The 72089-nt window shown below is 37.5% G+C and overlaps 3 protein-coding genes and 1 pseudogene across 10 annotated transcripts; all 4 read right to left on the bottom strand.

Annotated features, from left to right (window-relative positions):
- Positions 1-5019: 5019 nt before the first annotated feature.
- On the bottom strand, positions 5020-7002 carry LOC114288219 (cytochrome P450 736A117-like). Its single transcript, XM_028231705.2, has 2 exons — positions 6014-7002; positions 5020-5903 (listed from the first exon to the last, which is right to left on the bottom strand). The coding sequence occupies exons 1-2, from the start codon at positions 6959-6961 to the stop codon at positions 5403-5405; spliced, it is 1449 nt and encodes a 482-aa protein (XP_028087506.2). The 5' UTR covers positions 6962-7002; the 3' UTR covers positions 5020-5402.
- Positions 7003-29284: 22282 nt separating this feature from the next.
- On the bottom strand, positions 29285-33576 carry LOC114288222 (subtilisin-like protease SBT3.4). Of its 7 annotated transcripts, none has more exons than XM_082925217.1 (10): positions 33368-33576; positions 33194-33285; positions 32970-33067; positions 32551-32595; positions 31764-32434; positions 31560-31657; positions 31211-31453; positions 30968-31082; positions 30057-30249; positions 29285-29971 (listed from the first exon to the last, which is right to left on the bottom strand). In XM_082925217.1, the coding sequence occupies exons 1-10, from the start codon at positions 33491-33493 to the stop codon at positions 29391-29393; spliced, it is 2262 nt and encodes a 753-aa protein (XP_082781343.1). In that variant the 5' UTR covers positions 33494-33576; the 3' UTR covers positions 29285-29390. The 7 variants fall into 7 exon arrangements, with proteins under 7 accessions (XP_082781343.1, XP_082781342.1, XP_082781340.1 ...); XM_082925216.1 differs by having other exon boundaries at positions 32551-32709; positions 33395-33576; XM_082925214.1 differs by having other exon boundaries at positions 32551-32709; positions 33368-33574.
- Positions 33577-35202: 1626 nt separating this feature from the next.
- On the bottom strand, positions 35203-37351 carry LOC114288220 (cytochrome P450 736A117). Its single transcript, XM_028231707.2, has 2 exons — positions 36227-37351; positions 35203-36104 (listed from the first exon to the last, which is right to left on the bottom strand). Exons 1-2 carry the CDS (start codon positions 37334-37336, stop codon positions 35493-35495), a joined length of 1722 nt encoding a protein of 573 aa, XP_028087508.2. The 5' UTR covers positions 37337-37351; the 3' UTR covers positions 35203-35492.
- Positions 37352-66592: 29241 nt separating this feature from the next.
- Positions 66593-71128, bottom strand: LOC114256269 (subtilisin-like protease SBT3.4; annotated as a pseudogene). Its single transcript, XR_014366711.1, has 10 exons — positions 70939-71128; positions 70765-70856; positions 70541-70638; positions 70132-70290; positions 69343-70014; positions 69138-69229; positions 68782-69024; positions 68539-68653; positions 67373-67565; positions 66593-67273 (listed from the first exon to the last, which is right to left on the bottom strand). The product of XR_014366711.1 is annotated as a subtilisin-like protease SBT3.4 (transcript).
- Between the last annotated feature and the right edge of the window lie 961 nt (positions 71129-72089).

Raw genomic sequence — 72089 nt, 5'->3', positions numbered from 1 at the left:
GGCACAAATGCCCTTGAGCTGGATCCATTGAACATCATTTCAGTACATCAAAGCTTTTTATCTTTTAGGGGAGCGTCTCAGGCATAATTATACATATCAACCATTGTTTATATATTTTCCTCCCATATGAGATCATCTACCTTGTGGTTTTCTGAAATTTCTTTTCTTTCACTAGTCAGAAAATGCCTTATGTTTGTGCCCAATAATTTAAGGCACTAGAGAGTGATCTTCACGCTCAAGGGTCCAGAGTCCAAAGACTTTTTGCCAAAAGCCAGTTTCAAGGCTAGCTTTTTCCACCGAATAGTTGTGCACTGCTGTGGCGTGCTTTTCAATTAGAGTCTGGATCATCTACCGTGGTTTCTTATGGTGGTCCCTGCGGCGGCCTAAAACGACGTCGTTTTGGACTTTCTTTTTTTTTTTTGTCTTTCTTTCTTTTGCTTTTGAGCCTCTTTTTCTTCGATCTTAGCTCTCAAATCAGAGAGACAAAGATGGACGATGATGCCGCAGCAACAATGACAACGGCCATCCCCACCCTCACCCGCTCTTTCCCAACTCCTTCCGATGACACGGCCCAAACCCGCCCCCCCATGGGTTAAGGACGTAACCGGCCAGTAATCCTATGATTACCTACGGCCTCAAACTAAAATAGACATAAGTCAACAGAGTAGAGGGGCCAAACGGAAGCAAAAATTTAAAAGTTTGTCCATAGAGCCGTGCTTATATGCACTTCAAAACAAACCAAAATCATATACGTTAATAACCCACGTCAAAAGTACAATACCATAAAATTCTTTACAAACAGGATCACCTAATTAAGTCAACCCGTGACAGACTATTTACAAATATACATAAAGTCCTTGCCGGCAAGACAAAATATAATTACATAACAAAAAGGCAAGGATAGGTCTCAAGAGTGAGACGCAAGGCTGACTTCCTCAAAACTCGTATTTTCCTAGCAGACTTCACTGGGGCTGGGTTTGGACTTCCCTTGGCTCACCTACAAATACATGAATGAGCGTGACCGATAGCCCAGTGAATAATATCAAATACAGAAGTCATATAAACAATATGTAGAATAACGATCCAATTCATATTCCTACCTAACATATGTACATTTATATCAAAACGGCCTTTGGTCCATTCATTCTTGTCAGAACGGCCTTCGGCCCATTCATTTATATCAAAACGGCCTTCGGCCCATTCATTTGTGTCAAAACGGCCTTCGGCCCATTCATTTGTGTCAAAACGGCCTTCGGCCCATTCATTGTGTCAAAACGGCCTTTGGCCCATTCATTTGTGTCAAAACGGCCTTCGGCCCATTCATTTGTGTCAAAATGGCCTTTGGCCCATTCATTTGTGTCAAAACGGCCTTTGCCCTATTCATTGTGTCAAAACGGCCTTCGGCCCATTCATTGTGTCAAAACGGCCTTTGGCCCATTCATTGTGTCAAAACGGCCTTCGGCCCATTCATTTGTGTCAAAACGGCCTTCGGCCCATTCATTTGTGTCAAAACAGCCTTCGGCCCATTCATTGTGTCAAAACGGCCTTTGGCCCATTCATTGTGTCAAAACGGCCTTTGGCCCATTCATTTGTGTCAAAACGGCCTTTGGCCCATTCATTGTGTCAAAACGGCCTTTGGCCCATTCATTCTGTCAAAACGGCCTTTGGCCCATTCATTTGTGTCAAAATAGCCTTTGGTCCATTCATTGTGTCAAAACGGCCTTCGGCCCATTCATTGTGTCAAAACGGCCTTCGGCCCATTCATTGTGTCAAAACGGCCTTTGGCTCATTCATTTGTGTCAAAACGGCCTTCGGCCCATTCATTTGTTCGTATCAGACTGTTGTCCACGATCCCAATTAGCAAATTCATAAGGCTCATAAGGGAATAACAATTGGACATTCACAAGCTTTCAACTATTGATATTACTCACAGTGATCGGCTTGTGGATTTGCCCTGGAGCTTGACCCTACACATTTCATGAACACAAAAAAAAGGGTCACTAACAGTTCAATCCGTTCTTTGTTTCACACGTTCCTCATTAGGCTTTATTCATCTCTCATTAATTCATTTACAATGCTTAACATATGCCTAAGAGTGCTTACATGTGAAAGAAAACGGAAAACAGAACTCAGAATGCAAAAACAGAATCCCAGAAGACAGGGTCCCCGCTCGAGCGTGGACTTACCCGCTCGAGCAAATCCCTGAGGCCTGCAAAAGTACTGGATATGGGAAATTTACACTCGAGCGTTCAATCCGGCGCTCGAGCATAAGGCCTCTTTACATGGCTCCCCGCTCGAGCGTGAAATTCCCCGCTCGAGCTTTCACGCTCGAGCGTAAGCTATGTCTGCAAAAAGTTCTGGATGCATCATTTTTACGCTCGAGTGTGACCTCGGACGCTCGAGCGGAAGTCCATCCTACATAGCTCCCCGCTCGAGCGTGGACTTCTCCCGCTCGAGCGGGCATCAAGGGCTGTAGAAAATACTGGGAGCACGTATTTCCCGCTCGAGCGGTAGTTACCTCGCTCGAGCGGACATCAAAATCTAGAAATTCCAGATTGAGTTCTTGAGCTCCAATTCGAAATCTCAGCCTCAATACTTGCATGCAATGGCTCAAATCTCAAATATAATTATACTAACATGGTACCAATGCAAGATTATAATATTATGGAGTTCAATTTCTTAATTTATCCACATGCATGTCCCAAAATATGTCAAACTCAACATCAACATAACAAACTCATGCGTTCAAGCTCATATCTTCTCAAATTGTACATGCATGTGATGAATTAGCCACATTCTCTACTCACATAACACAAAGGGTGATCAAGACATGAGTCTCCTTTAACATTTCACATGTATTATACACATTTGTGCTCAAACATGCAATATCAAGGTGATTTCCTATATGCATGCACATATTAAGCTTCAATTCAACAAATACAACCCAATTTCATTTCAATCTTACTCTTGATCACCAAATTAGTTTGAGCACACAAAAGTTACAAACTATAATCCAAAAATTACTCACCTAGGACCTTGATTCTCACAATCTATGGTTAAATCTTGAATTAGACTTCCAACCTCCAAGTTTCAAGACCACAATTGCACAATCCCTCTTTCTCCCTCTCTATAGTCGGCTCTCTCTCTCAAATTGAGTCCAAGAATCAGCCAAAATGAGCTAAAGGAGAGAAATGAGGTGCAGTGCTCAAATACATCAAGTCCCACTAAGTCAATATAATAATAATAAGGCAATTGGGCACTAATTCACCAATTTAATCGATTTAATCTGACCCGAATCAAATTTTCAATTAAATTTCACCGTAGGCTCTAAAATTATGCCAACCACAATGGCGTAATCAATTCCGGGTTTTGTGGCCGATAAGGCCCTCAATTTAATTTCCAAAATAGATTATTCAGACAGGTATTCCTACGGTGAACAGATAAGACTTCAAAATCACAACATTCACATAATGGCACATAAAATCATGCTAAACACATAATCATACTCAAATTAAGGACCAATTAGCATATTACGGGACAGGGGTATCACACCTGGTGCCATCGCCGCTGAGGTGCCACCGCCATCCACACCCTTTTGTGTCTAGGCCACTCTATTACACATCCTCCTTGCAAAGAAGAGGTAGCATCAGATTTCTTTCCCATTTCTTGGAGGCTTGTTTTCTTTGCAAGAAAGACCCATTATGAGAAAGTTGAATTTTTTGGAAAAATTTTGTTTAATCCCGGAAAATTCAATATATGTTTGGGGAAAGACCAATTCTTTTTGCTCTACAAAATATGGGCTCACTAATTGGAGATGGGTTTAGGATAGAATCGGAAAAAGATTTTGTTGTTTTATTTTCTGTTCACTGTGTTTAAGGAAAGAAGAGGGGCCAATTTGAGGGAAGCACAAGAGAAAGAAGAGAAGACCCATTTTGAGGATTTTTGTTTTTCTTAATTTTTTATTTTCATATAAATAAATGTAAATGCTTATATGAGGCTTTGTTTTTGTGGGGTGAAGAAAGGCCGGAGGTTGTGGTCAGCTTCCATGTCTGCAAGAGAGGCAAGAGCATCATCTTCTTCAATGAAACAAGGCCTTCTTGTGGCTGTAGAGTCCATGAATGTGTTCTAATTGATGTGGGTTTTCCTTAGAGAGACAGAGAGAGAGAGATGATGACTGAAACAAGGCCTTCTTGTGGCTGCTTTATTTCTTCGTCCTCCTCTCTAGTTCTAACCTGTCTTTATTTTATTTTTATTTTTTGAAATTTTGAAATTTTACCCCAAAACAGCGTCGTTTTGGGGCACTGCGGGACGCATTGTAAGAAAGGACAGCAGAGGATCCGGACTCTTTCAATTATGGGCATGGGATTTCTTTCTTTTCTTCTCAAGCAAAAAAAGAAAGTAAGTTAATAATTGAGGTGCTGTCACTCAGAGCAAAGGTCTATAATAATAATAATAGTGCACCAAGGGAAAGAAGCACAATAAATAATGCTTATACATAAAGTTGTAAAGACAAGAGAGGCACCTAGATCTGGTCCCTATATCATCTATCACCCATTGAATCAAAAAAAATATCATCTGTCATCTCTAATCTATAATAATAATGACATGCTTACTAAAGTTGTAAAGAGGGATGTTGCATAATGCTGACAAAATGGTTTGCCTACAAGTACTATTCTGAATGTCACAAAATTTTGTGGGTAGAGCTAAATTTTTAATTTCAATCAGCTGGATTTTTAATTATTTCTTGAGAATTTAGTCTCATTTTTAACACGACTGTCCTGATTCTTCTTAGAGGGAAACAACCCAGTTCCAATTGAAGGTAGCTAAATTAAATGATACAGATATGTCAATGCACAAGTAATATCATCCTTTTGAGATGAAGGATGATACAATATTTACACGAAATTTCCCATTGCCGCTTAGGCTGTGAATTCTTCCACCCAATCATATATATAATATAGCGGAAATAACCCATCAGTGGATGGTTGGGGAAAGAAAAAAAAGAAGAAAAATTTCAAATTAATAATAAAATTTATAAACTTTAATTACTAAAGTCATAAACTTTTCATGGGTACATAATTATTTTTGAAAATTCCACTTAATTTGCATTTACCCTAGAATATATGGGGGTGACCCTTACTTTAGGCTGATCAGTCGGTTGCCCAAGATCTACAATTTTTTTAAAGCTTAGCAAAGGGGGAAAAACTCTTATCTAAAAGCTTAGAAAAGTAGGGAGATCACAGGGCTAAACATTGCCTTGTTTTTGGTAGATTTATTTTTATTTTTACTATCTAGCTTGACCATGGAAATGCAACAGCAAGAAGAGGAATTCCTCTGTGGATTGTGACACCAGGGCATTCAGTCATGTCCAAATCCTCAGCTTTGGCTCCACCAGGCAACTCCTAATCAAACTTGTGCAGCAGATTTGCTAAAACCAGCTCATTCACGGCCATTACAAAAGAGATTCCTGGGCAGCCCCTTCTTCTAGCACCAAATGGAATCAATTGGAAATCCATCCCTTTGTAATCAATAGCAGAATTTAAGAACCTCTCTGGCCTAAACTCCTCTAGCTCATCCCACACAGCAGGGTCTCTCCCAATCGCCCAAGCATTAATCATAACCATTGTTCCAACAGCAACATCATAGCCCATCACTTTGATATCATGCCGTGCTTCTCTTGGCACCAGTAATGGAATTGGGGGATGAAAGCGGAAAACTTCCTTAATCACGACTCTCAAGTAGTGCATTTTCTCCAAATCATCATCTGTTATGTCATGTTTTCCACTAACAACTTCTCTCACCTCGTTTTGCGCTTTCTTCATGACTCTAGGGTACCTTAACAATCCTGTCATTGCCCACTCTAGAAATGTTGACGTTGTATCAGTTCCAGCTGCAAAGGTAGTCTGCAAGAAACAGAAAGATAGACAAGTGTCACATAGTTAATCAGGCTTGAACCCCAATTTGAATGGTAAGAAATGCACACACACACACACACACAAAGAAAAAGAGTTACCAAAACGACAGCTTTGATGCTATCTCTATCAATAGAAATACCACTACTATCCTTATATATCCTAAGCAAAATATCAAGAAAGTCCTCCTTGCCTTCATTACTGGGGATCTCTTTTTCTAAGCAACTCATTCGCTCTACAAGTACACCCTCAAGGAATTCATCAAGCTCTATGGCTACCCTCTCTACTTCAGCATCCAATCCATTGACTCGGCTAACAATCCAACCCAGCCATGGAAATAAGCTCCCAATGTCAAAACGACTTAATAGCCCTAAAAAATCCTTCAAGAGCTGCTTCATCTTCTTATCACTTTCACCATCGCCGTACTTCCTCCCAAAAGCTGCCATGCTTATCACATCATTCGTAAGTGATGTAAACATTTCGCTTAAATTCACTGGCAATGACAAAGAAGAAGACTCTTTGATCTTGTTCATCATGAGGGCTATTTCTTCTGCTCTTAGATTGTGGAAAGAATGAACTCTTTTGTTACTCACAAGCTGGAGCACAAAAATGCTCTTCATCTGCCTCCACAACTCACCATAAGGAGCCATTGAAACATCCTTATAGTCGTACAGAAGTCTCTTAAAGATTTTTGATTTGGGCCTGTCTGCGAAGCTGAGATCATGGTTTTTCATGATCTCAGAAGCTGCATCAGCGGATGAAATGACTAGTGTTGGTTTACTGCCCAGGTGAAGCATCATAATTGGACTGTGTTTTTCAGCTAAGGATCGGAGTGAGCAGTGTGCAAATGAGCCCATTTGATGGAAGTTTCCTATAATTGGGAGCTTCGGTGGTGAGGGTGGTCGATTTTTGTTGCTATTTGCACTATTGGTGAGCCATTTTGTAAAGAGAAGGAACAAGAAGAACATGGAAAGGAAAGATAGAGATAAGGGATTCGACAAGAACAAAGAAGGTGGTTGCTGCTCTAGCAATTTCAAAAAACTAGACATTTTTGCTTTCTGTGTTTCTGTGTGCCTGTGTCTGTGTGTGTCTTCTCAATTTTTCTGGTGTTACTCGTGCTCTTTATTTCTGTTGGAAATTGGGTTGGGATTAGAATCTGGATCCAATTGGGTCGCTTATGGGGGGTATAACCCGATTAGAAGAGATTCAAATAATATAATAGATTATATTTCAATATGTGAGATAATATTGATATGAGATAATTTTGATATGAATAATTGTCAATATATTATATGATAATTATTAATTAGATATTATTGATATGAGATAGATATTATGTGGGATAATACGTCTATCTTATGAGTCTCCTACCTCTCATATATAAACAGACCTTGGGTTCTGTATTCCATACAACAAAAACGATACATTCTCTCTTGCTATAAACTATTCTGCCTTTGTACTATGAATAGTGTAGGTAGTTCTCTAGTAGTTCTACTCCACTACTAAAAATTATTCATTTGGTTTGAGTATGAAAGGTATGTCCGAATCCGTTTATTTCTGCTGATTATTATTTTTTAGTTTTCCTACATTGGTATCAAAGCCTCTGTTGGGTGCTTTCGTGTTATTTGTGCATGAATATATATATATATATATATATATGTGTGATTTGTGCATAAAAATTGATGTTTTTCGAACCATCTCTGATCGTCCTGAAGTTTATATATGCTGTAGTCTATATTATTTAGATCATATCTGCAATTTTTTGCAAAATTTGGACGGTCAGTTTTTGAGAAAAATAGAGATTTATATCTGATTTTCGTAACTTTGATTGCATGCTGGTTTTACATGATTTGTTTTCATATTGTGAAATTAATATATTTGAAATCCTTGTTTTGAAATCCTTCGAAACGATATATTATGAGCGTAATTTCAACTTACGGTTGAGGAGAAAACTTAAACCCTAATTTTGAAGAAAAAGACAAATTTGCTGTGGAATTTGTGCGTTTTGACTTGACGCTCATTGACGTGCTGATGCGTGTGCTGACATCATCCGCTTAGGTAAGCGATGACGCAGGAATTGAAAAGTTTAAGGTTCTGTTTGTTTGTTTTAAATTTAACAATTACGTTAATGGCTTCTATATTATTCGATATAATTTTGATTGAAGCACGACTTATACCGTTGTACTCATAATTAATTTTTCTATTTTTTTAAAAAAATTTCAGAATTGTACGAAAAATAAATATTTTTCGTTAATGAATAATTCATTATTTTTACGTTAAATTGCTCTTGAGGAAGCATGACTTGGATTCTAGACTTCAAATTTTTACAGTAAACTACTGTTATGTAATCTTATTTACTAGTATAAGTTTTGTAATTTTTTTTCAAATTCCATAATATTTATTTCTGATTTTCTGTATAATTATTAATTAGTTGTAATTCTAAAAAATTTCAACAAATTGCAGAAATTATAAAAATATGTTATGGTCTTATTTAAATATTGTATACAACATATTAAATTCTTTTAAATTATTAGAACTTGTAGTATGTTGTTATTTTAAATAGCATAATTATTTATATTGGTGAATTTTAATTCCATGATTAAATATTGTAGCATGTTTATTTTATCATGCTTTGGACATGCCATAGTTAGTGGGAGGTTGTTCGGTTGAGAGAAATCTTTGTAGATGTACTCCCGAAAACTAATGTTTTGGACATGAAATAAATTAAATTTTGGATAATTGTCACATGTCCCCATTTATTGGGACTTAAGGCTTGGTTTGGTTTGGTTTGGTTTGTCACTTGTGGCGCAAGAGATGATTACGAGCATAGCGGATTTTCGATCTTGCGACATGTGTAATATTGTCACTATTTAATTTAGATTTTTGCGGCAAAATTATATTATAATATGCTAATCAAATTAATCTCAATGTGCATTTTTTTCTCTAAATTGACTTAGCTTATGGAAGTCAATTTGGTTGACCTATATTTAGTAGAGATGTTTAAATGTGAACAATGTAATCCTATTATTTAGATGAGCAGAAAATCTTAGAGACTTTAGATCAGACCTTAATTGAGCCAAAATAAGGAAACATGACTCAAAGTCGCTGTGGTTTTGTTGCCTTGTTTGGCGCAATAAAAACTGTCACACCCCAAACCAGGGTATGACCAGCCGTGGCTAAATCAAAACCCAAACCAGTGACAAGTCACAAGTATAAACGACAAACCAACCGTAATCAATACCATCCAAACTTATGGGATATAAACAGCCCACATATCAAAATAATCCTAAATGAACCTCAATAAAAATAAAAATAAATATGAACAAATTTGACATAACGATCTAAAACAATATGAATGAATGTTCTAAAGGTCCATGCAATTGAGTCCCCACAACGCCATGAGTCCACTCTAAGTCCTTCTAACACCTGGAAATGATAAACAACTAAGTTAGCTGATAGCTCAGTGAGTAGTAACATGGATAGTAAATACAGTTTTGAAAACATGGTTCAATTCCAAAATAAGATATATATCACAGAAACTAGATTGACATACAGTTTGGTAAAGACAATCTGTTTCAAAAAGAAGGTTCCACAGTTCAACAGTTAAAATACTCATGTCTCTCGAGAACATGATAAATGACATTTTTCACTTAAAACAGATTACAACATGAACACCAATAATTTTCTGGGTACCAAGAATAACAAATAACATGCCACACAATTCTCAAGGCTATAAGCCCCGTTGGATCCAATACCGAACTAAGAGTCATCCTCATGGTGGCAACCTAGGCCTTTTCTCTAAGACGATCTGATTGAAGGTCACCTAGCTTAACCTAGGTATTTTCCTTACAATCGTTGAGCACTAGAGTCATCACGGCCCAACCAGGATCTGTTCCCTAGTGGCCAGAGTCACCACACATAGTGAAATAATTTCCCTAGACTAAAATATACAGATGGTCCCAATAATCAATACACATCAGTTTCGCAAAACATGGTAGTTCACCATTATAAACATGAGACCAAAACAAATAGTTTACAGTATGCCAAGTTCACACATGTTTCAGAAATAATTTGATTCCGTTGATAATATAATAATTTATCAAAACAGTTTAGTCCTGAAACAACAATTTAATTTTTCAATAGTTCAGGGTAGGGGAACATTTACAAAAATATGTAGCATGAAACTATTCACTTGAAAATGGAATAATGTAACCCTTAAATAGAGTATAAAAGTCCAACTAGTGCCCAGAACCAAGTATGAAAACTACACGTCACTACTAATTTAAAAATACTAAAAAGAATAATGAACTAAGTATCCCACACTAAAGTGCACTAACACGGCTCAACCCAACTCACCGTTACTCTTAAATATTACCTAAGTTCATGTTCTTTAAGGTCTAAAATTACCCAAGACATGGGTTCCGATCGAAACTTAACTAAAAGTAACTTTAAGAGAAAACTGAGTTTTAAACAAGTTTTCTCAATCTATTCGCTAACTTTGAAAATTAAAAACCCACTCCATGCTGTTCAAAAAATTCCAAAACCCTCCAAATATCAACTAATATATCCTAAGTTTCAAATCCAATTGGTTTTACCTAATTTGCTTATCAAAATAATTGTTTACAATTAATTACACCCAAATAGGTTGTTTTCTGCAGCACTTTAAAGAAATTAATGGTTCTCTTAGTATACAGGAGCAATCAATGCAAGGCCAAAAATGTAAAAAACTAGACTCGTAACTGGTTCTAATGGTGCTGATTTGATAATTTCCGGATGGGTGATTCTACGTACACCACTCTTTTACCTCCTTACACCCTCCATATGAGATTGTTTTTTTCTTCCAAATTTATCCATGTGTGAAATTGCTTAAAAGGACAAAACACTAAAATTAAATATATTTGATTATCTCCTTACACCCCTTGATCTTCAATCCCTATTTTTTCTTTCTCAACTTTTCTTTTCTCTTACACATCTTTTGAAAAAGTGATAATCATAGTGTTTTGATCATCAAAAAAAGCAATGGATGAAGAAACAGTGATGAAAAACCATCAAAAAAGTGAAATGATGAGTTTTTTTATTAGTTTGGTAGGTTTTTGTTTCGATTTTCTAGGTTGGTCTGCAACTTTTGTTTAGTGTTTCGAAATCAAACAAAATAACATAGTCCGGCATCACAGTGCCGAACAAAAAATATAAGTCTGGTATCAAATTACCGAATAAAAGATATATTTCCGATAAATTACAGAAAAAAAAAAGTCTAGTATCAAATTGCCGAACAAAAAATATAAGTCTGGTATCAAATTACCGAACAAGCCCAAATTATCATTTGGAACAAAGTGGCTCTGTAAATGTATAGCAACAGAACGCTAGACAAATCTATTTTTTCTAGCAACATAACATTGGAGTAATTAAAATTCACTAGCATTTTATTATCGAACAGGCCCAGCACAAATTATTACTACATTATTTGGAAGGAAGTGGCTCTATAAATGTATAGCAACAAAAGGCTGGAACAAACAATTTATTCCAGCATTATAGCACCGAATTTTTGTAAATTGTTTCGCATTGTGTGACCAAACAGACACTTCAATGTGGACTCTACTGATTTTGTTGGGAAGCGAATTGAAATTATCCAATTGAATGGTAACATAATACTGGGAAATAAAATTTTATCCGGTAACATGGAACTAGAGCAATTCAAATTGTTTAGCATTGTATTACCGAACACCCAGCACAAAGTATGGGTGTAAAGAGATGGGTTTTAAAGAGTTTTTTATCATAAGGTTTGTTTTGGTAATATATTAGGTGTAATGAGAATTTAATTCTTTTTTAAGTGGTGTAATGAGATGGAGGGTGTAATGAGGTAAAAGAGTGGTGTAAGTAGAATCACCCTTTTCGGATTCATACCCAAAGAGAACAACACTCCCGAACTTACTGTTTTAAACCAGTTTTCTGGACAGATTTGAATGCATCAGTTTATATGGCTTTTGACTTCCAAAAATTATGAAAAAATTCAAATATTCAATTCAACATGTAATTAATCTACTGTAAAAATTTCAGTTCAAAATTCATTCGTTTGATATGGTTTCTTGATTTATAAAGTTTGTGATATTGTGCAGAATTTTTATCCAACGACTTTAGCTTCTTAATTCGCTTTAAAATTTTGCATGATAATAATATACAAAAAACACTATCTCAATCAGCCAAACCGTTCCTTTTTCTTCCAACAACTCACAACACCCACAAGCACCATAACTATGTAAACAACATATTATAATAGAACACGAATAGATTGATTATTACCTTAGAGAGTTGTTGAGACACATGGGTGCTGGAAATTTCTTTCTCTGCCTCTCTCTCTTCTCTTCTCTCTCTCTCTCTCTCTCCCTCCCTCCCTCCCTCCCCGTGGCTGCTATATGTTGAAAGTGTTATGGAAAACAATTATAATAAGGGTTAGGGTTTTTGTTAGGAAAACTAGGGTTTTTTTTATATATCTAAACAAAATATTTTAAATTATTATCTCTTTATATTATTTTATCTTCTCTCCATTAATTTAAATAAAATACCAATATTATTAGATCAAAATATGCTTACTAATTTACTCCCTGTTTTTTTTTTAAATAATAAATCTTGCCTCTAAATTAAAGGCTTTCACTATAAATTTATTTTAGGTTTAAAATTAATTAAAAGACCCTCCAATAATATTTAATTTACACTTAAAGATTCGCAGTAAAATATTTGATATTTGTAAAATTATTAATGTCTAATTATTTATTTGATTTGTATTCGGGTTCTCACAAAAACTGATGTGTGCGCTATGGTTAGTGGCATGCTAAGTATTTTTAATTGGCAAGTTTGGAGTTGTGAAATGAGTAAGTCCTCAATAGATCTAGATATGATCTTGACTATTGGGCTACACGGATTGACTTTGTAATTTGACTTGTAATAATGTTGTATCATTGGATGAACAACATTCAATAGTCGCGTCATCCAAGAAATGCGAGGTTAAATGAGTTAGTCATTAAGTATAAGATGAATAGCCAGTATGAGCATTGTTTTGCTCTCTACCCAACTAATGGGAGTAAATGGAGCAAAATTTCACACACTATAATAGTGTGCGTTGAAGTATCGCTTGAAGTTAAAAGATTAGCGCTTAGAAGCTGCAAAAATCTATTAACACTAAGTGAAAAGATTAACACTTAGTTGCTGCAAAATCTATTAGCATTACCAACTTGTCTAAGTCTGGACACTTATTGCTTCCACACTTGAGAGTGAGACATAAGGAGATGCTTCTTTGTATGATTCCTTAACTAGGCTAACGCTTTTGAATGATGCTTACCACTAAGCGCAAAAGTTGCAGCTTAGTAATGAAAAGGTCAAGGCCGACAAGGTTGTTATGACTCTAAGAATTTGATGCATCGCTTGTGAGAGCATTGTGTTGAATTAGGCTCTTTAGCCTAATTCCCACTTAAGTTACTTCAGGAGCTGTCATAGATTGATAGCTTATTCTCTCCTTCTTATGGATAGTAGAATTAATTGCAACTAATTATGAAGCGAGAAACAGAGATGGCAAGAGGAGTATCGCCATGTTTCAACTAGATGCAGTTAAATGTATGGAGTATAAAATTGACTTGAAGGTGCAGGGGATTAGCACTTACTAGTTAAATTTGTGACTTAGAAGCACTTGATATCTTCATGACATCCTTTTATGATCTCGTGAACATGAATTAGGCATGAGTCATTACCTAGTTGGGCCTAAACCTAAACTCAAACATTAGGATGATTGGAATTAGTTTATGACATTAGTCATGAGCCGGTGGCTTATTATACTTAATCACATTAATGAGAAGATGACATGGATGGTTTGAGTAAGCCCTTATGGACCCACTTGCTTGTGACATCTCGCTCTCATGTGAATGTGTAACTTTATTCACAATGGTTGCGTACAAGTAAGTAGGAAAGCCGCAGAATGGCATCTGTATTAGCGCATTTAGTCCACTATGATATTTGTGACTGTATATGTGTAAGGATATGATAGTTAGCCCTAATCTCAACACATTTATAGATTACAATCTGCATCTTAGTCAAGACTATTTGATCTCCCATAAATCAAAAGTTTTGAGATGATTTTTGACATTGCACATATGAGGTCGAGATCGATTAGATAAGAGCTTTCGTGCTTTTAGTTTTAACCAAGGTGGCGAGTATCTATTTGAGTTGTTTTTTAGAAAGCTCTGTGAAGAGAAATGGATGCTTAGAAAATTGATTATTCCTAGTACTCAGCAACACAATGGTATAGTAGAGATAAAGAATTAAGTATTATTTATGTTAGTTGGATGATGGCACAATAAGTTTCCCAATTGGGAATTGCACTTTAGTTTGTTGCCTATGTCCCTAACTAAGTACCCTCCATATCAAATTGTACACTCTATTTGAGTAATGGTTAGCGGAGAGCCATTTATGGGTGATCTGTAACCATCAAGCAACTTATCTTTATTTTACTTCTCATACGGTTGCAAAGTTAAGACCTAAAGTTCTAGGGTGCATTATTGTATGTTGTCTTGTAAACGCTTAGGGTCATGTAGCGCATTATTGTATGCTGTCACGTAAACCCTCCGGGTCATGTGGTTATAGGTGAGCAGTTTTGTGGGAGTGTAACTAAGTCACATAAAGTTTTCTTAGTAAAGGCGACATGAATAGAGTTTTGGAACTCTATAAGATAGAGAATTCTAAAGTATGGAACTTTATGCAGCCTAGTTGAGAATGGAAAGAAATTTTCAATATCCTAGGGATAATGGGAGCGATGTGCCTACTAGTGGATTACTCCATTAGAGAAGAATACTCTACTTTCTTAGTTGCTTGGTAGCGAATGTGAAAATTTTTCATGTCATCACTAGGTGATTGAGAGAGAAATATTCATGATTGCACCGCAAGATGATAAAGGATAACGACAAAGGCTCTTAAGTTCCCTACTTTTAGAAAAGTGGATCAATTTTGCGCATGTTAAGACAAACTCTTTGAGGATTAACCATTTCTAGGATTTGGTTGACTTTCCATTATGACGCGAAACTATTCTAAAGTTATGCACGATTTGGATAGTCACTTTTTGAGGCATAAGTAGATACTGAAAAATCGCACCATTGAAGAAGGTGTAGACCATGAGAAGACTTCCTCCTGGGAAGTGAGGTTACTTCGACTTAGGCCATGATTGACATGAGTTCAGAACTTTGATTTGTGGACGTTGTGACCCAATTTCGCGTTGAACAATTGGATAAGTATATTTGTAGGGATTTACCTTCTGCTTTTATGGCGAAGAGTTAGGAACGCAAAAAGATTGCTAGTTTCGATAAATCTTTTATAGCCTAAAACAATTATGCAAATAGTTGTTCTTAGATTTCATTGAGCCATGATAGACCCACGATGATCGGTGAAGACCACGAAGGCACGATCAATGGTCCAAAAGAAGTTTTTCCTTACTTAGTCATTAGGAGCCAGGAATTTATAAGGTTGTCACCATCTAGGGTTGGCAATCCTCTACTTTAGACATGATGGACATGGGTGATGTAATTTATATGCTCAGATGTACGATCTTTATGGATTGTTCTGAGAGAATTCTCAGTTTGTCTTTGATGACGTACATAAGGAATATCCTAGAATGATTCTAGATATGAAATTGCAAACCCATTGACTTATCTATCCATAAAAGCTAGAGCCTCAGTTATTGAGTGAATCCTCATATTATCTCTAGGAGAAACAGATGACCTATGTTCCTTGATCTTTTGTTGTGGGAGCCTGAAGTACGTTATGTGGGCGTATTCGGCATGATGAGTGTTATCTTTGGTAAATGGTCAACTGAGTAGTTTAGACTTTGACCTTGCTTATTAGACAGTGGATAGGATGCTCTACTGGTAATGTATAAATTTGCCCCTTGTAAGATTCAATGCCCTTGTTGGACACATCTTGAATGAAAGCAAATTGGTCACCAAAATATCTTTAGAGAGGTAATTCCACAAGAGGTAGTGATCTTGAACCACTTCATGTGAGGCGCACAAGGTGGATTCTGTTGTATATGCTTATCGCAAGAGGTGTTGATAAGGCTTATGTTTGGAATCTAGAATTGCGCAAACTGTGGTTGTGTTTTTTTTTCAATCAATCACTTATTTGTTGTGAGACTATGGGATATTGATACTATTATGCTTTGTGTCATAATGATTAGAAGATGATGATGTCAGCAGGTAAGATTGACTCACTCACTTAAGCAATTGCCTTTGGCGCTCGGGAGCGAGCAAGGATGAGACTAATGGTTTATTTTATTTGGAGCTAAGAGAGGCTTTAATTATCCACTATGTATGTCGCCTTGGTTACAACCAAGATGAGGTCATGTTAAAGACCAAACATGGATGTTAGTACCCACTTTCCATGTTGTGCCTATTATCATTAGCCAGATGTGAGATCTCATTTGGTACCTGGAAGGCGAGCAAATAAAAAATTCAGGTTAGGCGCTAGAAAGCGACTAGACTAAGATCTGTACGATGTATCAAGTATGATGTCACTCTTTGGAAGAGTTACTCCACCATAGTATGTATTCATAGTACATGTGCTTGGCAACTGAGTAATGAGGTGAGAGCATGGATCCCTATTTCCTCATCATGTGAGTCTTACGTGTCATTATTGATATGACTTTCACTTATGTACCCTTTTGTGACCTTTGACTATGTCATAAGATAAGAGGTTGATGTTCTGCTACTTTGGTATGTTGCTTGCGGTCATGTATGATTCGGCCTTAAAGGACATCATTGGGAAAGCGGTCAATTCTAAACTAAATGGCATGGGGGCGAAGGAAAGATTATCTAGTATTACACCACTATTGTATATTCACTGTCGGCAACTCATATCGCTTTGTATGAGAGGCAGATTGAGTGTGAATATATTGCAAGAATCGAGAAGGTCAAACATACTCTTTTGATGGATTAGAGATGCTTTTTAGACCAGTGTAATTAGATGGGTCTAGGGTATATGTGTCACACCCCAAACCCGGGTATTACCGGTCGTGGCCCACAGGGCCTTTGCCCAAGGCATATGTAAGCCTAAACACAAATCCAAAATCACAAAGAATAAATGTGATGATAGCCTAGAAATAAATAAATCAAAACCCAATCCAGTGACAAGTCACAAGCATAAATGGCAAAACCAGCCATAACCAACTTCCAAAAATATATCATAAATGGAACACAAATCGCCTACAAAATAAAATAATTCTAAATAAAATCCAACCACAACGAATGCACAAAACTGACATAACAAGCTTAAACAAAATCAATTAATGTCTTAGAGGTCCATGCAATTGAGTCTCCGCTACGCCATGAGTCCACTCTAAGTCCTTCTAACACCTGGAAATGATAAACAACTAAGTTAGCTGATAGCTCAGTGAGTAGCAACATGGATAGTAAATACAGTTTTGAAAATAGGGTTCAATTCCAAAATAAGATATATATCATAGAAACTAGATTGGCATACAGTTTGGTAAAGACAATCTATTTCAAAAAGAAGGTTCCACAGTTCAATAGTTAAAATACTCATGTCTCTCAAAAACATAATAAATGACATTTTCTACTTAAAATAAATTACAACATGAACACCAATAATTTTCTGGGTACCAAGAAATAACAAGTAACATGCCACACAATTCTCAAGGTTATAAGCCCCGTTGGATCCAATACCGAACTAAGAGTCATTCTGAGGGTGGCAACCTAGGCCTTTTCACTAAGATGATTTGATTAAAGGTCACCTAACTTAACCTAGGTCTTTTCCTTACAATCGTTGAGCACTAGAGTCATCACGCCCCAACCTGGATCTGTTCCCTAGTGGCCAGAGTCACCACACACAGTGGAATAATTTCCTTGGACTAAAATACACAGATGGTCCCAATAATCAATACACATCAGTTTCGCAAAACATAGTAGTTCACCATTATAAACATGAGACCAAAACAAATAGTTTACAGTATGCCAAGTTCATACATGTTTCAAAAATAATTTGATTCCATTGATAATATAATAATTTATCAAAACAATTTAGTCTTGAAACAACAATTTAATTTTCCAACAGTTCAGGGTAGGGGAACATTTATAAAAATATGTAGCATGAAACTACTCACCTGAAAACGGAATAATGTAATCCTCGAATAGAGTATAAAAGTCCAACTAGTGCCCTGAACCAAGTATGAAGACTACACGTCACTACTAATTTAAAAATATTAAAGAATAAGAAGCAAAGTAACCCCAAACTAAAGTGCACTAACACGGCTCAACCCAACTCACCGTTACTCTTAAATATTACCTAAGCTCATGTTCTTCAAGGTCTAAAATTACCCAAGACATGGGTTCCGATCGAAACTTAACTAAAAGTGACTTTAAGATAAAAATAAAATTTTAAACAAGCCTTCCCAATCTATTCGCTAACTTTGAAAATTACAAAACCCACTCCATGCTAGTCAAAAAAATCCAAAACCCTCCAGATATCAACTAATATATCCTAAGTTTCAAACCCAATTGGTTTTACTTGATTTGCTTATCAAAATAATTATTTACAATTAATTACACCCAAGCAGGTTGTTTTCTGAAGCACTTTAAAGAAATTAATGGTTCTCTTAGTATACACAAGCAATCAATGCAAGGCCAAAAATTTAAGAAACTAGACTCGTAACCGGTTCTAATGACACTAATTTGATAATTTTCGGATCTATACCCAAAGAGAACAACACTTCCAAAATTACTGTTTCGTACTGGTTTCCTGGACAGATTTGAATACCTCAATTTATATGGATTTTGGCTCCCAAAAAATTATGAGAAAATTCTGATATGGGGTTCAATATTTAATAAAGTTAGTGTAAAAATTTTAGCATAAAATTTATTCGTTTGATATATTTCCTAAACCTCTATTCATGGTTGTAGTCTGTAACAAACAGCAACAATAGTGAATATATTAAATAAAAGATGAATATGCTCCTATCTTTGGCACCATCTACATCTCCCAAAGTCTACGGATGAAACACACCAACTTACATGAAGTAATACATAAAGTGTATGGCTTCTGTCCAGTCTGGGATCGGACTGGACCGTGCTGTTGGGTCCATGGGGGCCCACCATGGGTCCCGTTTTGATAATCTGAACCGTTCAATGTGTAGAAATCGTTGAGTACTATATGCCTGTAAAAAATCACGTTGATCGGATATCGATAGCTATGTGATCAAAACAGTTTTTTGTCAACCGTTAATTTGTTCACCGTCCAATTTTTTTTAATACAAAACTGATTTGATCATATAGCTATCGATATCCAATCAACGTGATTTTTTACAGGCATATAGTACTCGACGAGTTCTACATAGTGAACAGTTCATATTATCAAAACGGGACCCGTGATAGGCCCCTATGGGCCCAACAGCACGGTCCAGTCCGATCCCGGACTGGACAGAAGCCGTACCCATACATAAAATATTTACCTATTTATGAGAGTTCCTCCCCCTCCTTTGACTTTTTCACTAATGATTCTCCTCCTCCCTTTCTCTGCTTCTCTCTCCCTATCTCAGTCTCACGGCTGCTGCTAGGAGAGCTAGGGTTGATCAAAATTATAAACACAAAACCTATAGGGTTTACCTTTCCTAAATATATATAACCAACCGCCCAACTTAAATATTATTATTATTATTAACCTTTAATATTTTGTGTTTACAATTAATTAACATACCCTCTAACAATATTTAATTTGTACTTTAGGATTCACCATCAGAATATTTGAGATTGTAAAATTATTATTATTATTATTATTATTATTATTATTATTATTATTATTATTATTGTCAATAGTTTTTAAAATTGTGGACTTCCATAAAAAAATATTTATAGTTTAAAATTAATTAAAAGACTGTTCAGTAATATTTAATTTGTACCTTAAAATTTATAAGTAAAATATTCATTGTGAGAACCCGAATATACAAATCAAGTAAATAATTAAATAATAATAATATTACAATCCCAAATATTTTGATGGTAAATCCTAAAGTGCAAATTAAATATTTGGAAGGTCTTTTAATTAATTTTTAAACCTAAAATAAATTTATGGTGAAAGAATTGAATTTAGAGGCAAGATTTATTATTTTAAAAAAAATAGAGGGTAAGTTTGTAATTATATTTTGTTATAATAATAGTTATATTTTATTTAATTAATGTGTTAGAAAATAAAATAATATAAAGAGATAATAAACTAGACCCTTTTGTTTAGATACATAATCCTAGGTTGCCTAATACATTCTATAGCAGCAGGAGGCAACACAGGGAGAGAGATTGAGAGAAAAGAAGAAGAAAAAGAAGGGGTTGCAAACAATGATGGATTTTTGGGTGTGTACTAGGTCTTTATCTTTCTTCTTCCTTAAGGTTTTGTTCTTTATCCTTACTCTATGATTATTTAGTTCATTGATGGAGACGTTATAGGTTTATGTATTGTGTATATAGATATCCTATTAAGAAACTTGAGGAGCTAAATTTATGTGTAAAGATTGGGTGTAATTTTTAGTTCAAAAATTCTGCACAAAATTACAAACTTTAAAAATCAAGAAAACATATCAAACGGATGAATTTTGAACTAAAATTTTTACAGTAGATCAATTACATATTGAATTGCATATCTGAATTTTTTCATAATTTTTGGGAGTCAAAATCCATATAAATTGAGGTATTCAAATCTGTCCAGGAAACCAGTCCAAAACAGTAAATTCGGGAGTATTGTTCTCTTTGGGTATAAATCCAAAAATTATCAAATTAGTGTCATTAGAACCGGTTACGAGTCTAGTTTCGTACGTTTTTGTCCTTGCATTGATTGCTCGTGTGTATTAAGAGAACCGTCAATTTCTTTAAAGTGGTGCAGAAAACAACATCTTTGGATATAATTAATTGTAGATAATTATTTTGATAAGCAAATCAAGTGAAACCAATTGGGTTTGAAACTTAGGATATATTAGTTGATATCTGGAGGTTTTTGGAATTTTTCGAATAGCGTGGAGTGGGTTTTGTAATTTTCAAAGTTAGCGAATAGATTGGGAAAACTTGTTTAAAACGCTGTTTTATCTTAAAGTCACAATTAATTAAGTTTTGACCGGAACCCATGTCTTGGGTGATTTTAGACCTTGAAGAACATGAATTTAGGTAATATTTAAGAATAACGGTGAGTTGGGTTGAGCAGTGTTAGTGCACTTTAGTTTGGGGTTACTTAGTTTATTATTCCTTTTAATATGTTTGAATTAGTGGTGACGTGTAGTTTTAATACTTTATTCAGGGCACTAGTTGGACTTTTACACTCTATTCGAGAATTATATTATTTTGTTTTCAGGTGAGTAGTTTCATGCTACATATTTTTATAAATGTTCCCCTACCCTGAACTGTTAGAAAATTAAATTGTTGTTTCATGATTAAACTGTTTTAATAAATTATTATATTATCAATTGAATCAAATTATTTCTGAAACATGTGTGAACTTGGTATACTGTAAACTATTTGTTTTGATCTCATGTTTATAATGATGAACTATCATGTTTTGCGAAACTGATGTGTATTGATTATTGGGACCATGTGTGTATTTGGTCCAGGGAAATTATTTCACTGTGTGTGGTGACTCTGGCCACTAAGGAACAGATCCGGGTTGGGCCTTGATGACTCTAGTGCTCAACGTTTGTAAGGAAAAGACCTTTAAAAACAACTAGGTGACCTTCAATCGGATCGTCTTTGAGAAAAGGCCCAGGTGCCACCCTGAGGATGACTCTTAGTTCGGTATTGGATCCAACGGGGCTTGTAGCCTTGAGAACTGTGTGGCATATTATTTGTTTTTCTTGGTACCCAGAAAATTATTGGTGTTCATGTTATAATCTGTTTTAAGTGGAAAATGTCGTTTATCATGTTCTTGCGAGATATGAGTATTTTAAGTGTTGAATTGTGGAACCTTCTTTGTGAAACAGATTGTATTTACCAAACTGTATGCCAATCTAGTTTCTGTGATATATATCTTATTTTGGAATTGAACTCTGTTTTCAAAACTGTATTTACTATCCATGTTGCTACTCATTGAGCTATCAGCTGACTTAGTTGTTTACCATTTCCAGGTGTTAGAAGGACTTAGAGTGGACTCATGGCGTAGCAGGGACTCAATTGCATGGATCTCTAGGGTATTTATTTAATTTGTTTTAGGTTTCTTTGTCGGATTTTGTGCATACATTGTGGTTGGATTTTATTTAGAATTATTTTATTTTGTGGGCGGTTTGTGTCCCATTTAGTATATATATATTTTTAGGAAATTGGTTATGACTTGTTTTTCACTTGTGGTATGTCACTGGATTGAGTGTTGATTTATTTATTTCTGGGCTATCATCACATTTATTCTTTATGGTTTTGGGTTCATGTTTAGGCTTACGTGTGCCTTGGGCTAAGTCCCTGTGGGTCACAGCCGGTCATGCCCGGATTTGGGGTGTGACATTCGTGGTTTGAAAAATAATTATTATTTAATTTTTATATTCAGGTTCTCACAATATGAGACACTATTTTTATTTTCGGGTTGATGTCTCTATGCTGGCTCCTTTTTGAGTTTCTAGTGTAGAGCTCCCACATACAAGTGTTCTCAATGGTCGCACTGTCCATTGGCCAATATGATTGCATTTATTGGGTAGATTGAGATACAAAAGGCGCGGTGTCATGCTAGTGCATGTTCAAGTGGGAGATGTTAGAAATTGGGTCGGGTTTAGAACCCAGATCCAATTGGGTCGCCCATGGTGGCATGACCCGATTAGAAGATATCCAAATAATATAATAGATTATATTTCAAGATATGAGATAATCTTGATATGGATAATTGTCAATTATTAAATAATAATTATTAATTAGATATTATTGATATGGGATATATATTACCTGGGATAATTTGTCTATTTTATGGGTCTCCTAACTTTCCTATATAAACAGACCTTGGGTTCTGTATTTCATACAACAAAAATGATACGATCTCTCTTCTTATAAACTATTCCGCCTTTGTACTGTGAATAGTATGGGTAGTTCTCTAGTAGTTCTACTAAAAAGTATGTCCCAAATCCGTTTATTTCTGCTAATTAGTATTTCTTATTTTTCAGACAATGTCTTTATATGCATATTATGCATATAGTTCTGCATGGATGATTCCGTAAAAGGCCGGTATGCTCAAATAGAGAAGACAGACACAAGATGCGTCGCTCAAAAAAACAAAACACACAAGATGCCAATTCATCCTAATTCATAGTATATTTTATTTTTCTCATTAAAATATGAAACTAATAATTTCATTAATAATTTCTTTTATATAAAATTGTATAATAAAAATATTTTTAATTTTTGAAATTAAATGAATTTTTATAAGCAAAAACATAAGTATAAGATTTATCAACTATTTTATGCACTGAGAAATATATAAATTTGTCATAATATTTTTTTTTCATAACTCTTTGTAGTTTTAATAGAATTAGCCATTTTAGATTTTTTACGCTAAAAAAATTCATAATTTGAAATTAAAAAAAATGATGCATTTTATACCATAGTTGAAATTTGAAATTTCAATAAAATTAGCCCAATTATTATTTATGATTTTTAATATAATATTAATAATTTTTACAATTAAAATTTTTAATTTTACTAAAATATTTAATCTAATACTCCTCTCTAACTTTTAATAATAAAAGGGATCTACAATATTTTATTTTGTAACTTAAGCTCCTCACCCACTCAACTCAACTCTCCCGCACCGAAACACACCTCTCTTTTTCGCTCTCTCTCTGTCTCTCTCTCTCTCTCTCTCTCTCTCTCTCTCTCTCCCTCCTTTTTCTTTTCTCTTCTGACGCCTTTTCTCTCATCCTCTCCTCCCGCCACGGATCAGAGTCGAATTTGCATCATCGGAGTAGTCTACCATCTCTGAAAGAGGTACAAGAAAGGAAACCGAGTTGCCATTGATTCCTTTACATGTTGCTTTTGATGTTCCAGCACCCACAAGCAAACCCTCAACCTGCCTCATATGTCTTTTTCAAACAGTAGAGTACTAAAAATAAATTACATTATCCACACACATACATACACATATATATAACAAGAATAGTTAATGGCATCTCATCGAAGTACTATTTGAATTGATACTGAATGGAATTGTAGAAGTTTGAAAATTAGGCATAAGAATTGTCTTCTCCAACCATTGATTGGTTGTCCTTTTCGCTCTTTGTTTCAAGTTGAGAATTGAAAAAAATTCTCTGGATTTTGCTTTTGAAAGTTTCTCTTCACAACGGAAATTTCTCTGTGAATATTCTTGAGGCAAGCGGTGAAGGTGCTGGTGAGGGAAGAAAGCTCCAGTGGCTGAACGAGCAACGCAAGAACAGAGATGAAGAAAGAGAAGACGTTGACGTTGAAGAAGACGAAGGTGATGAACCAGAGAAGCCATATATAGATATAGATGAATATATATGTATGAATGTATACGGATGGCATCATCTGGTTTCTTTCTTATCTGTTTGCTCCATTCTCTGGTCGAGTCAAATTTGATCAAGAAAATTGTAAGCATAGATAAATTTGTGGGAAAGTCAGAGAAAATTCAAATCAATCAAATTTCAAAACATATAAAATTTAAAAAGTACAGAGAAAATCAGAGAAATCGAGTAAACTAGAGAAATTTTAAAACACAGAGAAATTTGTCTGAAAACATGTTGAGGGACTCCAACCGCTATGAAAATATTACATGTCCTTTATCATTTAATATCTTAATATCACGGACCTTAAAAAAAAATTCAAATTTTAATTAAGTTAAAATTTTTTATAAAATTGTTATTCATATTAAATGAGAAGAGTAAAATTAAGATTAGATACATCATTATAGAGAAATGGACCTTTTGGGAATATATATATATATATATATATTGGTAGGTAATTCATATATTTTATACCAAAAAATTAGATATTACAATGAAATTTATTACATGTCTGAAAGGCAACACACCTTTCAAAAAGAGAAACACTTTTAGCTACTAACTCACAGCATAATCAACTAAATAGATTTAAATAAGTCCGCAACTAATCTAAAATAGTACAACACATTAAACAAATAAATTTTAAATAAAGTTCCGTCCAACCAACATTATTAGGACAAGAAAACCAGTCAAGACATTCAAACCAGCCCATGATTCAGAGCAAATCAGCCCATGATTTTCACCAAACCCAGTCCATGGTTTGAAAGTAAGTAAAAAAAATTTAAGTAAAATATTTTTTTATCATAAATTGTAAAATAATTTATGTTTAAAAATTTTGTATGTTAATTTTGTTTTTTTGTTATCACAGTGGATGCTATTTGATGGACAAGTCTCACTACTTTTATATTCACTCAACGGTTTTTTTTTTTTTTTTTTTTTTTCTCTCTCTCTCAAATTCACATTCCTCCAAACATCATCGTATGACTTGAAATCACAAATGTGAGTTAGCCGGCGGATGTTTGCAGGAAACCCTTTCGATGCCTAAGTCAGCAAATATGACAAGAAGGAAAAGCTCTACGAATTCGAGTACTAAAATTACAATACCTGGAATTAGGTTAGGTTTAAGTTTTTATAAGTTTCACATGGCAGAATCCTAATAGGATTCTAATTCCTATTTGTAGAGTCCTTTTAGGAATCACATTCGTAAAGGATAACGTCTATCCTTTAACATCCTCCTCGCTGCAAACCATGTGATATGGCATAACTCTTTGTACGGCTTCTAGTTGAGCAGCAGAACTACATTTTCCTTATCGATTCTTCTGCTAACCGAGCTATATGGAGTTCCACATGAAGCCAGTGCAGCGCGCAACCATACTGATGTTGCGCGGTGCTCAAACTATCACAGTCTCACCATGTGAACAATTACGCTCGGCTAGTCAAATGAAGATACCTCAGTTCAATCTTGATCGCCACATTAATTGAAGACAGCTAAATCGGCCTAATCTCAGGGCATCTTCACCAACTCGAGGTCAATAGTGATTTTTTACATGGATATTCCTCGTGGCTTCGGAGGGAAGGAGGAGACTTGAGGAAGAGAGCTCAACAAATCATTGTTCGGTCTCAAGCAAGCATCATGGCAGTGGTTTGTAAAGTTTTGTTTGGCTATTAGCATTGCGGGATATAGGCAATGTAAGGAAAATTATTCATTATTTGTTCACTCAAAAGCAAGTAGCTTCACTTATGTTCTTTGAGCATGTAGATGATGTCATCCTGGAAGGAAATGATTTGGAGCAAATTCAGGAACTTAAGAAATTTGTAAATGATCTTTTCAAGCTCAAGCTCAAGGATCTTGGAAACTTGAAATTTTCCTCGGGCATAGAGATTGCTCATTTAACAAAGGGAATTTTTGTATCACAAAGGAAGTATGCAATTGAGATTCTTAGAGATACAAGATTCTTTGGTGCAAAACCATCTAAGCTTTCTACGGAACAAAATTTGAAGCTGTATGATCATGATGGAGAACCTATAGCCAATCCTTTTTTATATCACAAACTTGCTGGTTGCTTGATTTATTTAACCATCACATGACTAGATTTGGTATATGCAGTGCAAGTGTTAAGTTAGTTCACGGACAAACCACATGTACCTCACGGGGATGTGGCTCATCAAGTATTAGGGTACATTAAGCAAATGCCAGGCCAAGGAATTCTTTCATCATACACTAGTTCAATGCAGTTAGAGGCTTTTTGTGACGTAGAGAGACTCCTCTAACTACATCAAACTAGTGGCTAATAAAAGAATATTGGATATTGTCTAGGAAGCACGGATGCAGATACGGGATACGGATACGATACGATACAGATACAGTGATACGGCAAAATTTGAAAAACTAGGATACGGATACGACAGGGATACATTCGTAAAAAAATATTATTTTTATAATTTTTAGTAATGCAGTATGCATAAAAATAAAACCTAAAGAAAAAGACAATTTGATAAAGAAGAAAGATTCCTATAAAACTAAGAGTCTACAAAGTCAATAGCGTCAACTTGTTAGCTAAAGCCAAAAAACCATTCTTAAGCAGCAAATATATTTTTTTAAGTCATCAATGATAACTTAGGAAGCATGGATACAGATATGGGGATATGGATTTGGTGATACGTCAAAATTTGAAAAAGTATGATACGGGTACGGCGGGGATACATTTGTAAAAAAAAATATTTTTATAATTTTAATAATGCAATATGCATGAAAATAAAACTTTGAGTAAATTAATAAATAAAGAGAGGGATTCCTATTAACCTCAAAGTCTTCAAACATTCATAAAACATCAAAAACTAAAAGCAAAAACAAATGCAAATGCAAATGCAAATTAAATATCATCCTTACATGCCACAACAACAACACCAAAAAAAGAATGAGAGCAGAGAGAAAAAACGTGAGAGAGTGAGAAAGCGAGAGAGAAGTGAGAGGGACAATAACGATACATCAATTTGACAAATTCTATTACTTTAACTTTCACTATATTCCTCTTATCAAAGAACTAAACAAAATATTATAAGTAATATGTAACTTCGTGTATCCGATATTTCAAAATTAAGTATCCGATACTTCAAAATTAATAAAAAATTAATTAAGAAGTATCCGATACTTTTAAGAAGTATCCGATACGTATCCGCGAGTATCTAAGGAGTATCGGTATCCGATAAGTATCCGATATGGATACGTCTCCCTTTTTGAAGTATTCGTACTTCATAGGATATTGCATATTGCCCAATGTAGAGATACTTGACAGTCAATTATTGGATATTGCATATTGCTTGGACAATCTCCTATGTCATGGAAAACAAAATGGTAAACAACGTTTTCTTGCTCCTCAGCTGAAGCAGAATAGAGGTCCATGGCTACAATTTGTCACGAGATAACTTGGTTGAAACAAGTGTTAGATTTAAGGGTGAAACTCCCCCAACTGGCCAAACTATATTGTGACAACAAGGATCATATTGCTTCAAATCCTGTTTTTCATGAACGAACAGAACACTTAGAATAATGAAGTGGGGTTGGTACTGCGAAACCCATGGGGGCAGGTCTCAAACCTATTTCGATGATCTGAACATTCATATTGTAGGGTTCATCGAATATATTATCAAAGAAAACAATCAAGTTAATTGGACATCTATAGCCCCATAACGAGACCTCATTTATGTTTTAAAAAAATAAATGATTAGCATGATTTTGATAACTTTTTAGAAAACAATTAGAGCCATATCATGGGGCCACACATGTCCGATTAACCTTATTTTTATGGATAATATGATCGACAAATCCTATAATATGAACGGTTCGGATCATCAAAATAGATTCAGGACAAATCCCGCGAAGTGTCATAGCACAAGTGCTGTGACATCACCCACCCCAAAGCACCCACCCCAATCCTATAGAATAGATTGCCACCTAGTGTGTGAGAAACTCCAAACATGTGTTGTTCAAACAGTTCATGTGTCGACAACTCAGCAACTAGAAGATCTCTTAACTAAGGCCCTCAATGCAACAAAATTTCATCTTGTACTTGGCAAGTTGGGTGCCATGAATAGACATTACAAGTTGGGGGGAGTATTAAGGATGATCAAGTCAACACCACGTGACTTGTGCCTATAACTTAGTGCACAAGTAAAATATGGTTTCCTTATTTACTGCACAGCTTAATTATAGAAGGATCTGATAGACAAAACTATAGGGATGTGATGGGCGTAATCATGGGAATATGACTATAATTCCTTTGTATATATATTTCAGCGTATGGAATAAAAACTGATTTATCTTTTATGTCATAATTGTCTTCTTTTCACACACACACCCTCTAAGCACAATTCAATTGCTATTAAAACTATTTCATACTTGTATAAAGGTGTTAGCTCAATGCGCATCCAAAATGTCCCCAAAATCAAATAGAAACTGAAATCTCCAGAAATTACTGTTCAAGTGTTTGACATTGAAATTTAAATAATGGTTGAAGATTCAAGCTTACGGAAAATCCCAAAGTAATTGGGATAAAAAAAACTTGTTGAGTTGAGGAGAGTTTTTTAAGCTTATGTGTTTAAATTATAACAAGTTTACAATCAAGGCCTGTAATGAACCCTTATTCTTTTAATATGTAGTTACCTTAGTTGCTTGGTCATGATTATTGTCTGATAGTTGTGACCATGGGAACTTTTACCAAACCGTCTTAGTTTTTCAGATTGAACGGTGGTCGATTCATCCATGGTGATGTATTGTATGGTGGGGGAAATCTTCACCTAATAAGTTGTTTCAAAGTTTTCCACAAAAGGATTCTGGTAGAATGTGTGAGAAAAATCATAAAAAGCCATTAGATAGTGATGGTCCCTCCCTTGGCAATTTTTATTCAATATAATTTTCTTCCAAAACAGTTGATGCAGTGAAATTACATGGTAATCTGATTTTTTCACAGGTTTGTTTTTACATCTGCATATGAATCAAACTTGATCACACGTATGGATATGGGACTTCTCACAAAGTGTTTTCCATCTGTCCATACTAAGCTTCCAAATCTGTAATCTCCGTGCATCTTTTGAGTTGAGAAAAAGGTAACTTTGAAGGGAAGAGCTCGGATGGTTGAATTGAAATGTAGAATTTGAGGTTCAACTACCATTTGAACACCATATGGAGCTTCTACTAGGACTTTATATTCTGAATTAATGTCTCCCACATTGGACACAATTCTCAAGACTGTTACTTTCCTCTTCAAGTTGGGAATGGTGATAGAAGGCAGGTTGAGGTTAAGTATGAAGTGATTGCTTTTCATGCAGTTGGTTGTTGTTTTGGTTAATCTGCTAATGGATATGTTGCTGTAACCCATGGCACACATAAATTGAATGTAGTCTTGTTTGCTAATATTGTAAATAAGTCCTGGATTTATTGCTCCGTTGGGATTGACATGCCCACCACCAATGTCAAATGGATCAGCCTTCTTGAGCGTTGGTCCCATCTCGGTTATGTCCATTCCATCTGTTCCCTTTTGTGATGCTGGTGATTGCATGTCTATTAGAGTCAAGTGTGGACTGCAAGAAGAAGAAGGGGGAAAAGAAGAATTTTACTGAATGCGACTCACCAGTAGTGACGAGGGCTGATCGTATGGCTGCAGGAGACCAATCTGGGTGTGCAGATTTGATGAGAGCTACTATTCCAGTGACATGAGGACAAGCCATTGAAGTTCCTGATAGGAATGCATAGCCACTTCCATGCTTTGTACCCATTGGTGGGTATGCAGCTAAAATGCTCACTCCTGGTGCAGCTACGTCCGGCTTTTTCAATTGAACCAAAATTGGAATGAGTTCAAACTTGGCATGTTATATATCAACATCAATAAAAGCACTGGAGAGAATTAACATGCTCTGTTTGCACTCTAAACTATTCAATCAGTGGGTAAGATTCCAAATTCTTTTTGTAAATTTTTGGGCAAATTACCAACAGGCTATCCATATTTTAGCTAAATCTCAAGGGTGTGTTGGTAGTTTGCCCTCAATTTGTCCATTTTCACATAAACCAAACATTTCATAAAGGAAATATATATGCTTTGAAATATGTTTACGCATTCCAACAATTACATTTTTATTTATATTTTCTATTGAAGGGGCATTATGCTTTATAAGCATAGCATATAGCATTGAGAACAGCTCATTCAGTTTTTTTTTTTTAATTATTTTTTTATTTATTTTTTAAGGTTACTTCTGCTGAGAATTTATTGTTTCAGCATTCCTGTTAATTTCACCAACCATTCATACTTATGTTTATGTTTGAACCCACTGCCTTTCCATTTTTCCTATAGAATCTAAGTTGATTTCCACGCAAAGCCTGAATTCTTTAATGCAATAAATATTGACGTAGTCGCTGGATATTTATTTTGCATTCTTTGAGGCTACCCATTTATCATATGGCAAGTTTGGCAACCAGTAAACTTTCCACTGAACTGAAGTAGCCAACAAAAATCAAATAAAATATAATTTAGCATATTAGGCATACCTTTAGTACAGCTGGGCTCATGGAACTGGGTCCTCTGGAAGAGAAATATGCAACACGAGGAGACATAGTTTCCCCTATCACAGTCCTCGGGAAACTCAGCTTCACAGTAGGATTCCTTCATGGAGATACAAGTGGACTTGTGGTTAATTTCTCAATCTGTTTTATAAGCATATGATAATGATATGCACTTTTTTGTTCATGTCTTAATTAAACCTCTCTATCAGCCATCTCCTCCTTCCTTACCGTGTTTTTCTGATGTAGGTTAGAATCCGTGTCCCTGCTTCATAATCTACTCTAATACAAGGGATTACATCACACGAGTCAAGCAGGTTATCATCAAACTGTGCGTATATCAGTCCGATCCCTCCTGCATTTTTCACAGCCCTCGATGCAGAAACCATATTCTGTTGGTTTGGTAGTGAGAAACACAGCACAAATTTTCCAGCTGCTAATGTTGTGTTGAGACTCCCAAGATGACAACCCTTGCTGGACAAACATCAATAGGAAAATAAAACAGTATTATATACACATAGCATAGGTACAAGGTGGCAAGAAGAAGAAGTAGAAAAAGAAGAAAAGGAGAAGGTCAAACGCCGAATCATCTGTTGAGTCTGATGCTATGCGTTCAGAGTAAACAAGTCCAATGAATCTGTGTTTGTGTTTGTGTTTGCCCGTACTAAGAGATTGACCCTGCAAATTAAAAAACAAACCATTTGCAAGAAAGCTCATGAAGATGCCCTTCTGCAATTACACATGATTCTTAGAATATCTCTAGTAGTAGTACTAGTACTAATACCATAAGAGTGTGGTTGTTTCCAAATGTAATGGCTGTTGGGAAGTCCCTGTCAATGGTGGTTGCTGCCACAGTGATGAGCCAGGGAGCAGTGTTGACAATTGTTTGTGAGAAGGGTCCATCATTTCCTCCTGAAGATACTACGGTAATGCCCTTTGTGGTCGCATGGAAAGAACCAATAGCAATTGAATCACGCTGATCAACGTAAGAAAACAATGGAATCTCAATGCCAATTGACACAGATAGGATGTCCACTCCATCTTCTATGGCTTTGTCAAATGCTTTTAATATATCAGCGTCCGTGCATCGTCCTGTACCAATAGCCCAACAAGCTTTGTAAATTGCTAAGTGAGCACGAGGTGCCCCTCCTCTAGCTACACCCCAAGCTAGTCCTTTATAGTTTGCTTTCTCCACAAAACCACCAGCTGCTGTGGAGGCAGTATGAGTGCCATGACCAATTCTATCCCGTGGCGAGAGAAATTCAATGTTATTAGTTGTGTTTATTGGGATCTTCATTTGGTCCCTGAGTCCCTCAATGAACCAGCGAGCTCCGATCAATTTTTTATTGCAATTGCTGTGGTTGAAGTGCTCTCCGTGCTGGCAAGTTCCTTTCCAATGTGGTGGAATTGGACCCATGCCTTCATCATTGAAACTTTCAGACTCTGGCCAGACTCCTACAGAGTTGCAGAATCATCTATCCAAGTTTAGAACACTTTTTTTTTTTTAGGGAAAAAAAAAAAACTTTGGGTGAAGCTTCAGATTATAATGTTATGAGGTCATATATCATCACCTGAATCTATGACGCCAATGATTGTTCCATCCCCCATATTGCTCTCTGTTGTTAAATTTTTTTTTCGAGAATAATGATTGAGTCCAAGAAAATCCCAACTTCGAGTTGTATGGAACTTTTGGATGCGATTTGGAAACACTTGGACAACACCTGGGAACTCTGAAATTCATAGCCCCAAACTGTTAAGGCTGTGTTTGGATCATGGATTTAGGTGGAGATTTGGATAGCAAAAGGGAAAAAGGTGAAGCAAATGTGAATCAAATATAAGCTAATTTTTTTTTCCACTTCCCTTTCCCTTTCCAAATCCATATCCCAATCCATGATCCAAACAAAGTGTAAAGGTGGCTGAAAAATATGAGTTCCCTGTGCTTAGTAATTAAAAAAATCTTGCAAGGTAGATTTTCTTAGCTGAAAAGTACCTGCAATCTTTTCTGCTTGGGATTTTGTTAGCCTCGCTGCAAACCCCGAAAATCCATGCTTGTAGCTGTAAAGAATTGAACTCCTGGCAGCTTCTTTGCTTCAATACAAATTGACAGCTTTAGTTTCAATCACACTATTATTATCAGTAAGGAATAAGGATGACAAATTGTATCAACATTTGTAATCAAGAGGGTTATCTGAAACCATATCTATATATATACACCTTCCAAGCACAGTTGAAAGCATTTTGTGGTGCAATTTCCTGACACTTGCTGGATCCTCATACTGCCTCTCTCCCATATACACAATGTGCACCTAAAGACATGCATATTCTTTAACCAGTTATGGGAAATAAGGCTGGAACTGGAACTTAAAATACTAAAATATGGTAGCTTACATTACTTGTGGCCTGAACAAACATTACCGAGGTATTTGGATAATATTGAAATACGAAGAAGAAACTAAAAATAGCTAGGCAAAGCTTTTTACTTGCCCCTCGCCAGCTACTTGATTTTGTATCCATTGTTTACTCACAAGTATGGTTTTTTGTGTTTTTCCATTGCAGTGCAAGTCCAGCATCAGTGAATGATGTGGTTTTGAAATTTAAGGAAATGAGAAAAGTGGAATATACTTCTTTCTTTTTTTTCTTTATTCTTTTTTTGTGGGGTTTTTTTTTTTTTTTTTTTGGAAAAACTGCGTACAGGTGGGAGAAAGGGAAAAAATTACTAGCACATGAGGGGTACGGTGCAAATGAAAGACTGTGGGGGTGCACCCCTCATGTACTGGTAATTTTTTTCTTTCTCCCACCTGCATGTAGTTCTTCCTTCTTCTTTTTTTGCTTTTTATTTATTTATTTATTTTTTCCTTCTCTTTATGATCAATCAATGGCTAAGAAATCCAGACTTGTGTACTACTGATTCATTAACAATCATTAGGGTGGGAAGATGCTTGGGCAATATGATCTATTGAATAATATAATATTCCAAGACATGTGATGCACACGCACAAAGTGCAAAGATGGACTTGCTGGAAGTTTGTAAATGTTTGCTTTGTAATTCGTGATCAACATTTTCTCCACTTTTGATGTCTGTCAAGTGTCAACTTAAACAGGAGGCACAAATGCCCTTGAGCTGGATCCATTGAACATCATTTCAGTACATCCAAGCTTTTTATCTTTTAGGGGACCGTCTCAGGCATAATCATACTTATCAACCATCGTTTATATATTTTCCCCCCATATGAGATCATTTACCTTGTGGTATTCTGAAATTTTCTTTTATTTCACTAGTCAGAAAATGCTTTAGTTTGGTACTGTTTTTTTTAGCAGATACAGAAAAATGAATACAGAACAACTGTTTTTGTAACTGACATGTCATTTCTCTTAAAATTGTTAGCTTTGAGTTATTAGTTATCTGTAAAGGTGTTTTATGTTTGTGCCCAATAATTTAAGGTAATAGAGAGTGATCTTCACGCTCAAAGCTCAATGGTTCAGAGTCCAAAGACTTTTTGCCAAAAGCTAGTGGCAAGGCAAGCTTTTTCCACCGACTAGTTGTGCACTACTTTGGCGTGCTTTTCCATTATTAGCAGTGGGCGTGGGGTTTCCTCCTTTTTTTCTGAAGCAAAAACAGAAAGAAGGTTAATAATTAAGGTGGTGTCACTCAGGGCAAAGGTCTATAACATGCACCAAGGGAAAGGAGCACTATTTATAAATAATGCTTATACATAAAGTTGTAAAGAGAACAGGGATGAATCAATGATAGCAAAGGCACCTTGATCTGGTCCCTATATCATCTATCATCTTTAATCTATAATAATAATAACATGCTTGTTAAAGTTGTAAAGAGCGATGATGCATAATGCTGAAAAAATGGTTTGCCTACAAGTACTATTCTGAATGTAACAAAATTTCGTGGGGAAAGCTAGATATTTAATTTCAATCAGTTGAATTTTTAATTATTTCTTGAGAATTTAGTTGCAGTTTTAACACAACTGTTCTGATTCTTCTCAGAGGGAAACTACCCAGTTCCAATTGTGGGTAGCTAAATTAAATGATACAGATATGTCAATGTACAAGTAATATCATCCTTTTGGGATGAAGGATGATACAATATTTACACAAAATTTCCCACTGCCACCTAGGCTGTGAATTCTTCCACCCAAACATATATATAATATAGGGGAAATAAACCATCAGTGGATGGTTTGAAAAAAGAAAAAAAGAAAAAAATCGGATTAATGATAAAGCTTATAAACTTTAATTATATAAACTTTTCATTGGTACATAATTATTTTTGAAAGCTCTACTTCATTTGTATTTCCCCTAGAACATATGGGGGTGACCCTTGCTTTAGGCCGATTAGTCAGTCGCCCAAGGTCTCCAATTTTTGTAAAGCCTCCAATTTTCGTACACCATAAAAAACATTCTCTTTGTTCAAAAGCTTAGCAAAGGGAAAAAAAAATCTTATCTAAAAGCTTAGAAAAGTAGGGAGATCATTGGTAGATTAATTTTTATTTTCCACTATCTAGCTTGACCATGGAATTGCAACAGCAAGAAGAGGAATTCCTCTGTGGATTGTGACACCAGGGCATTCAGTCATGTCCAAATCCTCAGCTTTGGCTCCACCAGGCAACTCCCAGTCAAACTTGTGCAGCAGATTTGCTAAGACCAGCTCATTCACGGCCATTGCAAAAGAGATTCCTGGGCAACCCCTCCTTCCAGCACCAAATGGAATCAATTGGAAGTCCATCCCTTTGTAATCAATAGCAGAATTTAAGAACCTCTCTGGCCTAAACTCCTCTGGCTCATCCCACACAGCAGGGTCTCTCCCAATCGCCCAAGCATTAGTCATAACCATTGTTCCAGCAGCAACATCATAGCCCATCACTTTGATATCATGCCTTGCTTCTCTTGGCACCAGTAATGGAACTGGGGGATGAAAGCGGAAAACTTCCTTAATCACGGCTCTCAAGTAGTGCATTTTCTCCAAATCATCATCTGCTATGCCATGTTTTCCTCTAACAACTTCTCTCACCTCGTTTTGTGCTTTCTTCATGACTCTAGGGCACCTCAACAATCCTGTCATTGCCCACTCTAGAAAAGTTGACGTTGTATCAGTTCCAGCTGCAAAGGTAGTCTGCAAGAAACGGAAAGATAGACAAGTGTCACATAGTTAATCAGTCTTGAGCCCCAATTTGAAAGGTAAGAAATGCGCACACACACACACACACACACAGAGAGAGAGAGAGAGAGAGTTACCAAAATGACAGCTTTGATGCTATCTTTATCAATAGAAATACCAGCACTACTATCCTTATATATCCTAAGCAAAATATCAAGAAAGTCCTCCTTGCCTTCATTACTAGAGATCTCTTTTTCCAAGCAATTCATTCGCTCTACAAGTACACCCTCAAGGAAATCATCAAGCTCTATGGCTACCCTCTCTACTTCAGCATCCAATCCATTGACTCGGCTAACAATCCAACCCAGCCTTGGAAATAAGCTCCCAATGTCAAAACGACTTAATAGCCCTAAATAATCCTTCAACAGCTGCTTCATCTTCTTACCACTTTCGCCATCGCCGTACTTCCTCCCAAAAGCTGCCATGCTTATCACATCATTCGTAAGTGATGTAAACATTTCGCTTAAATTCACTGGCAATGACAAAGAAGAAGACTCTTTGATCTTGTTCATCATGAGGGCTATTTCTTCTGCTCTTAGATTGTGGAAAGACTGAACTCTTCTGTTACTCAGAAGCTGGAGCACAAAAATGCTCTTCATCTGCCTCCAAAACTCACCATAAGGAGCCACTGAAACATCCTTGTAGTCGTACATAAGTCTCTTCAATATTTTTGATTTGGGCCTGTTTGCGAAGCTGAGATCATGGTTTTTCATGATCGCAGAAGCTGCATCAGCGGATGAAATTACTAGGGTTGGTTTACTGCCCAGGTGAAGCAGCATAATTGGACCGTGTTTTTCAGCTAAGGATCGGAGTGAGCGGTGTGCAAACAAGCCGATTTGATGGAAGTTTCCTATAATTGGGAGCTTCGGTGGTGAGGGTGGTCGATTTTTGTTGCTATTTGCACTATTGGTGAGCCATTTGATAAAGAGGAGGAACAAGAAGAACATGGAAAGGAAAGAGAGAGATAAGGGATTCAACAAGAACAAAGAAGGTGCTTGCTGCTCTAACAATTTCAAAAAACTAGACATTTTTGCTATCTGTGTTTCTTTGCCTGTGCCTGTGTGTGTCTTCTCAATTTTTCTGGTGTTACTCATGCTCTTTATGTCATTATATGCATAGAGAAGACAAACACAAGATGCCTCGTTGAAATAAACAAAAACACAAGATGCCAATTCATCATAATTCATAGTATATTTTATTTTAATTTCATTTTTCTCATTAAAATATGAATCAATAATTTCATTAATAATTTATTTTATATAAAATTGTGGGAGCCGAATAAATTCTGGATCAACGAGAATAAGACAGGTCGGCCCCGAACGTGACTTCTATTCGGCATTTACTCTATCCAGTTGAGGGGCCGACTATAAGAGCCAGCGTTCCTACTAATAAGTGCCGTGTAGGAATGCATTATAGGGGCCAGGAGTGGGCCAGGCTCCCAGACCCAAGGAGAATACTATAAATAGGAGACCTGCAATCTTGGAAAGGTATGTGTGATAATTGTGGTATTTAACTTAGAATATAAGTAACCTAGAGCTTGGGATTGACTTGTCCGTCGGAGTGCTAATTCCGGCACGCCCGACCGGAGTGTTTATTTCCTTTCAAGTGACTATCGGAGGATCACGAGCGCTCCCTAGGATCAGAAGAGTATTTCCAAAAACCACTTCTCCACAATTGGCGCCGTCTGTGGGAATACTCAAACACATCCATGGCGGGCGTAACGGAGGACCCTTCGATAGTCATTCATGAAACTACGCAGAGAGACGACCTCACTCCAACGACCATGCTTGGACTGGAAACCATCCCCGTAAGATGCGCCCTGAACTTCGCCTCACCTTCAACTCCAGAGCATGAAGCAATGCAAGCGATCATGGAACAGGCAAAGCAAAACGAACGGAGGTTAGAGAACATGAGCGCAGAGAACGAGCGTCTCTGCCAGGATTTGGCCCCGGAGGTGGCGAAGTCCAAACAAGCCACACACCAAGGCCCGGAGCAACCCGTGAGGACAGATGGTCGACGATCTCGAGCCCGACAACAAGACACTGATAGCAACTCTAACTCATTACCCCCAGAGCTCAAGAAGAAGGGACGAGCTGAAACTTCCAGCTCTTCTGAAGAGAGGCCCCGTATAAGGCTTAAGCGAAGAAGAAACAGCTCGGATGAAGATCAGCATAATCCTTTTGTACGATAGATTGCAAAGGCAGTGCTACCCAAGAAATTCAAAGCACCGGCAGTCCCAAACAAAGCAATAGCCTTGAGACAGGATTCACCTCCGCCCGGAGTAATCCACATGATATACAGCCTGCCGATGTCATCAGCGGTGCACGCGATCCAGTCAGAGTCTGAACCTCAGAACCAACTCACCCCGGCTAAACGGCCCCACGAAGCCAAGGGCATTTGTGAGAACCCTAATATAAAAATTAAGTAAATAATTAAATAATAATATTACAATCTCAAATATTTTGGTGGTGAATTCTAAGGTGCAAATTAAATATTATTGGAGGATCTTTTAATTAATTTTAAAACCTAAAATAAATTTATGGTGAAAGTCTTCAATTTAAAGGCAAGATTTATTATTTAAAAAAATAAATAAATAAATAAATAAAATAAAATTAAGTGTCAAATTAGTAAGCATATTTTGATCTAATAGTAGTTGTATTTTATTTAAATTTATGGAGAGATAAAATAAAATAAAATAAAATAAAACAAAGGACATTTTTGTCTAAAGTCATTTATGTTATGTATAACAAAGAAAAGAAAGGAAAAACCCTGGGTTCCTAATACATTCTATAGCAGCAGCCACAGCAGCCATGGGGAGAAAGAAGTTGAGAGAAAAGAAGAAAAAAAAAAAAGGGGGGGGGGGGGGGTTTGCAAACAAGGAAGAACTTTTGGGTGTGTTGTGTTGTGTGTGATCATCAAAGGTTAGCCCTCCTTGGTTTTCTTCTCTTCTTTTTGTTCTTCATCCTTATTCTGTAATTATTTTGTTCATTGATGGAGAGGTTGTAGGTTTATGTATTGTGTATATAGATATTCTATCAAGAAACTTGAGGAGCTAAATTTATGTATAAAGAATGAGTGTAATTCTTAGTTCAAAAATTCTGCACAGAATCGTAAATTTTAAAAATCAAGAAACCATATCAAACGGATGAATTTTAATCTGAAATTTTTACAGTAGATCAATTACTTATTGGATTGCATATCTGAATTTTTTCATAATTTTTGGGAGTCAAAATCCATATAAATTGAGGTATTCAAATCTGTCCAGGAAACCAGTCCGAAACAGTAAATTCGGGAGTGTTGTTCTCTTTGGGTATAAATCCAAAAATTATCAAATTAGTGTCATTAGAACCGGTTACAAGTCTAGTTTCTTACGTTTTTGGCCTTGCATTGATTGCTCGTGTATATTAAGAGAACAGTCAATTTCTTTAAAGTGCTGCAGAAAACAACCTGTTTGGATATAATAAATTTTAGATAATTATTTTGATAAGAAAATCAAGTGAAACCAATTGAGTTTGAAACTTAGGATATATTAGATCATATCTGGAGGTTATTGGAATTTTTTGAATAGCGTGGAGTGGGTTTTGTAATTTTCAAAGTTAGCGAATAGGTTGGGAAGGCTTGTTTGAAATTCTGTTTTATCTTAAAGTCACAATTAATTAAGTTTTGACCGGAACCCATGTCTTGGGTGATTTTAAACCTTGAAGAACATGAACTTAGGTAATATTTAAGAGTAACGGTGAGTTGGGTTGAGCCGTGTTAGTGCGCTTTAGTTTGGGGTTACTTAGTTCGTATTCTTTAGTATTTTTAAATTAGTAGTGACGTGTAGTTTTCATATTGGTTCAGGGCACTAGTTGGACTTTCATACTCTATTCGAGGATTATATTATTGCGTTTCAGGTGAGTAGTTTCATGCTACGTATTTTTATAAATGTTTCCCTACCCTAAATTGTTGGAAAATCAAATTGTTGTTTCAAGACTAAACTGCTTTGATAAATTATTATATTATCAATTGAATCAAATTATTTCTGAAACATGTGTGAACTTGGCATACTGTAAACTATTTGTTTTGGTCTCATGTTTATAATGATGAACTACCATGTTTTGCGAAACTGATGTGTATTGATTATTGGGACCATGTGTGTATTTAGTCCAGGGAAATTATTCCACTGTGTGTGGTGACTCTGGCCACTAGGGAACAGATCCGGATTGGGCCGTGATGACTCTAGTGCTCAACGATTGTAAGGAACAGACCTTTAAAAACAACTAGGTGACCTTCAATCGGATCGTCTTTGAGAAAAGGCCCAGGTGCCACCCTGAGGATGACTCTTAGTTCGGTATTGGATCCAACGGGGCTTATAGCCTGAGAAATGTGTGGCAGATTATTTGTTTTTCTTGGTACCCAGAAAATTATTGGTGTTCATGTTATAATCTGTTTTAAGTGAAAAATGTCGTTTATCATGTTCTTGCGAGACATGAGTATTTTAAGTGTTGATTTGTGGAACCTTCTTTTTGAAACAGATTGTATTTACCAAACTGTATGCCAATCTAGTTTCTGTGATATATAACTTATTTTGGAATTGAACCCTGTTTTCAAAACTGTATTTACTATCCATGTTGCTACTCACTGAGCTATCAGCTGACTTAGTTTTTATCACTTCTAGGTATTAGAAGGACTTAGAGTGGACTCATGGCGTAGCGGGGACTCAATTGCATGGACCTCTAGGGCATTCATTTAGTTTAGAGTGTTATGTCAAGTTTGTGCATATTTATATTTATTCTTATCGAAGTTCATTTAGGATTATTTTTGATATGTGGGTTGTTTATATCCCATAAGTTTGGGATGGTTTTTGATTACGGTTGATTTTGCCGTTTATAATTGTGACATGTCTGGATTGAGTTTTGGTTATTTATTATTGGACTATTGTTCAGTTGTTCGATGTGATTGGATTCGTGTTTAGGCTTACGTGTGCCTTGGGCTAAGTCCCTGTGGGCCACGGCCGGTCATGCCTGGATTTGGGGTGTGACAATTGTGGTATCAGAGCTATAGATTTATCAAGTTACATACCTTGCATTTCATCATTTAGACGAGGTCCGAGTCCCTATAGTACTTAGTAGTGTTTGGTTAAGTTAGTTTTGTTTAAACTTGTGTTGAATCGTTCTTGATTTCGTTTTGATGGTTAATAGTTGACACCTAGATATTTACACGGATTGTCTATTCTTTAAGAGCCTTTGATGTTTGTATTATTGTGTGTAATCCATTTGGAGAAATAGTAATATTGGGAGATGTCTGTAGATCTTGTCAGATAAAGATGGATGGTAGGATTTTTCTAGTGGATTTGATTTCTTTAGAGATGAAGGATTTTGATGTGATTTTGGAGATGGATTTGTTGACGAAGCATCATGCTTCTATTGATTGTTTTAGAATGGGAGTAGTTTTTGCTATGCTGGGACAACTTGAGTTTTTCTTCCAGGGGGATAGGAAAGGGTCTTCTATCTGTTTTACTTCTTCCTTTTAGGCTAATCGAATGTTGAGAAAAAGGTGTCATGGTTATTTAACTTGTGTGGTGAGTATCAAACTACCAAAATAGAAGTTAGAGGAGTTGCCTGTAGTGAGTGATTGTGTTGATGTTTTTCCAAAGGATCTACTTGGACTTCCTCTAGATCGTGAGGTACAATTTTCCATTAACTTGGTCCCTGACACAGCACTTATTTCTAAAGCGCCCTATAGAATGGCATCGTTAGAGTTAAGGGAGTTACAAACTTAGTTATAGAAGTTGTTAGAGAAATGTTTTATTAAGCCTAGTGTTTCACCTTGGGGAGCACCTGTGTTGTTTGTGAAGAAGAATGATAGGTCTATGAGGTTGTGTATTGATTGTTGAGAACCGAACAAAGTCACAGTGAAGAATAAGTGTCCTTTGCCATGTATTGATGACCTATTTGACCAATTGTAGGGAGCTCAGATATTCTCTAAGATTGACTTGAGGTCAGGTTATCACTAGTTGAAGGTGAGGGATGAGGATGTTCTTAAGACTGCTTTTAGAACCCGTTATAGGCATTATGAGTTCTTGGTGCCACCTTTTGGTCTCACAAATGTACCGCCGCATTCATGGATTTAATGAATAGAGTATTTAAGACCCAACTGGATAAATTTGTGGTAGTGATTATTGATGACATCCTAATTTATTCGAGGAGTAAGGAGGAGCATGAGCAGCATATGAGGGTAGTACTGCAGATCCTTAGGGAGAAGAGACTGTATGCAAAATTTAAGAAGTGTGAATTTTGGTTGAGCATTGTATCATTTTTGGGTCATATGGTAAGTAAAGATGGGGTATTTGTGGATAGCACAAAGGTGGTAGAAAATCGTTGATTGGCCACGACCTACTTCTGTGATAGAGGTACGTAGCTTTCTAGGGTTTGCTGGATATTACAAACAGTTTGTGGAAGGATTCTTTTGTATTGCTTGCTACTTACCAATCTCACTAGGAAAGGGGTAAAGTTTGAGTGGAATGATGATTGTGAGTATAACTTCAAAGAGCTTAAACAGAGGTTAACATCAGCTCCAATCCTTGCCTTATCTACTGATGGTGGTGGTTTTGTGATTTATAGTGATGTTTCATGATAGGGTTTAGGATGTGTGCTCATACAGCATAGGAAGGTGATTGCTTATGCGTCATGAAAGTTGAAAGTACATGAGAGAAATTATCCTACGCACGACTTGGAGTTAGCAATAGTGATTTTCGCTCTTAAGATTTGGCGACATTATTTGTATGGAGAGTCATGTGAGATTTACACTGATCATAAGGGTTTGAAGTATATTTTCACATAGGAGGAACTAAATTTGAGGCAAAGAAGATGGCTTGAGTTACTAAAAGATTTCGATGTGAATATATTATGTCATCCGGGGAAGGCAAATGTCGTTGCAGATGCCTTGAGTAGGAAGGTTATAGTTGGAAATGTAGCTGCTTTGTCTATTGAGAGTTGTTTGGTGGAAGACATGAGACGTTTGAGGCTTGGGGTTGTTACGCCTGGTGATAGGGCTTATTGTAGTCAATTGAAAGTTCAGCTGACCTTGAGAGAACGGATTCATTTAGCTCAGGAGATTGACCCCCAGTGTGAGCGTATTAAAGGAGAGATGACAGAGGGTAAGCATGTAGACTTTGTGGTTAGTGATGATGGGTTACTTAGATTCCATAGCCGAATTTGTGTTCCTGCTGGTGGTGATTTGCGGAAGGAGATTATGATGGAGGCACATAGTTCTAGTTATAGTTATAGCATTCATCTTGGAAGTACTAAGATGTATCGGGATCTTTATGAACACTTTTGGTGGAATGGTATGAAGGGAGATATTGCAAAATTTGTGGCTCAGTATTTGGTGTGTCAACAGGTTAAAGTAGAACATTAGAAACCTGCGGGGAAACTACAACCCTTAACTATACTAGAGTGGAAGTGGGATCATGTTACCATGAACTTCGTGTGCAGATTACCTCGTACTAGTAGTAATCACGATGCAGTTTGGGTAGATGTTGATAGATTAACCAAGTCAGCACATTTTATTGCAGTACGGATGACCTATTCTCTAGCTTGATTTGCACAGTTGTATGTGAAGGAGATTATTAGATTGCATGGTGCACCAGTGTCAATAGTGTCAGATTGGTACCCTCGTTTTGTGTCTAAGTTTTGGGGTGCGTTACAGTCAGTTATGGGTACTTGGTTAAATTTTAGTTCAGCTTATCACCCTTAGACAGATGGGGTATCGGAGAGGACTATTCAAATCCTTGAGGATATGTTGAGGGCTTATGCTTTGGAGTGGAGAGGTAATTGGGATGATTATTTGCCGCTCATGGAGTTTGTGTATAATAATAGTTATCATTCTAGTTTGGGAGTAACTCCTTATGAGGCTTTGTATGTGAGGAAGTGTAGGTCTCCTTTGTACTGGTATGAGGTTGGTAAGAGGCAAATGTTAGGACCTGATTTGGTGGAGGATGCTACACGGAAAATTATCACCATTAGAGAGAGATTATTAACTGCTCAGAGTAAACAAAAAAGTTATGCTGGTCATTGTAGGAGAGATTTAGAGTTTCATGTGGGGGATATGGTATTCTTGAAAGTATCACCATGGAAAGGAGTCATCAGGTTTGGAAATGAAGGAAAGTTGAGTTCTAGATACTTTGGACCATTTGAGGTATTAGAGAAGGTTAGTGAGGTTGTGTACCATGTTGTTTTACCCCCTAGGTCGGCATGAGTGCATAATGTGTTTCACGTGTCTATGCTGAGGAAATATGTGCACAGTCCGTCGCATGTGATAGATTATGAGCCGCTTCAGATTAGAGAGGATTTTTTTCGTATGAGGAGATGCCTGTTCAGATTTTGGATTCAAAAGAGAAAAGGTTGCGTACAAAGACCATTAAATTAGTTAAGGTATTGTGGCGTAATCATCTAGTTGAAGAGGCGACTTGGGAACGCGAGGATGAGATGCGCAAGAAGTACCCACATCTATTCTCATAATTTACTCAGATTAGTTTCGAGGACGAAACTTTTTTATAGGAGGGGAGAATGTGAGAACCCTAATATAAAAATTAAGTAAATAATTAAATAATAATATTACAATCTCAAATATTTTGGTGGTGAATTCTAAGGTGCAAATTAAATATTATTGGAGGATCTTTTAATTAATTTTAAAACCTAAAATAAATTTATGGTGAAAGTCTTCAATTTAAAGGCAAGATTTATTATTTAAAAAAATAAATAAATAAATAAATAAAATAAAATTAAGTGTCAAATTAGTAAGCATATTTTGATCTAATAGTAGTTGTATTTTATTTAAATTTATGGAGAGATAAAATAAAATAAAATAAAATAAAACAAAGGACATTTTTGTCTAAAGTCATTTATGTTATGTATAACAAAGAAAAGAAAGGAAAAACCCTGGGTTCCTAATACATTCTATAGCAGCAGCCACAGCAGCCATGGGGAGAAAGAAGTTGAGAGAAAAGAAGAAAAAAAAAAGGGGGGGGGGGGGGTTTGCAAACAAGGAAGAACTTTTGGGTGTGTTGTGTTGTGTGTGATCATCAAAGGTTAGCCCTCCTTGGTTTTCTTCTCTTCTTTTTGTTCTTCATCCTTATTCTGTAATTATTTTGTTCATTGATGGAGAGGTTGTAGGTTTATGTATTGTGTATATAGATATTCTATCAAGAAACTTGAGGAGCTAAATTTATGTATAAAGAATGAGTGTAATTCTTAGTTCAAAAATTCTGCACAGAATCGTAAATTTTAAAAATCAAGAAACCATATCAAACGGATGAATTTTAATCTGAAATTTTTACAGTAGATCAATTACTTATTGGATTGCATATCTGAATTTTTTCATAATTTTTGGGAGTCAAAATCCATATAAATTGAGGTATTCAAATCTGTCGAGGAAACCAGTCCGAAACAGTAAATTCGGGAGTGTTGTTCTCTTTGGGTATAAATCCAAAAATTATCAAATTAGTGTCATTAGAACCGGTTACAAGTCTAGTTTCTTACGTTTTTGGCCTTGCATTGATTGCTCGTGTATATTAAGAGAACCGTCAATTTCTTTAAAGTGCTGCAGAAAACAACCTGTTTGGATATAATAAATTTTAGATAATTATTTTGATAAGAAAATCAAGTGAAACCAATTGGGTTTGAAACTTAGGATATATTAGATCATATCTGGAGGTTATTGGAATTTTTTGAATAGCGTGGAGTGGGTTTTGTAATTTTCAAAGTTAGCGAATAGGTTGGGAAGGCTTGTTTGAAATTCTGTTTTATCTTAAAGTCACAATTAATTAAGTTTTGACCGGAACCCATGTCTTGGGTGATTTTAAACCTTGAAGAACATGAACTTAGGTAATATTTAAGAGTAACGGTGAGTTGGGTTGAGCCGTGTTAGTGCGCTTTAGTTTGGGGTTACTTAGTTCGTATTCTTTAGTATTTTTAAATTAGTAGTGACGTGTAGTTTTCATATTGGTTCAGGGCACTAGTTGGACTTTCATACTCTATTCGAGGATTATATTATTGCGTTTCAGGTGAGTAGTTTCATGCTACGTATTTTTATAAATGTTTCCCTACCCTAAATTGTTGGAAAATCAAATTGTTGTTTCAAGACTAAACTGCTTTGATAAATTATTATATTATCAATTGAATCAAATTATTTCTGAAACATGTGTGAACTTGGCATACTGTAAACTATTTGTTTTGGTCTCATGTTTATAATGATGAACTACCATGTTTTGCGAAACTGATGTGTATTGATTATTGGGACCATGTGTGTATTTAGTCCAGGGAAATTATTCCACTGTGTGTGGTGACTCTGGCCACTAGGGAACAGATCCGGATTGGGCCGTGATGACTCTAGTACTCAACGATTGTAAGGAACAGACCTTTAAAAACAACTAGGTGACCTTCAATCGGATCGTCTTTGAGAAAAGGCCCAGATGCCACCCTGAGGATGACTCTTAGTTCGGTATTGGATCCAACGGGGCTTATAGCCTGAGAAATGTGTGGCAGATTATTTGTTTTTCTTGGTACTCAGAAAATTATTGGTGTTCATGTTATAATCTGTTTTAAGTGAAAAATGTCGTTTATCATGTTCTTGCGAGACATGAGTATTTTAAGTGTTGATTTGTGGAACCTTCTTTTTGAAACAGATTGTATTTACCAAACTGTATGCCAATCTAGTTTCTGTGATATATAACTTATTTTGGAATTGAACCCTGTTTTCAAAACTGTATTTACTATCCATGTTGCTACTCACTGAGCTATCAGCTGACTTAGTTTTTATCACTTCCAGGTGTTAGAAGGACTTAGAGTGGACTCATGGCGTAGCGGGGACTCAATTGCATGGACCTCTAGGGCATTCCTTTAGTTTAGAGTGTTATGTCAAGTTTGTGCATATTTATATTTATTCTTATCGAAGTTCATTTAGGATTATTTTTGATATGTGGGTTGTTTATATCCCATAAGTTTGGGATGGTTTTTGATTACGGTTGATTTTGCCGTTTATAATTGTGACATGTCTGGATTGAGTTTTGGTTATTTATTATTGGACTATTGTTCAGTTGTTCGATGTGATTGGATTCGTGTTTAGGCTTACGTGTGCCTTGGGCTAAGTCCCTGTGGGCCACGGCCGGTCATGCCCGGATTTGGGGTGTGACAGCATTACTTTTGATGATTCAGATTTGGCCGGAGTAACACTGCCCCACATTGATCCCTTGATAATCGAGTTACGCGTAAACCGGTTCACAGTTGAGCGTGTACTCATTGATCCGGGGGGCACTTCAGAGATTATGTACTATAAGACTTTTACCAAACTTGGCTTCTCCGAATCCGATCTCTCTCCGGCCCCTTATCCACTATTCGGCTTCAATGCCAATCCAGAGTATCCGTTGGGGGAAATCAGACTACCTGTTCGAGTAGGCTCCCGAACAGTGGATGTAGAATTCTTGGTCGTCAAGCTGCCATCGCCGTATAATCTCATCATGGGACGATCCTGGTTACATACAATGCAAGCCTTGCCAAGCACCTACCAACAGCTGCTACGCTTCCCGACGGAGCGCGGTATTGAGCAAATCTGCGGCTCCCAGAAATCGGCACAAGCATATTATCTCCTTGCTGCCAAAACGCCAAAGGAACTGCAGGTGAATTCCATTGAGGTCCCGGATCAAGAGAGCCTCGACGATGTTGGGCGGCTCCCAAATGAAAAGGCCACGGAAGGTTTAGACTGAGTTGAAATTGATGGAAGCCCGGACAAGTTCTTCATGATCGGCTTCTCCCTGAATCAAGCCGACAGACAACAGTTGGTCTCTTTCCTGCTTAATAACCTGGATGTCTTTGCCTGGACTCCGTATGAGATGCCAGGTATCGATCCGTCAGTTTCTCAGCACCAGTTGAATGTCGATCCAAAATGCAAGCCGATTATTCAGAAAAGTTGGCGGTCAGGCGCAGAACACACTGCCGCCATTGTTGAGGAGGTTGACAGGTTACTTGCCGACGGGGCAATTAGAGAAGTAACCTACCCTACGTGGCTCTCTAATACAGTGGTGGTGAAGAAGAAAAATGGGACTTGGCGAGTGTTTGTCGATTTTACCGACCTAAACAAAGCCTGCCCTAAAGATTGTTTTCCCTTACCCAGAATCGAGCAACTTGTCGATGCGACGGCTCGCCATCAACGTATGAGCTTCCTCGATGCTTACAGAGGCTACCATCAGATCGCCATGCATCCAAAAGACCAGGACAAAACTGCATTCCTCACCCCAAGAGGAACCTACTGCTACAAGGTCATGCCTTTTGGGCTGAAGAATGCAGGGGCAACCTACCAAAGACTGGTCACCGCCATGTTCAAAGAGCAACTCGGCCACACTATGGAAGTGTACATTGATGACATGGTGGTCAAGTTCAAGGAAGAACAGAATCATATAGCCGATCTAGAGAATACATTCGGCATTTTACGAAAATACAAAATGAAGCTGAATGCTTCCAAATGTGCGTTTGGAATCAGCTCCGGCAAGTTCTTCGGCTACATTGTCAACCACGGAGGAATCAAGGCCAACCTGAGGCAAATTACAGCAATCTTGGAACTCGGCTTCCCCCGTTCGGTAAAAGAGGTTCAAAAGTTGATGGGGATGGCCGCCGCACTCAACAGGTTCATCAGTCGGTCCACAGATCGCTGCCGACAATTCTTCCATACACTACGGCAGGGCAAGGCTTTTGAATGGTCCGCCGAATGCGAAGCCGCTTTCAACGGGCTCAAGACCTACCTTCGCTCAGTACCACTCTTGTCAACACCTGCTGCTGGTGACCCGCTCATTTTGTATTTGGCAGTCTCCGACAGGGCCGTCAGCGCCATACTGATAAAGGAAGAGCTGGGGAGCAGCGGCCAGTGTATTACGTGAGCAAGGCTATGGTTGACGTCGACATACGCTACTTTTCGCTGGAAAAACTCATCCTTGCCCTAGTCATAGCAGCAAGAAAACTGATGCATTACTTCCAGGGCCACAGCATTGGGGTGCTAACAGACTATCCCCTCCGATCAGTACTACGAAGTGCAGAAGCGTCAGGATGTGTTTCAAAGTGGGCTCTTGAACTCGGCCAATACGACATTCAGTTTCTACCGAGAACTTCAATCAAGGGACAGGTTCTTGCAGACTTTGTTGCCGAATTCACTGGGGGTCTTGCCGATTTCAAGTCCGTTGAGGAGAGTCGATCGGAGCCGAACTGGAGGATTTATGTCGGGGACATTTGGCAGTTGTACTGTGATGGATCATCCAACCAGCAGGGCAGCGGAGCAGGAGTTGTGATCATGGCTCCGGATGGCGCAATAATTGAACAGGTCGTCAAGCTCGGCTTCGAAGCGTCAAACAACGAAGCCGAATATGAAGCTTTTCTAGCCGGTTTGAGGAATGCACATCTTCTGGGCGCTCGGCGTTTGTTTGTATTTTGCCACTCAAAACTGGTGATCAATCAGCTAAAGGGGGAGTACGCGGCAAGAAACGACTGTATGGCGGCTTATATGAAAACAGCCAACTCCTTGCTGGCAAAATTCGACCATCATAAGCTGAACCAGCTAACACGTTGTAGACACCCCATTTTTGACCGACCTTAAGACTCAGACATCACCAGTTGAGCGCTTGGTGATACTGCATATCGTGCTTGTCTAGAAGTTTTAGAGTCTCGACTGCGAGCCTTGCCTCCGGACTTCCGGACTCTTTTGTGCTTTGCCTCGGTTTGCGAACCAGGCTCGATTTTCTCTGTTTCTTTTCCTGAGGGGAGAGAGAGGTCCTGTAGACCATCTCTCAGTGGCCGTAGGCTACATTTTGTGGCCATAGGCCATTTTGCCCATTTCGGAGCCTGGTTTCCGGGACCGTTGGCCGTGTGCCTCGGTTCGGGACTGCCTAACCATCTCCGTTTGCCCCGATTTTTGGCATACTTCTTATTTACTCCCTTTTGAGGGACACTGGGGTCTGAGAGACACACTTCGTGGTCGAACACCACTCCTGGTGCCTAACAGCCAGTTTTTGGGGCCTTGGGCTGCGCGTTTCGGCCCCCGAACCTTCATTTTGCATCGGTTTTTGTTCATTTTTGGCAGGTACCTTTGTTTTATCACCGAGAAGGCCGTAGAAGGGTGGGAGGCCAGCAATTATCTTGGCAACCAGTTATGTTCCATTTTTGCCCTCCGACACCCGTTTTTCGCACTTCCGAGCCAATGTTGAACACCTTGAAGCCATTTTCTTCAAACCCAAACCACATATTTGTGATGTACACACATGGGAGGACCCTAAAAGTTCATGGCCGGCCACTAATGTTTCTTGACCCTTTTGAACCCCTCCTTCCGAGCCAATGTTGAACACCCTTGGGCCACTTTCTTGAACTTTGAACCACATATTTGTGTTGTACACACATGGGAGGACCCTAAAAGTTTATGGCCGGCCATTAATTTCATTTGAACCTTTTGAACCCCTCCTCAAAATGGCTTGTTCTCTCTCCTGTTTTAGAGTTTCCAAATTCGAACCACAGGGCTGTGAAGAGGAGACCTGGGAGGCCACCAATATGTGGTGGCCTGCCACTAATGCCACTTGGCCTTTTTGACCCTTGGCCGGCCGGCTAGGGGGGGTGGCCGGTCGGCCACATCCAAGTCCAATAATGGGCCGGCCATGTTCCTCTCTCTGCACACTTTACAGCTGTATAGCTGTTTCCCCCAGAAAATATCCCAATCCAGGGGATATTTTGTGGAGGAAAGCTTGCCTCCTTTTGCCCCCACTTTACACCCTCTTTTTGTTCCATATAGCCAGCTGCCAACACTAATATGAGGGGTTAGAACAAAATTGCTTTGAAGCTTTAGATACAACTCTCCCTCTATCTCTCTCATTTTCTAAAAAATATCCAAGTTCTACACCTCATTTCTTCATCATTATCAAGCTCTACCACCACCCCTCCATTCCAGCAGCAAGGAGAGGAATTCCAGCAGCTTAAAGTCATCAAAGTTGGTCCAAGAAGCAACAAAAGCATTGGTCTTCAAGGGTGAGTAGCATTTCCCCCTTTTTTGGCCCATTTCTTGCACCTTTTGTAAGCCATACATGCTTATTGATTTGAACTCCGACCAAAACTGGAAAGGTCATTTTTTTGAGCTCATTTTCTTGTTTCATTAAGGGCTCAACCTGGTTTGAGCCCTCCATATTGCACTTGCTTCAATATCCTCCTTGAATGCCATTTTCTTGCATGCTTTGGCAGCCTATCATGCTTCTGTTTTTGGTCTTTTTACAGGCCTAGAAATAGTCTTATTTTGACCTTCTTAACATGTTTCACTAAGGGTTTTTGGCTGTTTGGTGAATATTTTGTAGACTTTGTGTTATAGCCTCTTTTGAGCCTTATTTTGCATTGCATTTCTAGCATGTTTTTATACTGTTTTGGAGTTTTTACAATTCTGTAAATATGCTTATTTTTGGTCCCTCTTCAATGTTGTAGAAGGGAATTTTTCAGTTTGGGCTTTGCATATACCACTTGCCTCTTTGGCCACCTTTTGGCCCTTTTTCTTGCATAAGAGCTTAGCCATATCTATGTTTGTTTTTAGGGTTTTTATAGTTCTGTAAAGTGGCTTATTTTTGGCCTCTCTTCAATGTTTTTGAAGGGCCCTAACCTATTTGGAGTTAGCAGCTGTGAGTTGCTTCATAATCTCATGTTTAGGGCCATTTTTGCATGCCATTGTTGCCCTATCTTTGCTTGCTGTTTGACCATGTTTTGAACTGGAAAAATTCTTATCTTGGGATTGCCTTGCTTCTGTATTTTCATTGCATGTCCATATTGTGCATGTTTGGTATAGCTATAGGCCATTTCGGGTGCCAAAATTCATATTTCTGGACCATTCCATGCATCGGGTGTGTTTTCGCCTCATTTCGGGGCTGGTTTCCCCCACATTTCATTGCTGAAAATCCATTAACATGTTTGCATATCATTTTCCATGCATTGCATTGCGTATGCCATCGCCTCGGTTTGCGTGCCCGTGTGCACGCATTTCGAGGCACTTCATTTTCATCTACCGGCTTCTTATGTGAGTGTGGCTGAGGCTCTCTCATGTTAGTATAAGTCCATTTCGCATTCTATATGTCATTTCCATGCCATTGCATTGCATATACCATTGCCTCGGTTTGCGTGCCTGTGTGCACGCATTTTGAGGCACTTCATTTTCATTTATCGGCTTCTTATGTGGGTGTGGCTGAGGCTCTCTCATGTTAGTATAAGTCCATTTCGCATTCTATATGCCATTTCCATGCCATTGCCTCGGTTTGCGTGCCCGTGTGCACGCATTTCGAGGCACTTCGTTTTCATCTATCGGCCTCTTATGTGAGTGTTGCTGAGGCTCTCTCATGTTAGTATAAGTCCATGTTGCATTTTATATGCCATTTCCATGCCATTGTATTGCGTATGCCATTGCCTCAGTTTGCGTGCCCGTGTGCACGCATTTCGAGGCACTTCATTTTCATCTATTGGCCTCTTACGTGAGTGTGGCTGAGGCTCTCTCATGTTAGTGTAAGCCCATATCGCATTTCATATCATTTTCATTGTGTATGTCATTTTCTCGATTTGCGTGCCCGTGTGTACGCATTTCGAGGCATTTTATTTTCACAGCATAGTGCATAATAGGTTGTATCTTAGATCGCATTCATGTATTTCCTCGGTTTGCGTGCCCGCGTGCACGCATTTCGAGGCATCTCATTTCATAGCATTGTGCATACTAGGCTGTATCTTAGTTGCATTCATGCATATCATGCATATTGCATCGTGTTCGGGATAGGAGTCAGCCCGGGCACGGGAAACGAGGCACATTTCGTACTCCGTGTGACGGAATGTATCTCAATTCCCCAGTCACCGACACTCCGGATTATCCATGATGGAGTCAGGGTTTTTTGTGTTTATACGTGCATTCATTCTATATTGAGTTGCACATTTCGACCCCTCTGCCATCATGCATCGATATGCGTGATTGGTGGCACAAGGATCGAGGCATGCATATATCTGTGAAAATACATTGCCATGCCCCTTTCCTGCTCTCTGTTGCAGCAAAATCAGGAATCAGCAGTCTTCCGGGGCTCGGCGCGCTTTCCAAGAAAAAACTGCTAAACAGAGGCTAATTGGGACATCCCGGTGGATTTCCGCGCAAGACAACCCGGACATGCATCATCCATCAGAAGCAAGGCAGTCCCTGGCTTGCATGCCAGTTTTATTTATTTTCTTAGTTGATTTGTTAATTAATTAGGAATTTGTACATTATTTGGACTGTATTATTTGGACTGTAATATTCTTTTATTCGGGACTGTATATTTATTCGGACCCTCTGCGCGAGGGCACAACTGTAATAAGTGTGCGTGTGTGTTGTATGTCTTCCAACCCCACGTCTTTCTCCCTTTTATTTATCCGCTTATGATGGTTAGATTAGGGCATATTTCAATTAGCATACAGTATGACAGCATGTTTGCATTCATTCATCTGTATTGCATGCACCGGGCTCGGCGCATCATACTAACTGCATTGTATTTTCAATTCCAAATTGAATACATGATAGTTGTAGCATTTCATATGCCATCTTAGAATAGCCGAGCCTGCTATAGTTTGCATTTTTGCGTGTGTTGCATCAGGCATTTCTGTATACTTAGGATTCATGCATGATTTCTAATGAAGTTTCTATTTTGGCTTGGAGTACTCGGTAAGTTTTATGCTTTAGCATCCTTGCATGCGTGTGAGTGACTGCCATGAATAGCATGCTTACCATGAGGCTAATTGCTTATGTGATATAACTGCCTGAATGCCTGTGGGTGAAGGTTGAGTTATCTGGATTGGAATGAATCATCAAATGTTTGTTTCAAGCCCACTAGATAGTGGCAAAACCATCTTTTCCAAGCCCACCTGCGGGTGGCAAAATCTGCATTTTAAGCCTACTTGCGAGTAGCAAACCATCTCTCAAATAAACGAACATGAAATGTTTTGTTCCAATTCAGGCGATCTAGTCTATACTTGTATGCTGTGCGCATCACATAGTAACCTAGGCTAATAACCGGAATAAGAACACACAAAGTTTTCAAAAATAGATATCATGGTTAGTAGAGGCCGATCTTTGATCGGGCGAGCGGGGGTGCTCACGAAGTGACCTTCCCCAATCGTACCCAAGTTCCCGAGCCGAGGAAACTTTGGTGATGACGGACACGTGGCCTTTGGCACCGAGTCAGGGTTTCCTAAATTTCCCATTAAAAAACATTTAGGTGGCGACTCTGTATCTGGCAAAGCAGTCCATGTTTGGCACTTCTTTCAAAAACTGTTTTCTCAAAACGATTTGCCGGATTTGGACTCTTTGGTTCAGACTTAGAACCGTGACAATTTAAGAGTCCTGAGCTGTAGTGACCCCAAATGAACAGAACGGGAGCTCACCCTCCCGGGGCGTTCGGGGGACGTCTACAGTTTCTGGCGACTCTGCTGGGGATTTAGAGAACTTGACTCGAACTCGTGATATCTGTTTTTTGACTACACTTGTATGATTCTTTGCATTACATTTGCATTGGTGCGCCTAGGACACCATGTTTGCCATCTGCTATTCCTGAACGGTTTGCCGGAGGCTTGTCTTGTCAAGGCATGACAATAAGGCTGACCGGTTATGGGCTCTGCCAGTATGGGAACACAAACCCCGATTTTACCGGGGCACCCTCTTTGACCATTCGACCTAGTGCATATTCGGATCCATAGTGACCATTCCAAACTAGGACAGGTTGCTTACCCGTTTATAGGTTGTTTGAAACCGCTGCGTGCGTAGTGAAACCCTAGCTCCTGCCAAAATAGGACAGGGAAACCTTACCCCAACATAGGGGTGTTTTGGCTCTCACTTATCTGTTATGTGCTTTAGAGTGCGTCTCTACAGGAATGCATGTATCAGTTTACAAGTTTGAGCATCAGGCCTACGGGCATTACTATCAGTATTTTGGGATTCAGTTTACCCGAGGGTAACAGTTTACAGGCCAAATTTTGGGACAGAATTCAGTAGAGGGCACACTCATTCAACTATGCTCGTATCTGTTCAGATGGAATCAGGCTGAGGTGCTGTCTGTTTTCTCTTTTGCTAGGTAGTCTTGGAACTATAGCATCAGAAGGCTCCGATATCCCCCGAGGTTCATCGAACTTATGCTGATAGACTTTGTTAGGTCAGAGATTCAGTGGCTGATAAGTCCTCTACTTCTTACAAATATGGTGGAATGAGACAAAGCTCTTCATTTTCTGATGTGCGATCTCAAGGCGTTGGGTTTTCCATCGGGTACATTTATTCATATTCTTCAGTTCATGGTGGAGTTAACGGTGATTCAGCTCAGAGGTGTAAAGCAGTTGGGTACATATATATATGACCATGGCTGTTCAAAATCAAGACCTTTAAATGGCCTGGAAGATCACTGTAGAAGTTTGGGTTTATGGAATTGGGTTTGGGGGGGAGAGAATCAGAAGAGTTGATTTTCCGACGAAGGAAAATGGAAGAAGAGAGAGGAAAAGGGTGTTGCTACGGTGATGCAGTGGTGGAGGAAAGAAATGGTTTCTTCAAAGCAAAACCAAATGGGTTTGAGAATAATAAGGTTTTTGAGTATTGGGCTTGAGTTGGTTTTACATGGGCTCCAAGTAAGTGGGTTCAATTTGTGGGTTTAATATGGGTTTTATCAGTGGGTGCTTAGTCACATAGGGTGTGTCTCTCCTTCGTTTTATTTTTATTTTGAGAGTTTGTGAGGATTTTTTATATTTTGCTGTAATATTTGTTTTCTTCCTCATCTCTCTCAGATTTGTAATATTTAAAGTGTTGTAATAATTCTCCCACCCCGTTTCTTTCTATCTCATTCTTTAATTGCTTTCCCTAACTGTACATATATATATATATCTGACATGCCATGCATATCCATGCTTTGCATCCATGATTCATGCCTAGATTCGGCTAAATTTGCATCTTTGTGCTTTAATTGATTCTTATATGATTTTGTGTGCTATCGCAAGTGTTGCAATGTTTCACATGTCATATTTTAGAAGTCAGATCTTTAGAATCATTCTTGTGTATGAATTGCATTAGGATTTGTATATAGGATCATGCATATTTTACTAACTTTGTTTTGTAGCTTGTTTGCGGGACGTTAGTAAATATGTGAGTTTTTATGCTTTAGCATCCCGCTTGTACATAATTTTCTTATAATGTTTAGCATCTTACCATGAGGCTAATTACTCAAATGATAAACTTTTTGAATGTCTGTGGATGAAGGCTTGTTGTTTGAATTGAAATGATTCAACGAATGTACATTTTAAGCCCACTTTGTAGTGGCAAATTCACAAACTTTAACCCCATTTTGTTAATTGGCAAATTCAAACCCTTTTCGAAAAACAAACATGAAATTGAATTGTTCCAATTTGAGCAAACCAGTCTATACTTGTGTGCTTCACATAGTAAATTTTAGAATTTATAATCAAAACATGAATATATAAAGAAAATAAAATTCATATTATGGTTTGATAGATGCCGATCTTTTGATCGGGTGAGCGGGGGTACTCAATTAATGACATTCCCCCTTCATACCTAAGGTTCCGAGCCAAGCATCCTTGGTTGTAATGAATAGTGGTCTTGACCCGAGTCATGGGTTTCCTAATTTCCCAATAAAATAGATTTTTCTAAAAGTTGCCAAATGTGGACTCTCATCTACATTTCACATTGCACTAGTGAGACTAGATCAAAGAGATCTCGGGAGTCTGAACTGTTTAATGTGCACGGGTACCCTCGGGCATGTTACAATTATCCACACACACACACATATATATAACAAGAATAGATAATGACATCTTATCAAAGTACTATTTCAATTGATACTGAATGGAATTGTAGAAGTTTGAAAATTAGGCATAAGAATTGTCTTCTCCAACCATTATGTGGTTGTCCTTTTGGCTCTTTGTTTCAAGTTAAGAATGGAAAAAAATTCGGATTTTTTTTTGAAAATTTCTCTTCACAAGGAAAATTTCTCCGAGATCTCTCTGAAATTTCTCTATGAATATTCTTGAGGTGAGCAGTGAAGGTGCTAGTGAGGAAAGAAAACTCCAGTAGCTAAACGAGCAATGCGAGAACAGAGATGAAGAGAGAGAATATCACACCCCAAACCCAGGTGTGACCGACCATGGCCCACAATAGCCCAAGGAACACGTAAACCTAAACACAAATCCATAATCACATTGGACCACTATATAATAGTCCAGTAATAAATAACCAAAACTCAATGACATGCCACAAGTATAAACGGAAAAATCAACCGTGAAAATCCTAAGTGATTCATGATTAGATCAAGATTTAATTACTCCAATTCCTAATCTGTCACGACCCAAACCCGCCCCTATGGGTTTAGCACCGTAACCGGCCAGTAATCCGAGATTACCGAAGGCCTGCTTAACAGTAATACAGTAATACAAAGTACAGGGGCTAGCGGAAGCCAATACAGTAATTAAACAATGTCCAATGAGTTGTGACAGTCTGTATGCAAAAAGACTTTTCATTCGAATACATATACAGTCGGACAAAATAGTATGAACATATATACAATCATTCAGTTCAAGGACCTAATCCCTATTAAACAGTACAGTAACAGTACAGTGAACAAAACAGTTATAGAGACAGACGGAGAAATTAAAAACACTCCTAAGCCGTAGCTTGACAGGCTCGGAACCTCGCAGTGAGGCATAGTGGTTGGCTTGACAAAACTGGAGCTTACCCCGACGCTTCTAGCTGCAGTCTGGTGCCTGTACACCTACATATATATATGAGTAGTGAGCTAAAGCCCAGTGAATAACACAATGCGTAAAGGGGTTAAGAATGAATGTCCTTACAGTAATGAAAACAGTTCATTAAATCAGTATTTCAGTCGTTCAGTCGATACAGTCATATGTGGTACATCCATTAGCATAACAGTACAGTAAACAGTAGGTCTTAAAAGACCGAGCAGTAAATGATGGCCATCAATCAGTAACAGTAGTGGTTCCAACAAGGGAACCGACAGAGATCTCTGTAACAGTAACAGTAAACAGTAGTTGCTAAGGATGCCACAATACAGTTCAGAATATAGGACATACATTCATTCAATTAATAGTAATAGTTCAGAAAGCAGTACAGTTCAATTGTTCAGAAGATAATCATTTTGAACATATCTTTACACAGTTGTTACTCACAGAGTTCTGGGCTACAGTAAGGCTAGAGTGTCTCCTCAGAAAGCCAACCCTACACAGTTACAGATTGAACACACACTAAGCTACACAGTTGGGAAAGATAATAACTTAATCCCTAATTTGCCTCGGTGTGTTCTACATCTATATCCTCATTAAGATGTTTTAAACTAGGCCTAAGAATGCCTAGGATTGGATGAGGATGCAAAGATGCACTTTAAAAGCATTTTCAGACTTTTCAGAAAACAGGGTTCACGCTCGAACGTAGGTTACTCCGCTCGAGCGGACATGCAGACAAAGGTTTCCGCTCGAGCGTAGACTTACCCGCTCGAGCGTGCTGCAAAACAGTCAAAAGTGCTGGATAGGTGAAAATCACGCTCGATTGGGCGCTCGACACCCGCTCGAGCATGAGACACAATGTCCCGCTCGAGCGTCAATTATTCTACTCGAGCGGACTTCAAAACAGAACAAAATGCTGGGAGCACGATTTCCATGCTCGAGCGCCAGTCACCCCGCTCGAGCGTGAGTCCAACTTCTAGAAATTCCAGATTTGAACCTCAAGCTCAAAACCAAGTTTTAAACCATAAATTTCGATCATCTTGGGCCAATTTTCCAGAAAACACATCAAAACTCATACTTTAACATGATTCAAAGCTCAATTTGTAAAATCAAAGCCCAAGGGTGTTTCAAATAAATCCAATTCAAACCAATTTCCATGAATATGAAGAACATGCAAACATGCATGAATTTAAATCATTTCAAAGCTTCAATTTGATGCTCTAAGGAGCCAATTGTTCCAAAAACAAGATGAAAACATGGACTTAACATAACCATGAGCATGCATGAGACAATTCTCCATGGAATCAACTCAAATTCAACAATTCAAACATGCATGCATGGAATGAGCTCCAATTCAACATTAATGAACCAATTCTTGACTTAACTCTTCAATTAGACATGAACCATGCAAGAATCAACTTAAACACAATAATGAGGGGTTGAATTTCCTTACCTAGGTCTTCAATTACAAGAGTAGAAGTTCAATTAGGCAAATCTCCTACAAATTCTCCAAGTCTCCAAGCTAGACTCTCACTTGAACTCAATTCCCTCACTCTCACTCTCTTGGTCGGTTGTGTGCAAGAAATGGAAGAAGAAATGTTTTGTTTACAAGTATACAAGCCTCCAAGTATGTTGCCTAAGTGATCCACTAGGGATGGCAAGGTTGTAGTTAAGCCAACTATTGCAATTCAACTCATTTTAATCCAATTTAATCATACCAAATTGATTTTCAGATAAATATGCCATAAAATCCTATAAATTATGACTAACACAAAACATCAATCAATTTCAGATTCGGCCGCTGATAAGGCCTTCAATTCGCAATTTAACCATAAAAACACGAACAGATCAATTAATAATCAACAGGTAGAAAATGCATTTAAACAGGTACAGTCAATCAATCAGTTTCAGATTTCAGTCGGTCAGTTTAGTTTTTCAATCAGTTCAATTACTTCAGTTATCAATCATAATCAGTCTCAGTTTATTCAGTAATCGGTAGTTATCAGTAAACACTGACGAGGGTTGTTACACAATCATTCAAAACACACAATCTAAATCATCAAGCACTTACGAAAGTGATTTAGATTGTTGTTTTCAAAAAACAATAAATCAACACAAAATGATTTTTACGTAGAAAAATCACAATTGAAGCATCTTCAATTGTGATAAAAAAATCACGGGTGAAACGCCACTAATCAATCCACTACTGTAAAAAGAAATATTACAAAGATAACAAACAAATTACCCAAACTCTTCCAATTTGTCTTCAAATCGTCTATATACCTTTCACCGCAACCTTCGTCTCAGAATTGATTAGACTGAAGTTGAATCCACAACTTCTATTGTCGAACCAACGACTACGCATAGTATCAAACTCCTTTGAAACTCCACGCTTGAATCTCCGAATTCCACCGAAGAAGAACACTCTTGAATATAACCAATCAACCTCCTTGATATATCAAAACATGAGTTTAATACTCACTCAAATCATCAAGAAAAACTCACAAAAAACTCTAAAGGAAAACCTTAGAAGAAACCCTAAGACCCTTAAAGAAGATTTAGAAAAAGTGACCCTAGAGTTGGACCAACAAGCGAATTTATAGAAGCAGAGTTCGCGCGGTTAGCTCGAGTGTGGGAATGGACGCTCGAGTAGAGACTCTATATCGCGTCTTCCAAACCAGGGTTCACGCTCGAGCGGAAGAACCCACGCTCGAGCGTAAAAACACATCACTCAGTATTTTTTGCAGACGCCCAAAATACTGTGAGAGTGTAAACTCCGCTCAAGCATCACTTTGCCCGCTCGAACGGGAAGACCAAAACTGGAAAATTACAACTCGATTACAAACTTAGTTTTTCCATGGATTTTGACAACAAGGATCCTAACAATCTCTCTCTTTGTCAAATCCCAGACAAAACTGTTCTAAAACAATTTTCCTAACAAATTCCAAAACACAAAAAAAAATAACACTGAAATCAAAGACCATGAATCATGCAAGTCTTGAACAATCCACCTGAAGAGACAAACACACAAACCAAAACTGTGGAACTGGATAAATAGCAAAAGATATAGGTATCTAAAAACAACCCAATATACCCATTTATCCATAAATAACAATATCACCAAATATCTTAATAAAGCATGCTTTAAGTATTCAAGGATGAACATCCAACATCCAAAAACCCATGTATCATATGAACATAAAAAAAAACCATGTATCAAAAACCCATGTATCATAATAAAACATCTTCACTCCCCCTTTTTGTCCGGGAGAGAACAAAAACCAATATAAAAAAAACACAAAAACCATATCTGTGCATCAATGATCACTGAGCGGGTGGCTGTGGCAGGGACTGCATCCGGAGAAGAGATAGGATCTGAGACAAATGAGTAGAAGACTGTGCAACGGACTCCTCAATGCGCTTGGATGAGGCCTCCAACGCAGTGAGCCGAGCATTGGCAGTAGTCTCTAGATCCGTGAGCCTGGCCTAAAAAATATCCATCCGGCTTTCAAGTCAATCAAAACGAGAAACAACAGACTGCTCAAAATGGTGGAGCTGGCCACGGATAGTATGGACTGGAGGTGGCTGCTCCCCCTCACAAATAGCCTCACCAGCAGCAGTTGCATCAAACTCAACCTCCTCTGCCATAGCAACATCACCTGTACCTGTAATAGAACGACCCATCCCAGTAGAAATCCCCCGAATATGAGACTGACTCTGGGAGACAGTGTTTTTGGTAAAAGGCCGGGAATATGAAGCAAACTCATCATCGTCAAACGAGGGAACCTCAAACTTGGCGATAAGCCGGTTAATGAGGCACCCGTAAGGTACACCAAGGTTGTTACGCTCATATGCAGCAGCCATCTTTTGGATGATCAAAGTGGCAAGATCAATGGAGCGATGTTCAGCAATACACTGAAGGACAAACCCTTGTTCTTGATTGATTTCTGAGCTATGGGTGGTCACAATAATGTTGGCACACATAATGAGGTTAAGTAACTGAAACTTGGGTAGGAGCTCATTTTGCTTGATTAATGAGCCTAGGAGCCAAGGACGAGATGTAGCACATAAAGTAGTGGCCACCTCATTGAAATCGCAAGTGGGTCTCACAGGAAAAGGATAGAAAATAGGGAAGACTTTACTAATCTCTAAAAGCTCTCTAATAAGATTAGTGGTAACTGTGATAGATTTGGACCGAACCTAAGTCTTGAATGACAGACTAATGTCATCAAGACTCTCCATATTACAATAGAATTCTCTAACCCAACTAAGATTTTGAGGACCCGAGAAAGAGAGTACCAAATTCCCACCCAAGGGATCAAAAAGTGGACAGATATGGATAGACTCAAAGGTGTTAGGTAGAAAATTTCGTTCGAGATGAACGGTTCGGGACGGATAGGACTCTCAAAACAATTTGTCTTTATCAGCCGAGGGAAACCGGTTGGAGTTAAAGGAAGGTCGAGAGGCAGTGGACTTTCTACTCTTGGAAAAAGACATGACTAAACCAAGTAAAAGCCAAAAGATTAAACACAAAACCCCCAACCCAAGACAAAAATTAAACCAAAAAAGGAAAAAACAAAAATAATAGAGAAACAAAACATCAGTAGAACAATCAAATAATGGTATGAAACAATATGACAATTTCACAACAATCACAGGAGAACAAAAAGCAGCAGAGATGAGTCATGGTGAATATAGCAGCCACATCCAAAGACACAAATAGACTCAATGGAAATTAGTAGAACATACGACAGTAATAGATCTTAACCCATCTCAGTATGCCAAAGACTCAATAAAACAGGACAAGATTCACACTACTAATAAGACCCAACCATTACGAACATGAGTGAAGGATGAAACAAGGGTGAAAAAAAAAACTACGTAAATAACATAAAAACAGAGGCGAAATCGAAGAGAAACATACCTTAGATGTGAGAAAAATCACCAAAGATTCCACCAAGGAAAAGCAATGTACCGAATCGCCAAGAAGCCCTAGGAGAGAGAATGACTTTTGGGAAAAAGATGAACTGAAGAGTCGAATGAGGGAGTTTTAAAACAAACTAGTCCGCTCGAGTGGGATCCAAAACACGCATGGATACGCTCGAGCTCGAAAATGGACGCTCGAGCGCCAAAACCACCCTCGCAGAACTGCAAAACACTGCACTAAATGCTGAATGAAAGAAATTCATGCTCGAGCGTGATAGATTTCGCTTGAGTGGGGAAAAAACACCACTAAACTCCAAAACAAATTATTTTTTTTTTTAAAAAACAAAAAACCAAAAAAAAAAAAACAAAAACAACTCAACCAGAGAAGGGTGACCTTATAAAACAAAGGAAAGTATAATTGGAAGACTGCAACACTGGGATGAGATGATCCACACACCATGAAGCCTGTAAACTTGTATATTTAAAAAATATGAACCACAGAATCATGAGCAAGTCAGATAATATTCAATCAATGATCATAAGCAACATGAGAATGCATAACTCAAAAACAAACATGAGAGCTCACAAAAAGAATGTGTGTGTGTGCAATCCTTGAGAGGCCATAGAGCTAGAGTTAATCCTCGTAGTGATCGGATGGCTGGACCTCCGGCAAAAGTAACTAAACATCACTGTGAAAAGTCAAACCACTAGGAATCATGGGGTATTTGTTGAGTAAACGCGGAGGCTCCCCCTCAATCAATGAGTCCTTTATATATATATATATATATATATTTTTCAACTTTTCTTCCTTGTGGGCACTCACTGGTGGCATGCACACTCAAGAGTATGGAGACCAAACCAGAAAAGAATGAAATCAAAAAGGATGGCCTGGTTGGTGCCTCTGAGGTAGCCTTTTCCTAATGCCCGGACTTCAATGAGCTGAGGGAGGAGCCGTGAAAGTGAAAAAAAAAAATAGTAGATGGTTAAGAGACTCAACATCACCCATGATATACCAGTGTAGGTCAATTTCTCCAATAATGAAACAAATACACTGTTAGTGGTTCATAGAGAACTTTGATCACTTATGCGGAAACCCCTACAATAATTTATCTCAAGAATGTGTACAGAATGATATCATGAAGTCAATGAGTATGAGCATTCAAAATGAGCTATGAATAATGAACAATGAACAATGAAGTCTAGCATGCAACATAAAAGGTGGTCATATTTTTCTAAATTCAGAGATGAGAGGAATTAAGGAGAATGAGATTATAACATCTAAGTATACATAAAAAACAATCATACACACCCCCTCCAATAACAGATAACACCCTAACAACTGAGCACTACACCCAAGGTCTTTCTAAGGAACTCAAACCTAAGAAGATCAAGGGATTTTGTAAAAATATCAGCTTTTTGGTGCTCAATGGAAACATGTTCAAGTACAACAAGGCCTTCTTCTACTGATTCTCGAATAAAATGATGACGAATGTCAATGTGTTTAGTGCGAGAGTGTTGGACTGGATTTTTTGAAATGTTTTATGGCACTTATGTTATCACAGAAAAGAGTGAGAGTGTTCTGATCTATCCCATAATCATGAAGCAGTTGCTTCATCCACAGCATTTGTGCACAACAACTCCCTGCAGCAATGTACTCAGCCTCAACAGTCGAAAGAGAGATGGCATTTTGCTTTTTACTATGCTAGGAAACCAAATTATTCCCAAGGTAAAAACACCCCCCGGATGTACTCCTCCCATCATCAGCACACCTTGCCCAATCGGCATCAGAAAAACCAGTAATTTCAGTTGTAGTATCGGTAGAAAACCAAACCCCATACCCCAATGTGCCATTAACATATTTAATGATGCGTTTGACCACAAGAAGATGAGACTCTTTAGGACTGGCTTGGTAACGGGCACAAACACCTACACTGAAAGCAATATCAGGACGACTGACAGTGAGGTAAAGAAGACTCCCTATCATACTCCTATAAAAGGTAGGATCAACACCAGTGCCAGAGGAATCTTTGAAAAGGTGAAGACTGGTGCTCATGGGAGTGCATGCATGTTTGGCAGACTCAAGACCAAACTTTGACACAAGATTTTTGGCATACTTAGTCTGAAAAACATACCCGAAGGAGACTGTTTAATTTGAAGACCCAAGAAATAAGACAACTCTCCCATCATACTCATCTCAAACTCATGTGTCATGCAATCCGAAAAATATTTCACAAGATGATCAGCAGTGGATCCAAACACAATATCATCAACATAAATCTGAGCAACAAGAATATGAGACTTAGTATGTTTTACAAATAAAGTCTTATCCACACTACCCCTTTGAAAGTCATTATCAAGAAGAAAGGTAGTAAGTCTATCATACCAAGCCCGAGGGGCTTGTTTCAACCCATACAAAGCCTTGTCTAACTTGTAGACATGGTTTAGACATTTAGGGTCCTCAAACCCTTTTGGTCACAATTCCAATCTTTGCTCCATTCATATACTCAACTACACATTCTTCTTGAAGTCACATTTATATTACTTAAGTTCATGAATTTAGAGTTCAATCGCGTAGTTATAGCCTTTAATTCCTCCAAATTAAGCTAGTTCTTGAGCTTAGCTCTTCAAATCTCCAATTCACCAAGTAAATCTCCCAAGTTGAGTTCCTTCTCTCTCTAATGCTCACTTCTCTCTCTCTCTCTCTCTCTCTCTAGGGTGTATAACTTCAGAATTTTGAGCTCAAGAATGAGCTTAATTACAATTAGAACACATATATATGTACTTGACTAATCGAGATGGCTAATCAAGGTTTAGTGTTAATTAATTAGGCTCACTTGAATTGAATTAATCTAATTATTTTGATCCGAGTCAATTTTTAATCAAATTTTCCTGTAGGCTCTAAAAATTATCTTAATCACAATAGTACAGTCAATTTTGATTCCCGTTGCCTCTACATTTCAGTTTACTACAGAATACTGAACAGATTTCTCTACAATGGACAAATATAAATTCAAAAATGCATATAATCACATACTTATCATCCAAATTCATATTAAGCACATAATCACAAGTGTAATTAAAGATTAACGGCATAACACAGAATGAGATTATCACAAGTAATCATGCGAATATGATTATAATTTCTTTGTATATATATATATTTCAGCATATGGAATATAAAGTGATTTATCTTTTATGTCATAATTTTATTCTTTTCACACACACACCCTCTAAGCATAATTCAATTGCTATAAAAACTATTTCATACTTGTATAAAGTTTTTAGCTCAATGCGCATCCAAAATGTCCTCAAAATCATATAGAAACTGCAATCTCCAGGAATTACTATTCAAGTATTTGACATGGAAATTTAAATAATGGTTGAAGATTTAAGCTCCCAAAGTAATTGGGATAAAAGGCTTGTTGAGTTGAGGAGAGTTTTTTAAGCTTGTGTGTTTAAATTATAACTAGTTTACAATCAAGGCCTCTAATTAACCCTTGTTCTTTTAATATATACTTAATGACCTTGGTTGCTTGGTCATGATTATTTTCTGATAGTTGCGACCATGGGAACTTTTACCAAACCACCTTAGTTTTTCAGATTGAAAGGTTGTCAATTCATCCATGGTGATGTATTGTATGGTGGGAGAATTCTTCACTTAATAAGTCGTTTCAAAGTTTTCCACAAAAGGATTCCACAAAAGGATTCTGGTAGAATGTGTGAGAAAAATCATAAAAAGCCATTAGATAGTGATGGTCCCTCCCTTGGCAATTTTTATTCAACATAATTTTCTTCCAAAACAGTTGATGCAGTGAAATTACATGGTAATCTGATTTTTTACATGTTTGTTTATACATCTGCATATGAATCAAACTTGATTGCACGTATGGATATGCCCCAAAAAGTGTTTGCCATCTGTCCATACTAAGCTTCCAAATCTGTAATCTCCATGCATCTTTCGAGTTGAGAAAAAGGTAACTTTGAAGGGAAGAGCTCGGATGGTTGAATTGAAACGTAGAATTTGAGGTTCAACTACCATTTGAACCCCATATGGAGCTTCTACTTGCACTTTATATTCTGAATTAATGTCTCCCACATTAGACACAATTCTCAAGACTGTTACTGTCCTCTTCAAGTTGGGAATGGTGATAGAAGGCAGGTTGAGGTTAACTAAGAAGTGGTTGCTTTTCATGCAGTTGGTTGTTGTTTTGGTTAATCTGCTAATGGATATGTTGCTGTAACCCATGGCACACATAAATTGAATGTAGTCTTGTTTGCTAATATTGTAAATTAGTCCTGGATTTATTGCTCTGTTGGGACTGACATGCCCACCACCAATGTCGAATGGATCAGCCTTCTTGAGCGTTGGTCCCATCTCGGTTATGTCCATTCCATCTGTTCCCTTTTGTGATGCTGGTGATTGCTTGTCTATTAGAGTCAAGTGTGGACTGCAAGAAGAAGAAGAAGAAACAAAAAAAAAAAGAGAGAAGAATTTTACTGAATGCGACTCACCAGTAGTGACGAGGGCTGATCGTATGGCTGCAGGAGACCAATCTGGGTGTGCAGATTTGATGAGAGCTACTATTCCAGTGACATGAGGACAAGCCATTGAAGTTCCTGATAGGAATGCATAGCCACTTCCATGCTTTGTACCCATTGGTGGGTATGCAGCTAAAATGCTCACTCCTGGTGCAGCTACGTCCGGCTATTTCGATGGAACCAAAATTGGAATGAGTTCAAACTTGGCATGTTATATATCAACATCAATAAAAGCACTGAAGAGAATTAACATGCTCTGTTTGCACTCTAAACTAGTCAATCAGTGGGTAATATTCCAAATTCTTTTTGTAAATTTTTGGGCAAATTACCGACAGGCAATCCATGTTTTGGCTAAATCTCAAGGGTGTGTTGATAGTTTTCCCTCAATTTGTCCATCTCCACATAAACCAAACATTTCATAAAGGAAATTTATATGTTTTGAAATATGTTTACACATTCCAACAATTACATTTTTATTTATATTTTCTATTGAAGGGGCATTATGCTTTATAAGCATAGCATATAGCATTGAGAACAGCTCATTCAGTTTTTTTTTTTTTTCATTTATTTATTTATTTTTTAAGGTTACTTCTGCTGAGTATTTATTTCAGAATTCCTGTTAATTTCACCAACCATTCATACTTATGTTTATGTTCGCACCCACTGCCTTTCCATTTTTCCTATAGAATCTAAGTTGATTTCCACGCAAAGCCTGAATTCTTTAATGCAAAAAATATTAACGTAGTCACTGGATATTTATTTTGCCTTCTTTCATTTTCTACCCATAAATGTGTGTGTGAGACCCTTATTTGTATTACATTCTTGTGCATTTTGGCAATTATTTGTTACATATTTGAATATTACCTGAACAATTTCAGTTTAACAATACTCATTTCTGTTTCATGGGGGAGAAAAATACTTAAGCTTAATATCTTATTACCCCACCAAAAACAAATATCTATATGATTAGTTAGATTCGTTCTTTATATGACGAGAGTCCACTTTTTAGCAATGAATGTGAATTATACTTTGAGGTTACCCATATATCATATGGCAAGTTTGGCAACCAGTAAACTTCCCAGTGAACTGAAGTTGCCAACAAAAATCAAATAACAAATAATTTAGCATATTAGGCATACCTTTAGTACAGCTGGGCTCATGGAACTGGGTCCTCTGGAAGAGAAATATGCAACACGAGGAGACATAGTTTCCCCTATCACAGTCCTCGGGAAACTAAGCTTCACAGTAGGATTCCTTCATGGAGATACAAGTGGACTTGTGGTTAATTTCTCAATCTGTTTTATAAGCATATGATAATGATATGCACTTTTTTGTTCATGTCTTAATTAAACCTCTCTATCAGCTATGTCCTCCTTCCTTACCGTGCTTTTCTGATGTAGGTTAGAATCTGTGTCCCTGCTTCATAATCTACTCTAATACAAGGGATTACATCACACGAGTCAAGCAGGTTATCATCAAACTGTGCATATATCAGTCCGATCCCTCCTGCATTTTTCACAGCCCTCGATGCAGAAACCATATTCTGTTGGTTTGGTAGTGAGAAACACAGCACAAATTTTCCAGCTGCTAATGTTGTGTTGAGACTCCCAAGATGACAACCCTTGCTGGACAAACATCAACAGGAAAATAAAACAGTATTATATATACACAGCATAGGTACAAGAAGAAGAAGAAGAAGAAGAAGAAGAAGAAAAAGAAGAAAAGGGGAAGGTCAAACGCCGAATCATCTGTCGAGTCTGATGCTATGCGTTCAGAGTAAACAAGGCCAGTGAATCTGTGTTTGTGTTTACCAGTACTATGAGATTGACCCTGCAAATTAAAAAACAAAACCATTTGCAAGAAAGCTCATGAAGATGAAACAGCCCTTCTGCAATTACACATGATTCTGAGAATATCTCTAGTAGTGGTACTAGTACTAATACCATAAGAGTGTGGTTGTTTCCAAATGTAATGGCTGTTGGGAAGTCCCTGTCAATGGTGGTTGCTGCCACAGTGATGAGCCAGGGAGCAGTGTTGACAATTGTTTGTGAGAAGGGTCCATCATTTCCTCCTGAGGATACTACAGTAATGCCCTTTGTGGTCGCATGGAAAGAACCAATAGCAATTGAATCACGCCGATCAACGTAAGAAAACAATGGAATCTCAATGCCAATTGACACAGATAGGATGTCCACTCCATCTTCTATGGCTTTGTCAAATGCTTTTAATATATCAGCATCCGTGCATCGTCCTGTACCAATTGCCCAACAAGCTTTGTAAATTGCTAAGCGAGCACGCGGTGCACCTCCTCTAGCTACACCCCAAGCTAGTCCTTTATAGTTTGCTTTCTCCACAAAAACACCAGCAGTTGTGGAGGCAGTATGAGTGCCATGACCAATTTTATCCCGTGGTGAGAGAAATTCAATGTTATTAGTTGTGTTTATTGGGATCTTCATTTGGTCCCTGAGTCCCTCAATGAACCAGCGAGCTCCGATCAATTTTTTTATTGCAATTGCTGTGGTTGAAGTGCTCTCCGTGCTGGCAAGTTCCTTTCCAATGTGGTGGAATTGGACCCATGCCTTCATCATTGAAACTTTCAGACTCTGGCCAGATTCCTACAGAGTTGCAGAATCATCTATCCAAGTTTAGAACCCTTTTTTTTAAAAAAAATAAATAAAAATAACTTTGGGTGAAGCTTCAGATTATAATGTTATGAGGTCATATATCATCACCTGAATCTATGACGCCAATGATTGTTCCATCCCCCATATTGCTCTCTGTTGTTAAATTTTTTTTTCGAGAATAATGATTGAGTCCAAGAAAATCCCAGCTTCGAGTTGTATGGAACTTTTGGATGCAATTTGGAAACACTTGGACAACACCTGGGAACTCTGAAATTCATAGCCCCAAACTGTTAAGGCAGTGTTTGGATAGGTGGAGATTTGGATAGCAAAAGGGAAAAGGTGAAGCAAATGTGAATCAAATATAAGCTAAATTTTTTTTCCACTTCCCTTTCCCTTTCCAAATCCATATCCCAATCCATGATCCAAACAAAGCATAAAGGTAACTGAAAAATATGAGTTCCCTGTGCTTAGTAATTAAAAAAATCTTGCAAGGTAGATTTTCTTAGCTGAAAAGTACCTGCAATCTTTTCTGATTGGGATTTTGTTAGCCTCGCTGCAAACCCCGAAAATCCATGCTTGTAGCTGTAAAGAATTGAACTCCTGGCAGCTTCTTTGCTTCAATACAAATTGACAGCTTTAGTTTCAATCACACTACTATTGTCAGTAAGGAATAAGGATGACAAATTGTATCAACATTTGTAATCAAGTGGGTTATCTGAAACCATATCTATATATATACACCTTCCAAGCAGAGTTGAAAGCATTTTGTGGTGCAATTTCCTGACACTTGCTGGATCCTCATACTGCCTCTCTCCCATATACACAATGTGCACCTAAAGACATGCATATTCTTTAACCAGTTATGGGAAATAAGGCTGGAACTGGAACTTAAAATACTAAAATATGATAGCTTACATTACTTGTGGCCTGAACAAACATTACAGAGGTATTTGGATAGTTTTGAAATACGAAGAAGAAACTAAAAATGGCTAGGCAAAGCTTTTTACTTGCCCCTCGCCAGCTACTTGATTTTGTATCCATTGTTCACTCACAAGTATGGTTTTTTGTGTTTTTCTATTGCAGTGCAAGTTCAACATCAGTGAATGATGTGTGGTTTTGAAATTTAAGGAAATGAGAATAGTGGAATATACTTCTTTCTTTTTTTTCTTTTTTTCTTTTTTTGTGGGGGTTTTTTTTTTTGGGAAAACTACGTACAGGTCGGAAAAAGGGAAAAAATTACTAACACATGAGGGATAGGGTGCAAATGAAAGACTGTGGGGGGTGCACCCCTCATGTATTGGTAATTTTTTTCTCTTTCTCCCACCTGTATGTAGTTCTTCCTTCTTCTTTTTTTCGTTTTTTTTTTTTTTTTGATCAATCAATGGCTAAGAAATCCAGACTTATGTACTACTGATTCATTAACAATCATTACGGTGGGAAGATGCTTGGGCAATATGATCTATTGAATAATATAATATGCACCTTATAAAAGGGCATATGATATGCACTTATTGTATGGTCCATATCGTGCCACATCATAAAAAATGACCTGCTAAACCGGTCATGTAACAGGTTACAAAAAGAATCATAACTTTTTTTCAAATATCATAACAATATTACAATGAATCATAACAATATCATAATATTTACCAAAGTGTCATAACAAAGACACCATAAATCATAACAATATAATGACAACTCATAACAAATATAGTTATTTCTAATCAATTATCATAACATTTGAATCGTAACATTTTTTATTATGATTCACCATGACAAATCATAACTTTTGGTAGTAAAATCATAACTTTTACTAAAATGAATCATAACCACAACTTTTTTCTCCACAATCATAATAAGATTAACAAAATGTCATAACTTTTATTAATGAATCATAACCACAATACACTACAAGAATTTTCACTTTTGGCGACTAAATTTTTAGTCACCAAAAGTTAATTTTTAGTCGCCGAAGGGTTTTAGCAACTAAATTATTTGGTCGCAATAGTCATCGTCAAAGAATTGTCGGTAAAGGTAATTAGCGACTAAAATTATTTCAGTTTTCC

Source organism: Camellia sinensis, chromosome 4 (genome assembly GCF_055761805.1).
Source record: "Camellia sinensis isolate YWXY chromosome 4, ASM5576180v1, whole genome shotgun sequence".
Taxonomy (NCBI): domain Eukaryota; kingdom Viridiplantae; phylum Streptophyta; class Magnoliopsida; order Ericales; family Theaceae; genus Camellia; species Camellia sinensis.
Note: the sequence above shows the minus strand (reverse complement) of the source record. Positions and strands in the feature narration are given on the sequence as shown.

Coding starts and splice junctions, on each gene's coding strand:
- LOC114288220 (XM_028231707.2), bottom strand. CDS start 37,336: ATGAATTATGATGAATTGGCATCTTGTGTTTTTGTTTATTTCAACGAG. Junction 36,105..36,226: donor GCATCAAAGCTGTCATTTTG/GTAACTCTCTCT, acceptor CGTTTCTTGCAG/ACTACCTTTGCAGCTGGAAC.
- LOC114288219 (XM_028231705.2), bottom strand. CDS start 6,961: ATGTCTAGTTTTTTGAAATTGCTAGAGCAGCAACCACCTTCTTTGTTC. Junction 5,904..6,013: donor GCATCAAAGCTGTCGTTTTG/GTAACTCTTTTT, acceptor TGTTTCTTGCAG/ACTACCTTTGCAGCTGGAAC.
- LOC114288222 (XM_082925214.1), bottom strand. CDS start 33,493: ATGGATACAAAATCAAGTAGCTGGCGAGGGGCAAGTAAAAAGCTTTGC. Junction 32,710..32,969: donor CCAAGCAGAAAAGATTGCAG/GTACTTTTCAGC, acceptor TATGAATTTCAG/AGTTCCCAGGTGTTGTCCAA. Junction 31,083..31,210: donor ACCTACATCAGAAAAACACG/GTAAGGAAGGAG, acceptor ATCTCCATGAAG/GAATCCTACTGTGAAGCTGA.